The 65,029-nt window shown below is 35.6% G+C and overlaps 1 protein-coding gene across 4 annotated transcripts; it reads left to right on the top strand.

Annotated features, from left to right (window-relative positions):
• Positions 1-8,385: 8,385 nt before the first annotated feature.
• On the top strand, positions 8,386-64,150 carry MYBL1 (MYB proto-oncogene like 1). 4 transcript variants are annotated; one of them, XM_036742229.1, is made up of 16 exons: positions 8,386-8,899; positions 20,527-20,632; positions 20,964-21,035; positions 23,825-23,917; positions 28,228-28,448; positions 34,786-34,963; positions 37,696-37,770; positions 38,538-38,642; positions 47,562-47,795; positions 52,638-53,006; positions 53,755-53,897; positions 54,572-54,686; positions 56,641-56,757; positions 56,849-56,956; positions 59,883-60,062; positions 61,369-64,150. In XM_036742229.1, exons 1-16 carry the CDS (start codon positions 8,880-8,882, stop codon positions 61,495-61,497), a joined length of 2,265 nt encoding a protein of 754 aa, XP_036598124.1. In that variant the 5' UTR covers positions 8,386-8,879; the 3' UTR covers positions 61,498-64,150. The 4 variants fall into 4 exon arrangements, with proteins under 4 accessions (XP_036598124.1, XP_036598127.1, XP_036598126.1 ...); XM_036742232.1 differs by lacking the exon at positions 61,369-64,150 and adding an exon at positions 60,150-60,307 and having other exon boundaries at positions 8,400-8,899; XM_036742231.1 differs by having other exon boundaries at positions 8,777-8,899; positions 38,541-38,642; positions 61,369-62,241.
• Positions 64,151-65,029: the final 879 nt, after the last annotated feature.

Here is a 65,029-nt window from a genome sequence, read left to right as displayed (position 1 = left end):
TAATGAGCAATAGTATATATTAGTTCGTACCAATTTTCAGTGGATAATTAGGCTTGAAATAGTAAAAAAGGAAAACTGATGCTAATTGTTACATATTCATAGGCCGGCAAGTGCATGAATCATGCCCATTCATTCTCCTTACAGATTTTCATGTAGGTTCAGGTTTACAAAAATAAGCTCCTCTATGTAGTAAAGGGGTGGAATCTTACACAGCTCTAAACTTTATACTTGTTTTGCAAATAAATAGAAAGCTGCAGTAGGTCGTTTTTCTGTTAGCACTTGCCATGTAGATATGGATTTACTGTTAGACACAGACTTAGACAAAGCTATGAATTCTCTATATTGGTTATGTCGTAGTTGAAGATCCTGTAATTTGTCAACTCTGTGTCCCAAGGACACTGCCCTAGGAGTGTTTTTGAAAATCATTTAAAACACTTTCGGTTACACAATTCCATATATTTTAAATTTAATCTGCATAAATAAATCTGGTGGCAATTCCTTATTGCAGATCTAGGGAAAATTACTTTTTATAGCTCTTTTCTAGCTTTCCTCCACTTCCCAGTGGCTTGTAGCCTTCTCTCCTTGGCCCATTCTTTTTCCTTCCTAGAATGGCCAACTTCATTTTCTCTTCCCCTCCTTCCAGGAGAGGTTGTAAGACATCTCAGAAAGCTGTAGATATAAATTTGAGAATTACTGTTTAAGTTCACCTGCATCAATATGCCAGAATTTGGGGATTTTAAAAACTACTTATTTTCTAGACTAAATGGGTCTATTGATTTTTTTCCCCAGTAGAACTTAATTTCTTCATATTATATTATCCATTCATGTTTACAAATGCTCTTCAGAAGTGGTGCTGGAAAATTTCTCGACTGATGTGCTGTGCTGTACACCTTTATTCTGTTATTTTTGCCCTGAACAGTCTCTATAGCAAGTACAAGAAAAAGGAAAAATATTGACAGTTTACCCATCATAGAGTTTGGTGATATTTAATATATTTTACTTGCCTTGCAAACATATTCACTTGTGTTTATAACTTTGAGACACAACCCTTAGTTTAAAAATCTAGGAGGTAATATGAGCTAAGATTTTTAGTTTCTTACTGGAGCACAGTCCACTAAACTTTTTAGGAAGGAACCCTTGAGAGTTTTGATTCACAAGTAACAATAATCTCTTCTGAATGATTATGGTGTTGTGAAAGGTAGTTTCACACAGCTATATTTTTTAAAATGTTCAAAAACAAATCTGATGGACCAACTTAGCCATTTTAATGCTGAAGCTACTCTTAAATGAAAATATTCTGTCCTCAAATTTTCTTTTAACAAATTTTTCCATGTTACTCCATAGCACTTATCATTCCCTGACATGTTTTGTACTTATCTGTGTACATGTCATATGCCTAGCATGAAGTAACGTTTTTCATCTTTGTATCCCTAACAGCTAGCATAGTGCTTTACAGATAGTAGGTACTTAATAATGTTTATTGGATGAATGAATCACTTTCTTCTTGGGCTTTTGATACTTGTATTCTTTTCATACCAAAAGCCTACACAATTTGCTTGTGATAAACCTTAAATAACAAGAGGAAGGCTTGGTTGGACTAGCACAAGGATAACTGGCCTTTGGTTTTGGTCACTTAAGAGTTGTAAAATTCTCATATGTTCAAAATTGATTTTTCATTTTAAAAATTAAACACTATAAAATTTCAATTCTAATCCAGCAAACATTTGTTAAATGTCTATTAATGCATAAGGCACTGTGCTAGGTGCTGAAGATTAAAAGATAAAAGAAATGGAGGGAGGGATAAACATATACAAATAAATATGATACAAAGTAGAATAAAGGTGAAGAAGAGATCCAAAATGCTACAAGGAAACTGAGGTAAGACAGGTCACTTTGAATGGGAGTCAGTGAAAAATTCTTGGCGGTGACACTTCAGCTGGGCCTTGAAGAATTTCACTAGATGGCAGTATGGAGGTAATGTTCCAGGTATTGGCAGTAATTTGGGTAAATGCACATAGGACAAGAGGCAACAGCTGACAATCCAGTTTGGCTAGAAGGTAGATTGTGTGAAGTATGTCTAGAAACAGGTTGGAAGCACATTCTAGAAAATATTCAAAAGTTTTGAGCAGGGGGTAAACTGATGAGATACATGGAAGTGTTTTCAAAAAAAAATAATTTTTTAAAAAGTGTTTTTCAACTTCAAATAGGTTGATAATCATTGTCGTAGCCTACTGGGCAAAACCTAAGTAGGTTTACACCTTGAGCTTCAGGCTTTAGATGTTTATCCCTACCTTTGGATGGTGACTTCAGTCTTCCACTTACAGATGTAGCTCCAAATTTTCTCTAGTGATTCTTACTACCTGGAATCCCTTATTTACTCTAACTAGTGGACAAAACTTGAATAAATCTGAGAACAGGTTGGTGGATTGTGGTTAATGGAGAAAGGGAAACAAGTTGGGGTAAAGGCATAGGAAAAATTGACTAATTTTGCCCCCGTGTTTTTACATTAATTTGCAAAAATGTTTTCAGTAATATGTACTGAGGACTGCAGAACATGCAAAGCTCAAATAAAACTGGGACTCTGACATCTTGCCACCTTCCTCACAAATTAAAATCTTTCCCTAACACTGAACATGCCTGTAGCAATCAAGAGCATTACAAAAGAGTTAATTTACTTTAGGCTTATTAATGACTGGAAAGGGATAGCAGAGAATGTGGTAGAGGAGTGTATTACAACAATTTGTTCAGGAGGTAAAAAGTGAGGAGTAATAGCAAGATGTTTCTTTCCTTTTCCATATACCCAATTCCATTTCCTCTCCTGCCAACTGAACCCTTACTACCCACAGTCATTCCACCTTTTAACAGCTCTTAGTGCTTATTCCTCACCTCTCCCCATTTGGAACCATGCTAGACATTTGCAGGGTGGAACGGAGACATGGTTAACATCAAATTTGTGCCCTATTCCAAAGGTACTGTAAAGAGAGAGTTATTATTAAAAACCGTTTCATGCCTTGATGTGTATTTAGTGTCTGTATTCTGGAGAAATTGAATGTCATAGGGATGGGGGGAAAGTAAAGGTCAAGAGATTTGATTATAGTGAAGAGAACTCAGGAAGAGGAAGAACAGTGAACCACAAAATTTTTTTTTTGGTAGAACCAGAGGTGTCTTGAGTCCTTAGTGAACTTCTAGAGATGAGGTAACTGAAGCCAAGTGAGTTTAAATGATTGTACAAGGTCACAAAGCAAGTTTCAGAGCTTGCTTTCCAGTCCAGGGATCTACTATACCTCTTAAATGACATGAAGCGCTCTAACGTGCTTTCGACGCCTCCTAATACTGGATTTTGATTACTCAGAATCATGGAATTTAGAGCTGGAGAAGACTTTGAAGATCATGTAGTACAGTCCCTTCATGGAACAAACAGATGAGCAAAATAAAGCCCCAAATGAGGAGAGTACACGCCTCAAATCACACAGGCCTGATTCCTAGTCTGGTACTCTTTCACTATATCACTATTGTGACCATTATGGGAACTAAATATAAAAAACTATAAAAATAGCTGTTAAAATCTGGTAATGATAACAGTATAAATCAGGAGATAAGAAAAATTGTGCAGTTCTGATTTTATGAAACTGCATAGCTCTCTCTGCTTCGAAGTTGTTCTAGTCCAACACGAGTACATTTATTAAGGTCCTGCTACATGCAAGATGCTGTACCTTTTTTGCACAGTAACTCTATTAGCTTTATTTCCCAATTCCATCTGGTCTAGAAGACTAGTACACTAGTGGCTTTCTTTGTTAGTAGGTGAAATGAATAGTAGGTTAAGTGCAGATGCATCTGAGCAGGTTAAGTAGGAGAAAAATGTGCGTATTAAAGTTATGTTTCTTTAATGAAAACTGTATGTCTGTCTGCATGGTCAATTTGACCACATCTGTAGTGTAGAGTATGATCATATTGAATTTATTTTCTTACAAACAGATTAGAAATTTAACCAATAATATATTAAAATGTGTATTTTATAAAATTTTACATTGAACTAAATCCAGATTCTTAATTGTTTACACTTATACAAGGTGGTTTTTTTTTTGTTTTTTTTTTTGCTAAGTATCGGTGAGGTCAAACATTCATAAACAGAACTTGACTCCATTTTAAAGAGGATTTTTGTTATGTTGTGTAGCAGTTGGAACTACTGTAGGCAAAAATAATTTGACCTAATTGTGTAAGAGGCAGACACTGATGATTAAAAAAAATCATATTTAAAGAACTGTAGGGGTTGATCTTCGGAGAGGTTGGTGTGGGCTCAAGACCAGAGTGCCCCAAACACAGGACCACAACAGTAGGCATCCTGGGGGCCATGCTACTGCCCTCATCTAAGTTGAAGATCTGTGATTTAACATTTTTGATGTCTCTGTAATTCCACTTCTACGACTATGAATTCTAATTCTGCAGTTGTGAATGTGATAGGACCTGAGCAGGTTTCTGTTGGTACTCCTACTCACAACATCACAGAGGCAGCGCTGAAGGTGGTACTTTTGAGACTATATAAGGCTGGCCTCATTCCAGCTGGTGATGGTTTCTTCCCACTTATTTCTTAAGTGTGTGTGTGTGTGTGTGTGCACACATATATGCATACATATGAAAATAATGCTTTTACGAGCATCAGGATCATTGAGAGCTAGTCAGCTTTCTGTTTTCTATCAGTATTGTTTGTACCCCCCCCCATATCAACTATGGTTGATAGTACAGTAACAAGGTATCTGTGTATTTATAGCATGTGAGCACAATAGGCTGAGATACTGTACATATAGGTGTAAAAAAACATACAAACATTTGAATACTTCAAGGATTGGTGATTTCACTGGTGTCATTTCCCACAGACAATGCAACCGCTCTATGACTTGGTAGATTTTTGAGACTTGTGGTCAGAAAATTCATCATCCAATCTGGTGACATTTTCTGAACCAGTTCTTAGGCTATAGATATATAATCTAGCTGAGCCAATACTTGAAGTCTTTCCATCTTGGGAGGACCTCTCAGAGCTTGTGCTTTGATTAAATAGCCTTTGCTAATCCAGTGGCAGCTCTGCAGAGTAGGATTTTAACGGACTTTATATACATACACATATCATATACACATTTTTTTTCAAGTTTGAGAGGGGGAGGATTGGGGATCCTAAACAGTTTTAAAGAAACACAGAATGAGGTTTAATAGCTTATGTTCTAAAAATATGGGAATGTTTTGTGTGTGTATGTGTGTGTTTGTATATGTACTAGCATGCTTACAGTTATAACCAGTCCTCTGTCTTGGGATCATCAAATTTTTAGGGTCTAGAAGCCAAAGTAAATCCTGTATAGATTCTGAACTGTATGGGGAAATATGTATGAAGATAGCTCTTTGAAGAAAAAGCATTTGTAATTAATAACAGATACTAAAACAAGGGTGGGGAACTTGTGGCCTTGAGACTGCAGGTTCCCCACCCCTTCACTAAGATTTATTGATTTGACAGGCCTACAAGCAGAATGAAAAGGTACTGGCATCCTGAACAAAAAGATACAGTAAGCTTTAATAGCTTGTAACTGCACTGAGGCTTTTGGAATATCCTGTATATGATACATAGGCAGCTAGGTGTCTAAGTGATGGAGTGCTGGGCTAGAGTCAGGAAGACCGAAAATCAAATTCCACCTCAGACACTGGCTGTGTGATCCGAGGCAAGCCACTTAACCTCTATTTGCCTCATTTTCCTCAACTGTAAAATGCAGATAATAATGCACCTACCTAAGCAGGGTTGTTGTGAGGATCAAACGGGTTAATATTTGTAAAGCACTTAGTACGATGCCTAGCACAGAGTAGGTGCCATATATGAATGCTTATTTCCTTCCTTGAAATGCACACATAAGCATAATTCATCTTCTCTCAGGAGAAAGTTTTTGCAGTTAAATAGTAAATATTGGCTTCCCTGTTTGTTTTTTTAAAGCCTCCTAAGAATTGCATAGCTCTCTATTGGAAAGACTGGTATATTTAACACTTCCAAAAATGGCAACAGTTAACAAGAAAGTTTTGATTTTTAATGGACTACTTTTATTATTTTCTGCTAAAACTTTAAGTTAAGTTGTGTTTAATAAATTAATATAGCATGCCAGTGTGTTAGTAAGTTACTTTGCCTGTGAAACTGAAGGAGCTGGAGTAAAGATACTATGTACAAAATTTCTTCTCCCAGCACACCTCCCTACTTTATCCTTTAGCGGGGGTGGGATAAGGAAAAATGAAGAAGGCATTAGGCAAAGGAGAAGACAGTGAATAAGAGTAGGTCTTGGAAGGGAACTGGAGTACTATTGGCTAAAACCGCATCTATCTCCCGGCATTTGAGTACTGGACTTAATGAAATGTAGGGTAAGAGAGTAAGGCCTGCTTTGGTTTTCTCACAACAATAATTGCTGTACTTATATGAAAGAGCTTTAAGGTTTGCTAAACACTTTAATAATAATAAATAGCCTCTATGAAGCATTTACATGACTTAGTTTGCAAAAAAAGGTTTTGCAAAACTCTTTACATATGCTATTTCATTTGATCCTGTACTATAATTATCCCCATTTTACAGAAGAGGATGCTCAGGCAAAGAGAAGTTAAGTGCCTTTCCCAGAACACATAGCTGGTGTCTGATGCAGAATTCAAACTCCCATCTTTCTGACTCTAACAATCTGTCCATTGTACTACCTCACTCATCTTGGTAAGGTGTTGTCATCTTTCTCCAAGGGGTCAAAACTTATTTTTAAGGTCAGGAGAGTAGCTGAGAAAGTTAATTTCCAACCGGTCTAGATAAAGGTATGTTTTAAAACGATCTTTCCCAGATTACAACAGAATGTAGAAGATATCAAGAATTCTCAAGAAGGTACACTATGCAATGCAAGTTCTTGATAGGTGTGTTCAAATTACAATAATATGAAACCAGAATTGGTAATTATTCATTACCAGTTAAGTGAACTGCTCATTCATTTGACAAGTAGTTACAAAGCATTTACAATATTTAAGGCACTCCTGAAAAAAAAAAAAACCTTAACCCAACAACAAACCATTAAATCAGTCCTTGATCTCAAAGAGCTTCTGTTGTTAATACAAAATAATTTTTAAGTTGCGTTAAAGTATTGAGGAAAAGCTTCAGTTGAAGTTAGGACTTCCACGAGATGGACACAAGGTTGAACATTTGGGTTTTGTTGTCAGAGGATGTTGTTAGATGCCTGACCTGTGGATATAACTGAGGAGAATCACTTAATTACAGAGAAAAAAGACAACATAGTGAAAGGGAAGTTTTAAAATAGGTCTAGAATTGTAAAGTCACAGTTTCTGATTTAAAAAGGCTTCCCAGAAACCCAGATACCAAAAGGGAGCTGTTTTAGGTTTTGTTAGCTCTCAACGTCCATTTGCACCTGCATCTCTGTTTTGCAAATATAGCACGCAAATCTTGTTTTTCTAAGTGGTTCAATAGAGCATGCCGCCTTGCCAATGAAAAGTGACATTTGACTTTTCTGGGGTAGTCTATATTAACGTTTAAGTAACTTTAAAAAAAAAAAAAAGTAGAAAGACTACCAGTACTCTAATGTCCCCAGAAAAGAGGTGCCTTTTTTTTTTTAAACGAGAGCTCTGCTTTAGAAGTCTCCCCCTTCTCTGCCAGAGAGCAAAGTTTCTTTGAATTTAGGTGCGCACACCTCGCAGGCTCAAAGACTGGTAAGGGATGCTCCTCGGGAACAAGTCCCCGGGGGTCCTCGGACTCGCGCTCAGGTGAGATTCCCCGCGTGAATTTCCATTTAGGTCCGGGCAGATCAGCCACGCCCTCCGCGCCTTGCCTCGCATGGCGGCGTGGGCCGGGAAGTCTTACCTACCAGGAGCTCGCTCCGGCTGCCCACACTGCGAGGGAGCGGGCGAAGGGGCCGCAGGCAGCGGCGTAAGCCCGAAAACCGGGGTCTCCGGGAGTTCGGAACGAGCGCTTCAGCGCCCAGGCTAGGGCCGAGCCCCGAGTCGGCTTCCGCACTCCCCCGCCCCCAGGAAAACGCCGGGAACTCACTTTCCCAGCTCGCCGTGCGCGTCCGTGCCCCCGTGCTCCGTCCCCCTGGGGGAGCCGAGCTCCCCTACTTCTCGTCCCTCTCGCTCTCGGTCTTCCGGACCGAGCCCGAACGGCACAGGCGCTCATTTCTCCTCAGGGCCGGGCGCCCCCTTCCGTGTCCCCTGGGTCTCCTCACCCCGCAGCCTTTTCTCCTCAGATAGTCTTAATCCTCGCCTTGTCCAGTCTTGGCCCCGAGGTCTTTCCCCCCGCCCCCCTCCTTGCGCGCGCTCTCCCCGCCCCACCTCTTCCCCCACCCCGCTCGCGTGCGGCCGTCCCAGCCAATGAGGTTCGGGGCCGCGTGCGCAGATTCAAACGGCGGCTCTAGAGGGAGGCTGGGCGCGAGATTCGGCTGTGCGGACAAAACCCGCTGCAGGAGGCTGCTCGCCCCGCACAGCTGCTGGCCGCGGGCAGGGCGGGGTGACGGGCGGGCAGGGCGCCGGACCTGACCTAGAGCAGGCATAGACCGGGGCGGGGGAGGCGGAGAGAAGCGACGCTCTGCCGTGACATGTCTTTGGCATCCCTCATCGGGACCGGCAGGAGTTAGACGCGGGACCCGGGAGCCCCAGGGTGCGAGGCGGGGAGGTCACAGTCCATCCCCCTCGGACCCCGCCCGCCGACCCCGGCAGGACTCACCCCATCGCCCTCCGTCCGGGGAGGGGGGTGGTGCGGTGAGGAGGGAACGAAGGCAGGAGAGGGTGGGAGAGGAGGAGCCCGTTCTCGTCTGAGGCTGGAGGAGGCACAACCGCATCCCCTGCCCAGCCCGTGCCTATGCGGTACTTGAAGGATGGCGAAGAGGTCGCGCAGGTGGGTGACTTCCTTCCCCTTTGCCCGCCTCCTTGGGCACTGCCTCACCTCCCCGCTTGTGGGGGCTCCGCCGCCCCACATTCCCTACCCCCCGGCGGCCGTGACCCGTTCTCTAGCCCCGCGTCCCGCTTCCTTCCCACGCCCGCCTCTGGCTGCGACTCAGATCTGTGGGGGACTGGGGCGGGGGCGGGGAGGGAGACCCCGTCATTAGTACTGAAAAAGTGAAAATGACCTTGGCCACTCTCCCCCGGCTGCCCTGGCAGCCCGGTCCCGATGTACACCCCCCCCCCCCCCCCCCCTCCGAGTTAAACTTCTCCAGCCCCATCCTCAGGGGCTCGGGCAGCTGTCAGAACATTTACCCGGCCAGGGGCTTCTCCGCTTCGGTTCAGAAAATACTCCAGGAGGTGAAAAGAGGGCGGAGTTTCTTTAATTCTGCTAGGACAACCGGAATATGAATCAAGGTGCTGTTAAAAAAAAAATTTGGTTACAGCCTCAAGTGGTTGTATGATGAATCTTTACTTCAGAAAAATGCCACATCAGCATATTTTACTGTCTCCAGAGTGGAAAGCGTGGCCTCACTTAATGAATTTAATTGCATGACTGATTGAACCCTCTGTCACTATGAGACAGATGTTCTGACGGGCTTACGATGGCACTTTCCCCTGAACTTTCTCATTTGAAGGTTATAGAAAACCTTAGGCTCCTTGTTTTGAGGGTATGATTTCTTGCCTAGGGGTCTGAGAGGTTATTTGCCGCCAGTTCCAGAAGAGCCCAGAGGAATTTGAGAGGCTGCAAGGTGTGATGGTCAGTTGGTCAACACTGTTGCAGCAGAACCTTTGCGATCTTGGGCAAGTCACTTAACTTCTCTGTGCCTCAGTTTCCTCATCTATAAAGGGGTTAGACTAGATAATCTTAAAAGTCTTCTATCTTTAGATGCTATAGTTTGTGTAATTACTAGTATAGTCTGTTCTTTTGTCATCCTCCTTAGCTTCCTCTGTAAAGAAATCTCACTAAACTTGTCACTGTACTCAAACTGCTGGCAGTATCAAAGTAAAAACAATGTTTCTGATACAGTTAATACTTGAATGAAGTATGTCTTTTACTACCTAGGTGTTAAACATATATGAAGCACACATTTTTGTTATGGAAGGACGCATAACAGGATGAATCATTAAAGCAAAAGACAAGACTGGTTACTAAAGCCCTTATTCTTTAAAGTTATGAAAGTGTCCCTAAACTGTGTACAATTAATAAGAAAAAAAATTAAATCTTTCTAATTGGTATTATTTAATAAACCTGAAAAAGGAGTTTTAGATTGTTTTTTGAAGATCTGAATGTCTTTTTATTTTTTCAGCCATATTACAACTTCATACTTGCCCTGAGAATCATGTTCTCTCATTTAATATTTGTATTTACTTTTTGGGCCCATTAAAAACACAGTTTGGGAAAAATCACACATTATATTACTTGTAACTTATGCAAAAATAATAAAATATAATTTATTAAGCTCCTATTTCACAGAATCAAAGTTGGAAAGGACAGCAGACACCATCTAGTCCAGCCAATGGCTCCACAAGAATCTCCTCTACATCATATACTTATTCATGGTGGTGTGTGACTAGGATACAGGAAAAATCATTGATAACCTTACACACAGAATACAGATAGGGACAAATTTGAAAACCAGAAACTACTTTTAAATGCCTCCAAAACATCAAACACATAGGCAGAATTAGCAGTAATAGAGTCTTTAGAGTTTGGGGACCCTGAAGCAAACCTTGATTGAATCTGTAGAAAATACATTTCTTTATAACAATGGTAATCTAATGAATAAAATGAGTAGACTTATCCTTCTCTTTTTATCAGTTATAGAACAGATAAGCTCAAATTTCTGTTATCTGGCTTTCCCATCTGTCACTTTTGACATTAATCTTTTTAAAAATTTTTTTCTTTTTTCTCAAACTCCCATTAGCCATTTATAAATGAAAAAGTTTATTGAAGGACTTTATTCTCTGGTTTTCAAGCATCTAGCAAAAATACCAACGTCAACTTTCTGTAACTATCTCATAGTTTGGAATATTTTCTCTTTGTAGTATATAAAGTATTACTATAAAGATAACTATCTTGTCTCCACTTGTTTCTTTTCTTGTGTTGATTAGATTGTCTATAAAATCAATCATGTTGATGACTTCAATTTCTTACTAGCTATTAGATAAATTAAAATAGAAATTATAGTTGGAGGCTGCTGAGAATAAATTGATAGAAAATAACAGGAGGAGTTATAAATCTTTTATAATAATTAAATTTAAGTTTAAAAAAAAACCTATTCCTCCTGGGGAGGGGGAAGGAGAATGGAATGCAAGGATGATTGCATAAGATGATGTTTTTCTCAGGCCTCTATATTGTAATATGGTGCTTTGGACCAGAAATATTTAAAGCAAAATTATTTTTCTTGTGTATGTAAATATAACTTATTTAGCTTAGAAGTTAATATAGTATAAGGTAAAAAGGGGAAGTATGCCCTTGTTCATCACCCGTAGGAAGTATTTAATGTCTATAATGATAGATGGTACAGCAGATTATTTCCTTCCTTTCTGCTATAATTGGAATTTTTTTTAGATAATCATTACATGTAGCACATCTCCCAGAGGGCATTCTGTAATTAACAGTTGAAATATATTTACTGCATAATAATTTTGCATAAGATCATATCCATGAATCCTGTGTGACATTGCTTCTATGCAACTTGGGGAAAAAACCAAATTAAATGAAGACCTTGTGTTACCTCAGGTGTGGCATAGAGAAGGTGCTTTTGATCTGAATATCTGATGAACATGAGAACACACATTAAATTTACCAAGCATCAGGAAATATATATCTTTGTGTTATCTTTTTCTTTCAATTATCTTTTCAATGATCTTATTCTTTCAAAGTGAATTGATAAATTAGGTAGAATTACAAGCTAAAACATCTAATGTACCATAAAAGGTCATTCAGTTCTTAAACTTTTGTAAATGTGTAAAATTTTAAAAACTAGACCTGCATATAACTTTAGAAAACCCAATAGTTTAAAAGATAGAAAACTTTTCTACTAGCAACATGGATTGAGTCACACACTTGAAATTTCTCATAAATGAAATCACTATTGGTCATAAGGCAATAGCAGATCTTCAGTGGGGAGGAGTAATATGGGAGGAGAAAGAGAGAAATTCTTAGTATAGCATTTCCAGTTAAGGTTAGTAGTTTTGTTTGGTTTTCGGTCTGACCTGCAGTTTCATTCATTGAACTTCTGTAAGGTAACACTCTACTAATGTAGGTCTGCAAGTGTTCTGCAGCTTAGTCTTAAGAGAGTTGATTAGGGTACTGAGAGACTTGCCCGGTCTCACAGGCAGTATGTGTCAGAAGTGAAACATGAACCCAGTTCTTTGTGATCCATAGGCTGGCTTTCAGTGCACTATATATACAACTCTGCACTTAGAGAAAGGGTGAATGGGTTTTGGTCTTGGTTTTGCCTCTATCTGGCTTTCCAGCCTTGGAGAAGTCATCTGACATGCTAAGGTGTATGTTTTGCTCCTCAGTAAAATGAGAGGATTGACTTGGATGATGTGTAAGGCCCTGTATAATCTATTCTTGAAGATTTCTGAATTATCTTTCCTCATTAACATACATACACACATGCCTCTCATTGGTAAGGTTTATTTTTTAGTATTTTATTAGAAATTTAACTTTGAAGATCAATTTAACTCACATATTTAAACTTTAACTAATTTAAGGTATAAAATATCAGTTTTTATTCATTCCTAAATTCTTATTAGGATTTTGTTGACTCATCTATTCATTCTTATTCACTTTTGTATTATAGTTAATATATATTTTGTTCTTCTGAATCTACTCCCCACCCCCATCCTTTACTTTTATTTCATAAAGATCTTTTTATATTTTTTTGCATTCGTCCCGTTTGTTGGCTTTAATTGCATTTTGGCCTTCCAGCTTATGAATGTGCCACAGTTTATTCTACCATTTGCTTGTTCTATATTTAGACTTTTAACAGTTCTTTGCAACTGCACATAATGCTGCTATGAAAATCTTTAGACAGTTATCTCTTTTCCTTGGTGCTTTCAGGGTATATTCCCAGGACTTGAATTATTTGTTCAAACAGTAAGGTTTAGTTTTTATATGGTTAGTTAGAACCTCTTTCATTATCTACTTTGCTTCTATTTAGTCAAAAGAATCACTTAAAAATATGTGAAGACAAGTCTTTTGCTACACATTGGTGCTTGGATGACAACTCTAATTTGAGAGTAAGCAATTCATGTATGCAATACAACATATTGGCCACAGGGTGGCCTAATTTCACTTTAGTAAGTGAACCTAGTCAACTTCATAATGTAAAATCACAACTTTCGTGCTTGAAGCAGTGTATTACTAACCAAAAAGGATTTAGACATTTTATGGGGCATTTTATTCAAGATATGATTAAGTTAAAGTAATCTTGCTTCAAAATCTCCAGAAAATGAGAGTTATATCCATACTTTTAAATCACAAGTTGTTTATTTTCATTAGGAAAGGAAATAACCATAGTTCCCCTAATTCTCCATGAAGTATTTGGCTACCTAGCTGCACTTTCTAAAGAATGATAGCTGGTATCACTTAAAGATAGAATTTGCTTATTCATTGTTTTACATGCAGAGGCATAATTACTATGTTTACCATTTTATTACTATTATATTTACTGTTGCTATACTATAATCTCATGTTAAAATTATACTTAACTATGTTCATTAATCAATAAGCATTTATTAATCAATACTATATTCATTCTTCTTTGATAATAACCCTATTAAGTTTTACTCATGATTCCATTGTCAGATTAGTTAACTACAAAACTAGTATTTTTTAATAAGTCTTCCCCATCCCTCTCCCCACCTCCCCAATTCCTCTAAATAATTGTAGCCTTGAGAACTAAATTCTGAATTGGAAATTAATGGACTGAGTTCAAGTTTAATTTCTCCTTTTATGACTCTAGAGAAATGATTTTATTTTTCTGCTATGCTCTTCCTGCCCCCTTTCCCTTGTTTTTGGTTAGTCATTTGTTCTAGCTTAACATCTACCCCATATGGTAATTGAGTTTGTTTAGGAATAAAATATTGGCTAGGTAGAGTGCTAACTACTAAATGTAACGTGTATATGGCATTTTAATAGGCAGAAAAATAGTAGATTTGATTTGACATGGTCTTTGCTTTAGTATGGTAATCTTAAAAGTCTAAAAATTTTTTATAGTCTTTACTTCTATTATTATCTGAGTTGTCCTTAAGCTTCTCTTTGGATTCTGCTCATTCATATTATGCCTGTATCTCTCAATCTCAAGGTATCACAGGATCATAAATTTAGATCCATGCATTGTACAAATGTGGAAATTGAGATCCAGAGAGGATAAGTGACTTTCAAGGTCACACAGACAGAGCTGAGATTCAAAGCCAGGCCCTCACTGTACCATGCTGCCTCCCATATTGTCCATAAAGATAGAATGAGAAATTTTGTCAAGACTTTACTGAAATCCAGGAAGGAAGTAAAAAGAGAAAGTTATGTCTGTGTCATTTCCTTGATCTCTATCTAGTAATCTTAAAGGAAAAAAAGATAATAATAGCCTGGAATGAACTGTTCTTGGTGAAGCCATGATGGCTCTTGGTGAACACCATTTTATTTTTAAAATGCTTACAAACCATAACTTTAATAACATGTTCTAGAATTTTGTCAGGATTCTAGGCCAAGGTTTATAGTTTTCAGATTCAAAACCTCCCCCGCCAATTTTTTTAAAGTCATTACAAGGGAGCAAAGATGATGACTTGGATCACTATCATGGGGACCAGAAGAATGATGGTGATTGATAGAGATAGATAGATCAGAAAAGGTAGAGGCTTTGTGAGGAAATACTGGTTTCAGTTTGATATTGTTGAATCTAGGTAGAGATGTCTTCTGGTCTGGACCTCCATGAAACATCAGGGCCAGTGATAAAGATTCCTTAGTTCTCACTGATTTATTGATGATTTAGGTGACCCATACATGGTATGTTTATCAAGTTTTCACAGAACACGAGAAAGCTAATACTATAAGACAAACAGGATGCCAAATGGTTCTTTTTAAAAGAAAATTTTTATTGATACATTTTGTTTCAAAACTACATACAAACCCCTGTTGTACTCCTATTTGATTCCTTTACAACATACCATCTTCCCCTCAAATACTTGTTGACTCTGAAACCCAAAATGAACTTTGGTGCTAGTTCCATGAAACTTTTCCCTGATTCTTTCAACAGTGTTATCTCCACAATTTTGCTTGTACTGAATTTGTTTTTGTATATGTTTATACTAGGGTTCTCAATTTTTTTGTGTGTCATGGAATTGTGGTGGTAGTTGTCCATTTGTGTCCAACTCTTTGTGACCCTGTGGGCCATACCATCCATGGGGTTTTATTGGCAAAGATACCAACAATTGTCTAGCCACTTCTTTGATAAATCCACATTCATCCCTTTCCAAAATTACAAGAGAAAAATCCTTTCATTCTTTTAACTTTTTAATAGTGTGGCTTTTTCATATTTTGTTCTTTTATCCATTTAAAATTTATTATGTCATGTGGTTTAAGATGATAATCTAAATCTGTTTTCTGCCATATTACTCTTATGTTCTACTAGCTGGGGTTGTTCCACATAGAATCCTTTTTCTTCGTACTTTATGTTCTTGGATTTATCAAAGACTAGATGGCTGTAACATTTCCTTTTAAGTCTTGTTTATCTCATTGGCTACTAGACAGTTAAAAAAAATTTTTTTTATTCACTACACGATAGTTTCAATAAACTGTTTTGAAGTCTGATGTTGCCAAACCCTCTTTCAAAGAAGTTCTGACAGGCTGTATAGTGATGGACCAAATCTAATAGGAAATTTAATAAAAATTTGCAGCTGATAAAATATTGGTACATGGCTAGACAATAGTTCATATAGGAATAAAATTTGGGGCTGTAGTGAGATAGAGAATTATTAAAGAACAAAGCCTTGGGTTTTCCCTGCATTACATGGTAGATATCTGGATTTTTTTTCCCCAGTTGACAATAGCCATTACCCAAAAATGGATCTAAATTGTGTGGCTTGCCAAAGTAACAATTTGTATATTTTTATTGAATGGTAAGCATGATAATTCTTAGAAATTATATGTGAGGATGGCTTAGTCGTTTTTGCTAGGTATTGCTTATAGGGAGGGCGTGAAGCAGAATGCAGTAATGCTTTCTAATGCTTTCTATCTTTCATAGAGAACAAATAAGCATTATGAGTAGGCTGATGGGTGAAACTCTGAACATTTGGTCTGTCGAAATACAAAATCATGGAAATGTTAAGGCTAGGAATGTAGGGTTTGTCTCAGAGGGCTCTAGCAGCAGTGCTTCTGCTCCGTTTTATCAGTCTCGTAAGATTATATCTCAGTAGTATTGATAGTACTATACTCTGAAATCGAAAAGGAGTTGGCTGTGTAGTTGAAGACTAGAGTTTGATTCCTACTATGTATATGGACCTTTGGCAAGTCACCAACTTCTCTCGATTCTCTCTGGTGCCTCTCAAATGGGAGAGGAGCTGTAGCAATCTCGTCAAATCAAGTCATTAAGAATTTGTTAAGCACTTAGTAGTTCTAGGCACTAAGTACTAGGCTAAGCACAGGGCATACAAATAATATGTAGCCCTTGCCCTCAAGGAGCTTACATTCTAAAAGGGAAAGATTACACAAAAAAGGAAGCTGAAGGGATGGGAAGGAAGGGTAAGGGATGAAGAAAGTTATCTTCTAAGGTATGCTCCTATCTGAGCATAGTGGAGAAAAAAGCCTGGAGAAGGATGAAGGAGTGCTCTAAGGTCTCTGCCAGCTCTAAATTTCTGACTCTGTGATTTCAATTTTACAATTTGGCATTTCAGACCAAATATTGTATAATATTATTGTATTATTATGTTGTATATTCAGACCGAGTGATGTGTTACGTCATATTATTGTAAAGTGAAAAAAGCATGCTTCAGTATGCATTTAGTTCATCAGTTTCCTCTGGAGGTGGATAGCAGCTTTTATCATGGGTCCTTTGGAATTGTCTTAGATCATTATATTGATTAGAGTAACTAAGTCTTTCACATTGGTCATTGTTACAATATTGTTGTTACTGTGTACAGTGTTCTCCTAGTTGTGCTCACTTCACTTTGAATCAGCTCATTTAAGTCTTCCCATGTTTTTCTGAAACCATCCCACTTGTCATTTCTTATAGCACAATATTGTATTCCATCACAGTGATACTCTATAACTTGTTCAGCCATTCCCCAATTGATGAGTATCCCCTCAATTTCCAGTTTCTTGTCACCACCAAAATAGCTGCTATATAAATATTTTTCTACATATTGGTCCTTTCCCCTTTTCTTTGATCTCTTTGGGATACGGACCTAGCAGTGGTATTGCTGGATTGAACACACAGTTCCAAATTATTTTCCAGACTGGTTAGACCAGTTCACAACTCCACCAGCAGTTCATTAGTGTCCCTATTTTAATGTATCCCCTCCAGCATCTGTCATTTTCCTTTTCTTTCACGTTAGCCAATGTGATAAGTGTGAGGTGGTACCTCCACTCTCCATCCCTTTGACTTTCCACACCAAAACATTCCTTTCTGGCCATCCTGATATGAACCACTACTGAAAAATAAGCCCTAATTGAAGGCTTGAGAGTAGGGATTGAATTTTTGTGTATTTATCCCCTGAACTTAGCATAGTGCCTGACATATAAGCTCTTAATAAATGCTTTTTCATTCATTTAATGTGTTTCAAGTGTCATTGTCTTATCTCTTTAACTACTAGTATATATTTATCTAGAATTAAGAATTCTAGACATTAGCACAAAGAAGGCACTTAAAATATTTGATGAATTGAATTAAATGAAGTATTATGAAAGCACATATATCCTACTTAGGTCTGTGGTCTCATAAGCATCTGTACTCACAAGTCCATATTCCAGCTATATCCATGCCTTCTTAATAATTCTTTTCCATATTCTTTTTAGGATCTATTCATTATGCTGCAGGATTTCCTCTGCTTTTAATATTTCTGTGATAGTAGCAGAACACTTGGGTGCCTGTTTTATTTTCAAAAAATGACCAAGTCTCCTCATTTTCCAGTTATATCGGGGCCTTGATGGCTTTTTTGCCACATCTCATGCAAAAGTCATTGCTAGCATTATGCTGAAATCTATTTATAACAATCACAACTTTCAAAATTTCTCTTTTAGTTATTATAGTTTTTATTTTTCTAAGATTGTTGGCATTCCAGTATTTGCAGCACTGGGATAATATTGGTGTTAAAGAGCCAGGCTCCTTTGTGCAGCAGTGTAGAATCACTTTAGGCTAAGAAAGAATTGCACAGAAAGCATTAATGACTCCTTGAGTGGTATAGGGCTAGTGAGAGGTGAATAGTCTGTTTGGTAGAGATAATAATGTTACAGTTATTCTTTAGTTTTAGGAAGTTTCCTCTGAGCTAGAATTCCTAGTCCAAAAATCAGTATGTTTATCAAAGATGGCTCCAGACTTATTTTCTTCTGGATCAACAGTGCAGGAAACTGCCTCCATAACACTTTCTATGCTGCTTGTAAAAGTAAGCAAGGAAAAATCTCTTCTTTCCAAGAGTTAACTTAGGGAAAATTAAGTAGGTTGTCTTTGGTGCACTTATATGTTCTTCTGTTCCCTAGGTACCTAGGACCCTCATTCTACCCTTGGGCTGCCCTTACTGTCGTCCCCACCACTACATCCTTTTCCTCCCTTCCCCCATTTATGCTTCTTACCTAGGTTTGTTCTCCCCTTTTCTACTACAAAATTACCTTTCCTGTATACCTCCATGTATCCCCTAAATCAAAAGCCCTATTTATTTGATGTGATAGATTTCATTTTGATCTCTGGAGGAAAAACATCCGATTAATTCATAGTAAGGTTCGAATGACTGATGATGAGTCCTCTTATGGGATTTAAAGGAGGTATTTGCTAACCCCAATTAAGCTCAAATTTCTAGTTGATAAATGGTCTAAAGATATGAACAACAGTTTCCAAAGGATGAAATCAAAGCCTTATGAAATCAACAACCATATGGAAAAATGTTCTAAATTACTAATAAGTAGGGAAATGCCAAATAAAGCAGCCCTTTATAGTTCTATTTAACCCCTATCAAGTTAGCAAAAATGACAGTTGCTGGAGCACCTGCAGGAAAAACAGGCACATAGTGCACTGCAAATTGGTATAGCCATTCTGGAAAGCAATATGGAACTATGCCTCCTGAAATCACTAAACTTCATCCCCCTTGCCCAGCAATGCCACTACTGGGTCTGTGCCCGCCCCCCCCACCAAAAAAAATCAAAAAAAGAAGAAAAAAGACATATATGTACAGAAATATTTAGAACAACTTGTTTGTAGTGACAATGAGTTAGAAACTAAGTATATGGTCTCAACTGGGGAATGGTTGAATAAAATATAGTATATAAATGTAATGAATGGGATGTTATTATTGCACCATAAGAAATAATGAAAGAGATAGTTTCATAGAAACCTATGAAGACTTGTATTAACTGATATAGAATGAAATGAGCAAAAGCAGAGGAATAATTTGTACAGTAATGACATTGTAAGGACACATAATTTTAAAAGATGACATTCTGATGAACTGCAACAAGCAACAATTCCAGGGGACAAAGGAGAAGGCACAATGACTTCCTCCTAACAGGTCATGGACATGTGGGACATATTTTTTGAATTTGGCCAGTGTGGGAATTTATTTTGCTTGACTATATGTATTTGTTAAAAGAGTTTTGTTTTTTTTTTCTTTCTAATTATGAGGAGAGTTGAGAGAGAGAAAAAAATTCTTGTTAATTTGGAAAAAAAACAAATCACCAAAAAATATCATCTCTGGTCCGTTAGTCAACAAACATTTATTAAGTGCTTATGATGTGCCAGACACAGGGCTAAGCACAGGGAGTACAAATATAAACAAAAAGACAGTTCCTGCACTCAAGAAGCTTATGTTCTAATGGAGGAAGACATTTGGGTAGAATTCAAAAAGTATATCTATGTGTAGGGTAAGTTCCTGTCTCTTTTAAATCACACTTTTCGATATACATATATTCATTCTCCCCTAGAGGTAAAGTCGTCTTTCAATAGTCATAATTGGGTCACTGGTTCTTTTTCAAACACTCTAGAAAGTCAGAATCATGGTAATGCTACTTTTATAAGGTTGTTCATACTTGTCCTTGTCCCTCCATAGTACATAAAGACTTAGTTTTTGTGATTTTCTCTGAGTAAATGTAAAAAAAGAATTAAGCCTGAGTGAGAGCTGCAAGTAACTGCATTTCACAGCAAAGAAAGGATGAAGGCTGTGAAAAGAAATCTTAATCAAAGGGTTTACTTGTGCACACGTAGGTAGCAATAGCAATATCTTCTTTTGAACAAGAAGGGCAACAACATATAGATATCTTACGGGATCCCCTTCTTTTGAATAAGAAGGGGAACAATATATAGGTCCTTTGACTTTATAACTCCATAATTAAAACTTGATCTCTTAAATTGTGTTACTTAATAGTGAAGATGAAGATGATGACCTTCAATATGCTGATCATGATTATGAAGTACCACAGCAGAAAGGATTGAAGAAGCTCTGGAACAGAGTAAAATGGACAAGGGATGAGGTAATGCTTGAAAGGAATTTTATCTAGAGTGGGGAAAGACTGTATTTTGCATGTGTGTTTATTGCTCAGTGGTTTATGTATGACTAAGATGCTTTTAAAGAACACACACTAAAACTAATGGCATGGGTACCTAGCATGCATACTTCTGTTGCCTTAAGTAGCTACAGGAATAGCAGCAGACTGATAATCAGGATCAAATCAGCAAAGAGTACAGTTGTGTTGGTCTGGATCCTCTTCTTACAAATATAACCACCAGCAATGATGTCACTGAAATGTGGTGTCTCTTCTCATTCTTGAATTTGTCGAATTCTAATTTGCAACCCTTTCTTAGGATGACAAACTAAAGAAATTGGTAGAACAACATGGAACAGATGATTGGACTCTAATTGCCAGTCACCTTCAAGTAAGTGAAATATTTGTTTGGTATCATATCAGTTTAGGCATATGTTAAGTTTACAGGTTTAAAAAAGCATTAAAGCAAATACAGAGTTGAAATTGAGCACGTTTCTTAAAGAATTTCCACTATCAAAAGTTGCTGAAGTCTTAAAAATGACATATTAGTTATTTTCCTAAGCACAGGTTGTCCCAGGAACTGAAAATTATTATTCTCTATGAAGATGACCATATATTTAACCTTAACCTCTCTCCTGAGCTGTAGTCCTGCATCATCAACTGCCTCCTGGATATCTTAAACTCAGCATGTCCAAAATTGAGCTCAACACTTTTCCTCCTTAAACCTCTTACTTTATAAAACTCTACTATTTGAGGGTTGCAACTTTCCTTCCAGTCATTCAGGTTCACCACTTCAAACTCTTCTCTCCCTTACCCTTTATGTACAATCAGCTCCTAAGTCTTGTTTATTCTAAACATCTTTTAAATCTCTCCTCTTTTGCCCACTCATCAGGCCTACTCTATCAGGCTGTCAATACCTTTCACTTGGATTGTTACATTTGCCTCCTAATTGGTCTTTCTGCTTCTAGCCTCTCCCCTCTACAATCCTTCCTCCTACACTGCTGCCAAAATCACCTTCCTGAATCAGGGGTCTATGTCATTTCTCTAAGTAAAATACAAAATCCTCAGTTTGCTAACTAAAGCCCTTCACAAGTCTGACTCTAGGCTTTCTTTCTAGACTTAGGTTATTCCTTTCATACATTCTTTTGCAGCCCAGCTGGACCTACTTTTGCTTATTAGTACTTGGCATTCTCTTTCTTTTTTTTCAGCATACATTTATTAAGTGAAAATGTAGGTCTTATAAAAATTTTAAAGCTATTCCATATGTATTTTATTTGTTTTAAAGTATTTTATCTTGGCAACATATAGATCCTCAGAATATCCCTGTACTGCAGGGAAAACTGCCTATTTTTTCCAGTTTATATATGGCAGAAGCACAGAGATAAATGTGATTTACCCCCCACATCACTGTGAATAGGACTAGAATCTAATTTTTTTCTGATTCCCAGTCTAATTTTTTTTTAAATCACAGTGCACTTAGGTACTGTGTTGTTGTTCAGTCATTTTTTAGTTGTGTCCAACTCTTTGTGACCCCATCTGAGGTTTTGTTGACAATGATATTAGAGCTGTTTGCCATTTCCTTCTCCAGCTCATTTTACAGATGAGGAAACTGAGGCAAACAGGGGTAAGTGACTTTCCCAGGGTCACACAGCTAGTAAGTGTCCAAGGCTAGATTCAAAATCAGGAAGATGAGTCTTCCTGACTCCAAGCCTGGTACTCAATTCACTGAGCCACCTAGGTGCTCTGCATTTAGGTACTAATAGTTACTAAAACTATGACAATGTCTTGTTTTACTATGAAGGAAGCAAGCTCTGAGTGTTTTGAGGGTAGAGAAAGTCAGATCTCTTAGAATTAATCAAAAAGGGTCATAACTATATCTTACTTTTTAAAATTCAACTAGTATTTATTGAATTCCAAGCTGTATACATTTCTTTGTTTTTATGACCAGTACTCTTAAACTGGAGAGGCAGGAAATTACATAACTAAATATATACTCCTTTTCCTACCTTTTTTGGTATAACTTAGTCTAAAATTCCTCTCTTTTGGAAAATTAACCTAAATTTCACCTGCTGTGACTTAAGCGCGTTCCCCGCCCCCCCCCCCCTTTTTTTTTGGTTCTTGGTTGAGACCGAGAACTATAGTAGACTTGAACTGATGTATTAGTTTTTATTCATTTGACTGAATCTTAAACCCTTTAATTGTGAAAAGTTATCTTGGAATCTTTTAAAAAATCTCTTTTCATAAATATTAAGCACAAGTATTTGAGAGATAGTAGACAAAAGGTTAATACAGTTAAAAACTGTAGTAAAAGGCAAAGGATATGTGTTATAATATTGCCATTTTCTAACTGAGCAAGTCATTCATTTTCTTACTGATTTATGTAGTTTGGTACTTTATTTTCCTACCAAATTGATTTGTTTTGAGAAATTGTATTCCTGTATTATATGTGCTTATTTCATTTTGATTAGATTCCTTATGTTGGTCTGAATTTTAGATATTTTAGATATACTTAAAGCTGTGATTAAAAAACATTTATTGGCATTTTATAAAGAAATATAACTGGAAATGAAGTATTATCCTGGACTGTGGCTGAATACCATGTTCACATTTGCCATGGTCATACTATCATATCAACATTCTATTCTTGTCTCGTTTCTCTGTTCCTGTCCTTCAGATCACCTCATCTTTTGCTGGCATTGGGTTGAAGTATACATGCTTGTGCATTGTAATTTTAGCTTATCTGTTACCCAGGCCTCTGTGACAGTCACTTTTAGTTTTGTCCTATTGCTTTCAGTGAAGAATCAGTAGGGAGATGGCCATATATACTTCATCTTCACTCAAAATTTGTTTTTATTTCATAGATGAAGTCCTTGGGATGGAGAGAAGAAATATTTAGGCATGTAAACTGTGTTCTCGTGTATGTATGCATATACATAAATACATATGTACATGCACAAACATAAATACATATATGTGGGGGGTGTGTGCATATGTATATATACACACAAGTATGGGTATGTATAAAAATAAAATATTATTATAAGAATGGTAGTAAATGTGAAAGCTTAGCTTTTTCACGTTGTGGGACTTCCAGGATTAGGTTTCCCTTCAGGTTTGGGGGAATATCATTGTGGGAAGGAAAGTATTTCATAGCTGAATAATTTTAAAACTATGTTTCAGAACCGGTCTGATTTTCAGTGTCAGCATCGATGGCAGAAAGTTTTAAATCCAGAATTAATCAAAGGTCCCTGGACTAAAGAAGAAGATCAGAGGGTAATAAACACATGTTTTTAATTTTTTCTCTGGTGAAGAAATAGTAGGTATAGTTATAAGATCTTGTTTTTTCTAGTTGGTATTTGTAGTCTTGTTATGCAAAGTATCAGTTTACTTTGATTTCATGTCCTAGTCTCCCTTTTTGCATCAAAGTAAGATGTTGATATAGGCTATGTATCAGGCACTGTTAGTTGTTTTGAAATGTAGATTTGTTTGTATTGTATTTCACTGAATAGAGGGTAACAAAATATACATACTTGGTTATATGACCTCTTTTTTCTCTTAATATATGGTATTGAGGAGTCAATTTTTAATAGCTCATTCACCGTTTCTTAATCTCATTTGCAGTTCTTTGATTGTCAGTCATTTAAAAACAAAAAGAAAACAAAATGATAAACTAAACAAGAATCTTGAACCCTGAGAGCCTTTGGTCAGATTAGAGGATTAGAGTGGAAGAAAACCTAAAAGGAGATTACTAGGGGCATTGACAGTGCTTGACTGGAAGTTTAACCTGGTACAAAAGAAACCGAGGGAGGGCTGACATTGACTTTCTGCCACCTGAGGCAGATAGGGGACCCTGGTTGGTGATTACCTTCCTAGAGAGGCAATCATATTTCCCAAAGTGAGTGCCTTGCACGTGGTAGATGCTCAGTAAATATTTAACTGATGTGCAGTTTTTGACCTAAATAAGAAGAACACCATATAATCTATTTCTGTCAGAGTATTAAGTCCATTTTGTGGGCGTTATTTTGTCATGTGAACTCTTTAAAATATTAGATTATACTCCAGCACTTAAAGCTACATAAACAGGACTAAAAATGAATACATAGTGATTATTCAGTGGCTTGTGTACCATGTTCCATGGCGGGAGTAAAATGGCTCAGAGCACAGAAGAGAGATTGGTGGGCCATGTTGGGTCTAGCTAACCAGAGAATGGGTTAGGCTCTTCTATTTTCTCCATTGCAGTTTGTGACTTGCCACCTTTATTATTCAATTGGGAGGAGGTTTCCTTCAACACACTTCCTCCTTAACCTTTAATTACAGTCAAGATGCTATGTGGAAGAGTTTCAAAAGATGTGATTTTGAATCCTTACTGTGCCATTTATTAGCTAGGCATCAGGCAAATCACTTGACTATTAAGAACTTCAGTTTCCTCATGTGTAAAATGAGACTGGACTGGGGGTCTCTGATATCATGCGAATCTGAATCATTTAAAGTTTGACAAAGGTCAGTACTTCTGAATAGAAATACGATATAATATCACATGTGTGTATTTCTCTATTGGCTAATACATTTATGTTTATAAGTGGTCATTTTGACAAACTATCAAGCAGGGAATAGAAGTATTATTCATCCCCGTTTTTCAAACAAGGATAGTGATGCTCAAAAAGGTTATGACTTTGCACAAAGTGACCAGAATGTCTGGTTCCAAGTCTAATGTTATTTCTGCTTTACCATGTTTCCACCTCTGTATCAATAGGTATTTTCTTATTTCTTTTCAGAGTGAAACAGACCCTGTCTGTTTTACTTGAATTATATTAAATTTTTTAAATTTGTTTTTTCTAACTTGAGGAGTTCTTAAATTAGCAAGTATGAAGTCATCTTGTGGATTGAGTTTTCATTTCATTAATTCCTTCTAAAAGTTGTAGGAAAGTTAAATGTATATTGACAGAAGTATACTCTTCGAAGTTGTCCTCAGGATCCTTGAATGTGATTTTTTTATTGTTTTATAGTGAATATGCTTATCTTGAAATGCAACTCAAACTATAATGGAAATCATTGGGGAAAGTATGATTTGATATATAAATACTCACTTTACAAACTGTTCAGGAATTAATCTAATGTATAAAACAACACCTACTTCTGCTTTTAAATCTATATGTGTAAGTGCTTTTTAATTATAGTAGGCATTGTTCACAACAAAATTTTGTTCCTTTAATCCTTAAGATGAAAATGTCTGAAAATTAATGGATTATTACAATGATAGCAGCCTTTTATCTGATGAAGAAAAGGCACTTTAGATTAAAATACATTAGCAAAAAAACACAATTCTGTAGAATTAAATAATGGGTAATAAAAATCACAATCAGCAAAGGTTCCAAAAATTGTAATAATGATGACAGTATAATTTGTTAGTACTTCATTTCCTTTCCATTCTAGTGTTCCATCTTTTTGTCTATTTTAAACCTACTTCTGGATCTCTTTCTTCCTTTTCTCATTTCAACAAATATTTGAGTGCCCTCTATGTACAAAGCACCATGGTTAGGCATTATGGAGGACACAAAGGAGAACATGAAATAGCCTCTTCCTTGGTGAAGTTTATTGTTAGATAAGGTAAATAAGAATTTTACACAAAACACTGTAAAACTGGGAAAATAAGTGCAATAAGAGGAATTCAGAGGAAGAGGGTTGTCTCTAGCTAGAGGGAAAATAAAAATAGCTTATGTTGATATTTCAAGGTTTACAAAATGTCTTTTCACAACAAATTTTTGAAATAGGTAGTGTTATCTCTTTTACAGATGAGGAAAATGAGGCACAGGGAAATCATTTTTTTATGGTCACATAACTAGTAAGTGGCAGAGCAGAATTCAAACCTATCTTTGCCTGATTTTAAATCCTGTTTTTTTTTTCCTATGTTACTGATACATATGTGTGTACACACAAACACACACACACACACACTCACACACACATGTTCGCATGCCTCATCCTTTAACGTGATGTTTTAATATTTACAAGGTACTTTGCATATATTATCTCATTTGAGTCTTTCAGCAACCCTAGGAGTAGGTAGGTGCTGTGGGTGTTATTATTATTTTAAAGATGAGGAAACAGGTTCAGAGAGGTTAAGTGACTTGCCCATGGTTACACAGCTAGTATGAGTCAGAGGCAGGATCTGAACTCATGTTTTCCTAATTCCAAGGCGCATCCTCAATCCACCGCCGCCCCTGATAAAGAGAGGGTAGTGGAATGCCTGGAACCAAATCCCCAAGGTAGCCCATAGAGTCAGCTTAATCTCTTGATAATCACTTTGATTGAGGCTAGATTGAAGCTGTCCTATAAAACACTTTCATTTTTTGTGCTTTTATTCCAGGATGTGTGTCAGATATTTAAATTGTGAAGAAGTAGAAAGTGATAGTCTCATCTTTCCTATATTCCATTCAGGAGATAGGGGACATTATAGAGAGAGCCATACAGGAAATAATGTAATAAATAATTTAGTAAAGTGATGAGAGAGGGATGGGTGCACTTTGAAGGAGACCATTGGCGTAGCCTTTGCTGATTAATGATGTTTTCTAATACCACTCGATAATTATATAGAACTTCACAACCCACTATTTGAGAAGCACTAGTAAAGACCCTTAAGTGCTCGTTACATCTTCTAATTGCCAGCGACATTTTGCATTTTATAGGTTAAGGGTAGATATGTATCAATATATTGTCGTGAACAATGCAGTTAAATGGCTTCAGGCAAAGACTTTGTGGGCAAGCATTTAATAATAATACAGATTATTGAGAGAAGTGTTTTCCCTTCACTACTATATTCCCACTGAGAAATTGGGTGTGGGAGGATGGGGAAAAGGGGAGAAGCTGCCTCTAATAACTGCATCATTATAATGGTTTAGCTGGTTATGGATATAGACAAAGTCATGTTAATTTTTTATTTTCAATGCTAATCTAACTGAAGGGTTGCAATTATTGGTTAGCACATTTTTTACTGGTAGAGGAGGAGAAAACTTAGAATTCTGAAAGTGATTTGTTAATCATCTTAGTGAAAATGAGTTTTTTTTAAAGAGATTGAAAAATAAATGCACATTCTGATATCACTACTATTGTTATACTAAGCTATTTTAGACAAATCAATTTAGCTTCTAAAGAACTAATGTTATTTTAATATTTTTATTGATATCGTTTGTCTTTATAATTACACAGTTTTGTTTCTTTTTCTTATTGTTTTCCTGTGCTTATTACTTCATTCTACTTATGTCCATATGTTTTCCTATGGTCCTGTGAATTCATCATATTCTTTTTTTTTTAAACATTATGGAAATATTCCATTACATTCATGTATCACAGTTTGATTAAGCATTCTCTAGTCAATGAACATTTATAAGCACTTGTGTTAATCATGTTTTCATTAGTGTATATAGGCTTAGATAAGTTCGAGCCCAAAGATATGGACTTTGGAAATCTGAAGAAGTGCGCTTCACCACAGTTGTGCTTTTGAATTGGGAATTAAATTTTTAGTGATATTATTCAAATTTGAATACTTTTTTGTTTCTACTTTAAAACATATTTCTTTTTTTCAGGTTATTGAATTAGTTCAGAAATATGGCCCAAAGCGCTGGTCTTTAATTGCAAAACATTTAAAAGGAAGAATAGGGAAACAATGCAGAGAAAGGTGGCATAACCATCTGAATCCTGAAGTAAAGAAGTCTTCCTGGACAGAAGAAGAGGACAGAATAATCTATGAAGCACATAAACGGTTGGGAAATCGTTGGGCAGAAATTGCCAAACTACTTCCTGGAAGGTGCTTATGTAAATGTGTATTTTTTTCTGTAATGAAAAATAATATTTATTAAGATTTGTCATATTTATAAGGCAAAGCAAACTTAAAGGAAAAATTAAATAGTAAACATCTTCAAAGCTTTCTATGCATCTTAATCTAAAATTAAGCTTTCTTTTTAAAGTAAGCAACTTTTTAGGGTTTTTAATTTTAATGAAGTTTTTGCTTTATAATTTTCCAATAAGTAACATTAGAATCAATTCAATAGCAATTTTTTTTGTAATAAAAGTACAGGCCTTCACAATGTAGGCAATGTAGGCCTGAGTTTTTTAAAGAGTAGCTATTATTTTTCTTCTTATCTGGTTACAAATCAGTATTAAGCAGATGCTTTTTAGACAAGCATGGCCTTAATGGGAACTGAAAAGAATTCAAATCTTAGATATAGTTCTACAAAAGATTCTAGCTTTTTTTAAATGAATAACATCATGGCCTTCAGTATAGCTTTCTGTTCTAGTAGAGGGATAGAAATACTTGCTCTCATTTTTTCTAAACCATCCCTGTAACAATCTTCTGGTATTTTTCCAAGAATCAGTATCATGTTCACCAGACCGTAGTTCACGACCTTCTCGATTGTTTTATGAAAATAGACGTAATGCTTTTTAATCTCCAGTCCTGCAACACTTGGTCTTCCACAGTAGCTTGAAAATCAACAACAGTGGTTCAGCAATCCCTGTTCTCAAGTACTTTTTAGTACCCTGGTGTGGAGTTTGCCCAGGGCAGCTAGGTGGTGCTGTGGATAGAGTGCTGGGCTTGAAGTCAGGAAGACTTGAGTTCAAATTCAGTCTCAGAAATTTCCTAGCTGTGTGATCTTGGGCAAGTCACTTAACCTGTATTTACCACTGGAGAAGGAAATGGCAAACCACTTCAGTATCTTTGCCAAGAAAATCCCATGGACAGAGGTCCACAGGGTCGTGAAGAGCTGGACATGACTGAACAACAACAATGGAGTTTGCCCAAGTCAGGTGACTGGAACTCACTTAGGGAGCTAGCTTGCTTTCTTCTATTTCTTAATTATATTGCGTTTCAATTCCACTTTAACAATTTTTGTTCTGTCCTTTCCAGGCTGTGTATTATTCTCCTTGGTAGAGGAAACAGAAGCAAAATAAAATTTGATTAGTTTTACTTCTCTTTGTCATCATCCTGTGCACTTAAGCAGGGGCTCTGTCCCTTCTTTAATCTTACTTTTAACCTCTACTTAGCTGAACATTTTCTATTGTTCTTGGCATTTAACTTTATGGGACCATTCCTGTCTTTGATACTCATTCTCATTTATGCATTCTTGGTTCCATTTCCTCTGTTCATTTAAACATTTAAAAATACAAGCTCATCAGTAAGCTCCCTCAACAAATCCTTCAGTGTTTTTAGGCTCCTTAACCTTTTCTTTCTCACTGAAGTAATTTGTAGTTCTTATTAGAGTTTCATCTCATACAACCTCTCATCTCATTTGAAGTGAGGTCCCTTTTAGAGTCATAGACCATCAGATCCTACACCCTTGTATTTAAATATTTTGAAATCTTTTTTCAAGTAAAATTTTTTTCCCTTCAAACACTTTTCTGATTATGCCAGACAAATGCCTTTTTCATTATCTATGATGAATATTAAGTTCCCCAGATTCTCCTAATTTCTACTACCCTGATAAGTTTCTGTTTATTGTTCAAAATCAAGTCCCACTCAGCAGGTATCCTTTTAACTTTCTGTATTCTGATAGGTAAAATTAGTAGCAAATCTAAATCATGTATTTTTCAAGTGTCTAAACCTGATAGATATATCTAACAGTTGTACGAATAATTGAAATTCCCCAACACAACTATGTCCTATGTGCCAGTTTTGTTATCCACATCAGGAACTTAATTCTCATTCATTTCCTGTAGCTTTTTTTTTTGGGTGGTAATACTCCCATTATATCATTTCTGTTTCTCTCTATTTTATCTTCACTCAAATACCCTCCACTGTGTTTCCTTAACCCATGTTTATGCATTTCTAAACAGGAACATCTTGATGTGTAATGATCCTATATTGTCTCTATTCTTTTTGAGCCTTCAATAAGTTCTACTTTGATGCCTCAGTGTTGTGGAGGTGACTCTGAATTCTTAAATGCTATACCTATAAACTTGGGTAAGCCTTACCAAGCTGAGAAGACTGACGGATGACCTAATATTGTGCATCTGATTCCTGAGGATCAAACTAGCTAAGTCTTCAGAGGTTCATTATTAGGTTGACTGTGGCTGAAGAAATTTTTATCTATAACACTTCTTTTAAAAAAGTCTTTCAAGTCATAGCAAGATTGGGCTGGAGTCTATGGCGGTAGAGGGTAATACTTAATCCAGTGAAATCATAGATCCTAGAAGTATTGAATTATTTTGTCAGGGTAAAGTACAACATTCACTGGCATATTATAGTTATTTATCGCACAGTGATGCCTTGTTTACCTCCTTGGGTTAAGTTCTCTAGTTCCCTTTGTTGTATATACTTTTTCTGCACATTTGTGTATTTTTTTCTCCCTGGATATATTCTGTCCTGTGAATTTCTAGGGACCTCCTGATAGTGTTTTTCCTGTGCCCTCTTGTGGCACATTTACTGACCTCTACAATATCTGGTTAAACAGCTATGTCCTTTTCGTTTTAAAGCACTCTTGTTGAGATCATCCAGTCTCCTATTTTTCATAGTTGCCATGAGATATACTCTATCTTTGGCTAGTAGCCCATCATTAATGGATGTTGTACCATAATCCAGAAAGTTGAATGCAGTTTTCCAGCACTGATTTCTTAGCCATTTGCTTCTCATACCTGCCTTTCTCTACTGTCAGCTGGCAGCAATTATGAAAATGACAATTATTTTCCTATATCCTTCAGTTTGCTGCCTAGGTCTTCAAAATCCCTAGAGAGTCTTCCATGTTTGTTTTTTTTAACTCTTCTTATTCATTTACGTGTGAATCACCAAGATAAAGTCTTTCAGTTTGGTAAATTTCAGGAGGGTCTCTGTCATCTCAAATATACCCTAGGACAAGCCAGCATGCCAAAAGATTTCAGGTGGCCTGTGAAAAATGTAGAGGAGAACTTCCTTTGTATGTAGAGGAAATCCTTAGGGATGCAGCAAGCAGGCTGCAGGATGTGCAGGCCTGCCCTAGGAGAACAGCATACCTCCCAGATGCTTGCATCAGTTTTACGTATGTCCATTTTTACAGGGAGTTGGCTGTCACCATTATCACACATATTTTTCTGATGCCAGCAGCTGAAATCCTGCCTCTTGGTGGCAACTGTGGATTCTCCTTATACAGAACTCTTAAGTTTGGAAAAGTACTTTATATACATTTCCTCATTTGACAATTTCTTGAGGACTGGGAGCTACTTCCTCCTTAAGAAGTGTGAAAGCAAGTTTTTTTTTCCTTTATTTTTCCTCTGAATCAAATAATATTTCTCTCCTCAGACAAGTTGGAAGATCTTGTACCCTCTCTAATGTTGAGGCCAGCTTGTACTTCATACGTAAATATCACTTTCTTTTGGAAGAAATACAGCACTTCAAACATTAGACTTGAATATTCTGTAGTGCCTTGTATGTGTTAGTGATCAATAAATATTTATTTAATGAATGTGCAATAAAGCCTTATATGTAGGAAAAAATGGAATTGTTCTACATTTTTCTCCTGGAGCCTTAGTGTACAAAAACAATGTCTTTTCTTACTATGATCTTTGTTTCTTTGATATTTTTTCCTCATCATTGGAAGTAAGAATTATTTCCAACTGTATCCCTAGCACCTGGCACAAATTGTAGTAGGTGCTTAATAAATACTTGTTAGTTGATTGTAAATTGATCTGTGATCTACTATGTCTTTTACTTCAGATGAGAAAATTAGTGTTTGTTTTATCATTTTTTGACATTTGTAATCTTGCCTTGCTATCTCTAAAGTTTATTTTTAAAAATTGGAATAATAATTATAGTCTTTGATCTAGTCCTTTGTATTTCCTACCATTTTGTTTTCCTCCATAAATAATTCCTCTTGAACAGTGAGGAGATACAAAAATGGAACCTTCCAGCTTCCCTCCAGTATAATACAACAAAAGTAGTAGTAAAACTTTTTGTTCAAAACCTGAAAAATTATTGTGGCAAAGAAAGCTTTAAATTAAAAGGTCTTTGATAAAATCACAGATCATTCAAGGTATCATTGTAGGTATTTCACCACAGATGCAGTTCACTGCTTCTCCCCTTCTTCTTGTCCTGTGTAATTCTTGTCTTTATTTACTTATGAATCCTCCAAAAAGGTCCTGCGTTGCATATTGGGCACCTTCTTGTTCTTTTATGTCTTGAGGCTACCAAAGCTCCAATTGACCTATCCATCTGTTTTCTCCAATTCTCATTGCTTGACTATCTCGTATCTTTCTGGTCATTCTTAGCTTCAGCGATATCCTGTACCCCATTTTTTGCATACAAAATGCTTTTGATAACATGATGGTTTATACCTACTCTACATTTGTCTATTTTCTTTTGAATTAATTAAATCCTTGTGAGATTGTGGTGTCCTAGGATTTGTAGGTGTGTAATATTCCCGGAAAAATATTTACATTAAAGAACTAGATGGACTTTTGCCGTTTGAGATCATTGAAAGCAATGCAGTTTGCCAAATGCAGTCTACCCTCATCTGCTCTTCCAGCTTGATTTTAGACCTACCTTATTATCCATCTGTAATAAATCCAAAATGTCTTTTGATGGACTAATTTGATGGGCCGTCATCCTATCATTTTCTGAACAGTATGTGGTTTTCCATCCACTTTGGTTTTGTCCAGAATTGGTGATTAGATCAATGTCAATGTATGTTGTGTTATATTCCATAAGGATGTTTTATAATGTTTCAGAATTTGATGCAGTTAATATTATTGCATTAGGGAATCAGGGCATTTGGAGAAGCTCGCCATAATGCAACCTTATACATAAAATTACTCATGGCTGGGGCCAACACCTCTGATATGCAAATATGTATTTCCTTTGTAAGAATTGGCTTGATTTTATTTTGTTGAAAATATCTTGGAAGTTATCCTTTAAGTACTTTTACATACTGCATGGATTTTTTTTTTAGTGGACTTGATGAGGCTCAGCCTTATCAAAGTCTCTTAATGACATTGCCACTTCACATAATACAATACATAGGTTTTTGAAAATCCTTAGAGAGTCTAACTTTGGTGTTTTCCATATTGTTGATGAGAATAAATGCTTTTGAAAATGTGTGTCTGTTCCAGTTTGTGTTTCTTTCCTTCCAGTTTTTTTTTAGCAGTGGTCTCCACTTAATCTGGTTCAGCTGGACCAAGCTTTTTTTTTTTTTTTTCCAGGCATATGTTCTTCTCACTACTATTTTCACTGTTTTGTGAGACCTTAGATACATTTAAATTTTTTTAGAGGTCTTCATTTCTGTTAGATGAAGGGCAGTGAATAAGAGTACTGAACCTAGAGTTAAGAGGACCTGAGTTCAAATTTAGCCTTAGACACAACATAACTATGGGACCCTGGGCAAGTCACTTAAACCTCTGTTTGCCTTAGATTCCCCCCCTCTAAGATGAGGATAATAATAGCACCTACCTCCTAGGGTTGTTCTGAGGATCTAATGAGATAATAATTGTAAAGTGCTTATAAACGCAGTCCCCGGCACATAGTAAGCACTATATAAATGTTAACTACAATAATAATTATGATTTTGTTTTCAACAACAAGCAATGATCTATCTCAGATGTTTGTAATTGGCAAAATATTGCTCAGTTGGTGTATTTCAAATATTAATATGCATGTTTTTAATTTTGATCATATAAATTTACCTCTTATTTATGCAGCATATTTTAGTTTTATAATTCACTTTTAAATAAATGATGCAGAATTTTCAATTTTTATTTCTAGGTAATAGATTACTTGTTACAGTGTTAGGTTTTTGTTCACTGTACGATCTCTTTTTGCGTCCTTTTAACTTGTTAGCATATTCTTTTTTTTTTTTTTTTGAGGCATTCAAGGTTAAATAACCTGTCCAGGGTCACACAGCTAATAAGTGTCTGAGGCAGGATTTGAACTCAGGTCCTTCTGATTCCAAGCCAGTGCTCTATCCACTATGGTCATCTAAATGCCCCCTTGTTAGCATAATCTTGAACTTGAAATATGTATTTTCCTCTAGAGTTCTGGTTTTACCTTTTTAATAAAACATTTAATTTCAAAAATTGTAAAAAGTTAATTGAGTAATTTGTATAATTTCTAAAGTTGAAAAATTCTTGAAATTCTGTTTCACTCTTATTTTTTCCATTTTTAACTGTACACTATCACTTCTTAGGACTGATAATTCTATTAAAAATCATTGGAATTCTACTATGCGAAGAAAAGTGGAGCAGGAGGGCTACTTACAAGATGGAATCAAATCAGAACGATCTGCTTCATCAAAACTTCAACACAAACCTTGTGCGACTATGGACCATTTGCAAACCCAGAATCAGTTTTACATACCTGTTCAGGCACATATTTTTAATATCTTTATTTTTTAAATGCTTTAGTTGCTGAATAGTAAAACATTTGTTTTCTTAATATTACTGGCCAAAATTGCAAGTCCAATATTATTTAATAGTGGTGAAAAGAAAATAGATGTTTAAATTTCCAAACTGGGGGAAAAAATTAAGAAAGTTATAAAAGAGGCAACTACTACAGGTGATAACCTTACGTAGATATTACTGGATATTTTTATTCGTAGTATGTTTTTCTTATGGGCAAATATTACATTCAGTTTGCCCCATTACTTATAGTTTTGATCTTATCTGGTTAAAGAATTTGGCATATACATATTCTAATGTTGTGATTCACTTGGTCTACGTTTGGTGGGTGAGTGGTAGGCAATTTTTACTTGTAGTCATTGTATATTGTATTTGTATTTAGTCCTACTGTATCTCAATTTATCTCTGTCAGGTTTTACTAATACCATTATCTGGCAAGGGCAGGAAATGCCAATCAGTTCAAATTAGTCAACAACTGATTTCTTGACTAAATTAAACCTGTTTCCCCACCGCATAATTGGTTGTTTGACTGAATTTAGCCAGTCTTTTTTTTTTTCAAACTGGTTTGTATGTACACTCCGACAGTTCAAGAAATTGGGGGAAAAGTTCATTAAGAGTCTTAAACCATAACTGCAATAATATCCTACTTATATAGCAGAGTACTTTGTCACTAATTAGCTGTGTAACACTTGGTAAATCTTTGGGCTTCAGTTTCTGCATCGGGGAAGTGTGAATTAAATCATATCTAATGTCCCACCTTTAAAATTTTAGAATAAAATTTTTTCAGTATATAATCTTTCCTTGCTATCCGTTAATCCATATGACATAAAATAGATGAAGTCTAAAACTGGAATGTCGCTTTCTGAAAAATAAAATATTAGTGGTAGTTTGAATTATTGTATTTCATTAGATTTGTATTTTTATTCCTTTAAGTAGAAACAGAGTTTTTAGGTATAATTTAGGAAAGAGAAGTTGGGGAGAGGGACATTTTAGTTCATAAAGATAACGATAGTTATAAAAATGGTTTATAAGAGTAAAGTTAGATCTCTGTTGAAATCCTACCTAAAATAGTATGGAAGTAACCCTGGGTTCCTGGACCTAAGCCAGTTGAGCAAAAGCTCAGATATATTGGAAAGGCTTCAAGTATAGTTTCAGTGATGTCCTTCATATATGCACTAGCTTATCCAAGTGTGGAAGGTCATGCCACCCACAGGTTATCCATTAGGTGGTCTAGCCTAGGCTATTACTACTAAAGCAACTTATAAAAACTACTTACTTTAAAGGTATAAAGACAACCTAAGCCAGTGGAGGTGATAACTATACTGATGAAATCACAGATATTTTGAAGTAATAAAGTATATAAGTATTAATTTATTAGTTATTAATAGTTTAGACATTTAAGTTTAATACTACCTATTTATATTTTATGTATATTACCTTACTCATAGACACTTCATAGATATTTGAATTTATTTTCTATTCAAGTCCTCTTTTAGCAGTATAAATTGATATAATCTCTGTTAGGTTTAAATTGACATATCCTATCTCTCAACTAGGTTTAAACTAATATATCCTGTCCTTTAATTAGATTTAAGCTGACATATTTCTCAATTAGGATGATAAGCATTTATTAAATAATAAAGTACTTATTAAGCACTTACTTTGCATATGCCAGGCAGTGTGCTAAACTGTTAGAGACGTTAGTTAAACTTAAGAGAAAAGACACAGATAATTCTTAAAGGAATAATTTGGGGACAGGAGTTTGTGGATTTTAATTTTATTTTTAACAATCTTATTTGAAAAAAATAGGAGCATTTGAAATTTCATATGGAGTACTGTAGCAAATTGTCATTTGGGTTAGCCATCATAGCAAGTAAGAAGGAATTCATATTTATTCTATGGGATCCTATGGGAACCTATGGGATCTAGATAAGACAACTAAAAAAAATCCCTGTATCTTTTGTCTTTTGCTGTAAACTGGATTCTCCAGTGGAAATAAAAGAGTCCTCATTTAGTATGTTGTCAGAGTGTCTATAGTAACTATTGTTGTTAGTCTCCTTCAAGCATTCAAACACTCCTTTTAAATTTTTTTTTTAAATCCTTATTTTATTTTTGTCTTTGTTTGGAATGGAATGAGGTGAAGCCTTGCCTTTAGTCTTCATCATTTGAGCCTAACCTCTTCTAAATGATAGGAGCACATTCAGCCTTATTACTTTTTGGAGTGCTAGGTTGTAGCGAGATCTCTACCTACCCACAAAATCTGGCAGAGGGATAAGATGAATTTGTGTAAGGGTGAAATTTGTGGGTTTGGGTTAAAGACTGACCCTTAGGTCTGTCTATTAGATCTGGGAGAAGTTTCAAATCTTTTTTCCCAAATGTTCTAATTTAAGGACATACATTTTTCAAAAGTCATGAAATTTAAGATCCCAAGTTAAAATTGCATATTTTAGACCCCAAATGGAGCTTACTTACATTTTACTTTTCACTTCCATTGATCCATTCAGTAAATTAATTTAGCAAAATGTTCTGAATTGGTGAATTATAAAGACAAAGTTAATACATAGGAAATAATTGGTTAGAAACTTTGAAATCTTTTCCCTACCTTTAATCCTGACATTTTGCAATAATAATAATTGTTTGCTTTTATGTTAAAGTGTATGTTTATAATGTATTAAGAAATTTAATGTGATTATTTTTAGATCCCAGGCTATCAGTATGTGTCGCCAGAAGGCAACTGTGTAGAACATGTTCAGACTTCTTCAGCATTTATTCAGGTAGTTTTTTATTTATAAAGAAAGGACATACTGTACTTTGCAAGTCTGATAGAGCTCAGAGGAAGTAATGTGAAAGTGTTTTGGAAAGTATCAGTTGCTAAATAAAAATAAAAAAGTTGTAGTGTAACATTTGACAAATTGAATCAGTTTTTTTTGTGAGTTTCTTTTTTTAAGCTTGTGATTGAATTATAAAAATATTTTTGCTAAGGACTAGTATGTTTATTTTTACCAAACCTGTCATTTCATTGGTATAGGGAACTCCCAGTAAGGAAATGTGCTGCACCAATGCAGATTATCACCTGCTTTGAAAGTAATAGTTTTAGATAGTATCCTGAGGAACTGATAAATGACTTGCCCAGTGTTACACTGCCACTATGTGTCATGGTAGAAATTGAACCCAGGTCATCTTGACTCTGAGATCAGCTCACTATCCTTGATAATACTATGTGTCTTCTTAAGGTGGCACACACTCTCTTAGTAATAACATACAACGACTTGAAAGCTCATTAAAAATTAATGTAATTCATCTTGGCAGCATTGGTTTGCTCCTTTAAAATTTACCTTTTTCTTAATGTGTAATTTGAAAATGTTGACTAGCATTCTATTATAGATTAGATAGAACCTAGAACAATTAGGTCTAATTAGCTAAACTGGCTTTCTAATCTTTCTAAAGATAATCAAATCTGGAACATTCATTTGTGTAACTGTAACTATTTTTATTTTCCTCTTTCCTTTCTTCTTTTGCCTTTGTTAAATACTCATTTCAGCAGCCATTTGTTGATGATGATCCTGATAAGGAAAAGAAAATAAAGGAACTTGAATTGCTTCTTATGTCAGCAGAGAATGAAGTCAGAAGAAAGCGAGTTTCATCGGTAAGGAGTAAGCTTATGTGGGTTAGAAATGTTTTCTTTTCCTTCTTTAGCCTTGGTGTTTTAGTATATTCCTTATGTTCCCTAATGGTAATGAGTCAGAAACTGGAAAATGTGATAGTCAATTTGTATTCATATTTAAATATAGATTAATAGCTCCTTAAATTCCGAACATTTGAGGCAGATTGCTTCGTTTCCAAGGCAGTGCACTATGGTAGAAAAAGCATTGGCTCTGCAGTCAGAGGACCTGAGTTCCATACTCACTTCAGATGGTATGACCCGTGGTTATGTTACCTAACCTTCTGGGCCTCAGCTCTTCATTTGGGAAATGATGAGTTTGGATTAGCTGATTTCTAACCATCCCAACTCAAGATATATGACCTATGATATGGATATTTCTCAACATTCTATGGTTTCAAGAAAGTTGGTGTAGTAAATACTAAATGTGTCATCTTTTCATGCTGTTATAAGTTTTATAAGAATATTTTGTAGCTTAGGTGTGATTTTACTGCTTTTTCTGTTGATAATACAATCGTTCCAATCTCTCAGGTTCAAAATCTTGGACTCACCCTTGACTCTTCTCTCTCCCTCAACTAAGTTATTCATTCAGTCACCAAGTCTTGTCAGTTCTTTCTCCACAATATCTCTCACGTCAAGGTATTTGTTCCCACCTTTCCTACCTTCTACAACAATAAACAAGCATTCACTTAGCACCTATTTTGTGACAGATACTGTGTTGTATACTGAGGGTACAAAGAATGAAACAGTCCCTCACAAGAAACTTACATTCTAAGGGGGAAGACAGGTAACATATTAATATGTACACGATAAATGTAAAATGAATACATACAAAGAAATACTAATTAAGCATGGGGTGTGGGAGGGAAGGCACGAGCCACCGGGGTGAATCAGTGGTGCTTCATTCAGTCATTTTTAGTCGTGTCCAACTCTTTGTGATCCCATTTGGGGTTTTCTTGGCAGAGATACTAGAGTGATTTGCCAGTCCCTTCTCTAGCTCATTTTCCAGATGAGGAAACTGAGGCAAACAGGGCTAAGTGACTTGCCCAGCCAAAAAAAAGTGGTGCTGAACTGTGCTTTAAAGGAAGAAATGGAGGCTGGGGCAAAGCTGAAGAGGGGGGACCTTCCACATTGGGGGGAACAGCCATTGCCACTGCAGAAAGGTGAGAGCTGGAAGGTCACAAGTGAGGAACAGAGGGCATGCCAATTTGTCTGGATTGCAGAATGTGAGAGTAGAGGAGAGGAAAGTAATGTCCGTTGGGACCAGGTTATAAAAAGTTTTAAAAGTTAAACAGAAGAGTTTATATTTCATCTTAGAGCTAATAGAGTTGGATTTGGTTTAGTAGTGTATGACATAGCCAGATCTACACTTAATGAAAATCACTTTGGCAGCATTTGTAGGATTAAATGGATTGATGAGAAACTTGAAATAGGGGAAATGAATAGAGAGCTTTTACAGGAATCTAGGTAAGAGGCGATGAGGGCTTTTGAACTAAGGTGATTGTACAGGTAGAGAGGAGGAGTTGGATGTGAGTGATACTGTGGAGACAGAAATTGCAAGATTGGTCAACTGGTTGGATATGTGGAGTGAAGGAGAAAGAGGAATCTAGAATGAAGTTGAGATTGAGAATCTGAGATACTGGAAATGATGGTGGAAGTTTGGAAGAGGGGAAGGTTTTAGGGGAAAGATGTGTTTCATTTTGGATATGTTGAATTTGAGACAGACAGTTGGTGGTGTGGGACTGTAGCTCAAGGGGGAGATTGGAGGTAAATATGTAAATCAGAGTCCTTATAGATAATAGTTAAACCTATGAGATTTGATGGAAGTCCATAGAGTGTTTAAAAGGAAAAGAGAGCTAGGATGAAACCTTGGAGGTCCTCCTCCCTACCTCCACCTCCTTATTAGGGGGGGTTTTCATCCAATTTCTCCCTCCTTCTAATCACTCAGATGTCATCTTACATTCTGTCCTTCTACACCTCAGTCTAACATGAAGAAGGGGCTCTTTTCCTTGCCAAGGCCAACTCTTCTACATGTACCCTTGATCCCATTGCCTATCATCTTCTCCAGTAGATTGCTCCCACTGTCATTCACACTTTTTCTCTTATGTTCACTTTACTCCTGTCTACTGGCACCTTCCCTGCTGCTTACAAATACATCCATCTCTTTCTCATTTAAAAAACCCTTACTTAGTCCTACCATCCTGACTAGATATCATCATTCTTTGTTTTTTTCCCCTATTGTGGATACACTTCTTGAGAAAACCATCTATAATCAGTGCCCTTACTTCCTTTCCTCCTAGTTTTTTCTAAATTCTCTGTAATCTGGCTCTCCACTTCATCATTCAACTGCATCTGCTCTTCACAGTTACCTTGTGAAGACTTTAATTGCTAAATGTAATGGACTTTTCTCAGTCCACATACTTTTTACATCTATGGTTTTTGACACTGTTGATCACCTTCTTCCTGGATATTGTGTTATTTTTAGGTTTAGTGACACTGTGCTCCTATTTCTTTGACTTTTCCTTGGTCTCCTTTTCTGGCTCTTCATCCCAGTCACACCTACTAACAGTGAGATCCCACCAAAGCTCTGACCTGGGCCATTGGCCTTGCCTGCTGCTTCTAGGCTTCCCTGGCTTCCTTTGGGACTCAGTTGAGATCCCCACTTTGGAGTAGGACTCTCTGGGTCTCCTCAGCTGCAAGTACTTTTTCCTCTGAAATTACCTTCCATCTGCTGTATACATATCCTGTGTTGTGCATGTTCCCACCATTAGAATGTGAGCTTCTTTCAGGAATGGATTTTTATTTTTGCCTTTTTTGTATTTCCATTACTTATCATAATAACAGGCACATAACAAGTGCCTTAATAAATGCTTGTTGACTAAGTGACCTAGACTGTTATATTTGTCTCTTGATTGGTATCTTTGCTTCTAGTCTCCTCTTTTTTTCCTTTAATATTTTTGCCCATTACTATCAGTTAAAAAAAATTAAACACTGCCTTCCCCCTAAAGCATTTTGATATACAGTAGACCATAAAAAAGAATTTTATGTGAAACTGAATCTCCATTTCCTTAAGTCTTTCAAGGTTGTTTTTTTCTTTACAGTGTTTTTGTACTTGTATACATTTTTTCTAGCTACTCTCATTACTCTCTGTATTAGCTCATACTACCCAGGATTCTTTGAAATAATCTCTTGTCATTTCTTTTTGCATAATAATATTCATTACATTGTTCTGCCATTCTTCAGTTGGTGGGCAACTTCTTAGATTCTAGTTTTTTTCCCTTTGAATTCCCCCCCTTCAGGATCAGGTAGGTTGTTTTGCTTCTAATTGTTCCTTTCCTGGTACTCTTTCTTTCTCCCCTCCCACACTCTGTTACTTACTTGTTTGTCTGTTAAGTTTGTTAAGTTTGATGTTATTTCTATGCCAAACTGTGTTTATGCATATGTGTATTCAACCTCCTTTTGTCTGTTTCAGATAAGAGAGATTGATTTGATGTTTATTTCACTCATCCCTTCTTCCATGTTTGTATCCTCACACATCTCAGGAGAAATAGCTAGTTCCACCCCTTTCTTCCTCCTTTCTGCATTATATATTCCTTTTGCCCTCTCTTATTACCCTTAGAACAGGACTAATCCACCTTCAAATTGCTCAAATAAATTTATCTTTCTAGGTTTCTCTTGACTCCTATGTTTGCATTTTGAAGTTCCTACTCAGCTTGGGTATTTTCATCAGCAATGCCTGAAAGTCCTTTTTTCTTTTGTAGGATTAATATTTGGCTTTCCTGGTTAAATTATTCTTGGTTGTAGGCCTTTTGGAATTTTATGTTCTAAGCCTCTCATTTTAGTAGCAACTACCTTATCTTGTATGATCCTGATGGTGACTCTTGGTACTTGAATCACTTCTTTCTGAATACTTGAAATATTTTTTCTTTGACTTAGTAGCTCTGGATTTTGGCTGTGATACTCCTTAGACTTTTCTTTTGGGGGCTTATTTCAGGAAGTGATCAGTGGATTCTTTTCTCTCTTTGCTTCATCCTCTGGTTCTAATAGCTCTGTCCAGTTTTCATGTATGATTTCTTGAAATATAGTGTCCAGCCTTTTTTTTTCTTTTTTTTTTTTAAATCACAGTTTTAAAGGAGGCCAGTGATCCCTAAATTCTCACTCTTTGACACGTTTTCTAAGTCATTTTAAAAATATTTGATGTCTTAAATTTTCTTCTGTTTTTCCTCCGTTTTTTTGTTCTAACATTTTTTGCTGACTCATAGTGTCATTAATTTCCCTTTGGTCTGTTCTAGTTTTCAGGGAGCCTGTTAACTTGGTTGAGGTTTATCATTTTCCCCTTTAAGCTGTTTATTCTCCTTCCAAGTTTTTCTCTAGAGACTTTATTTCATTGTTTAATCTTTTGCTTTCTTCTAGTTATTCTTTGTAGCCCTTGTGGAAAATTCATTTTTCCTTTGAGTCTCCACTTGCAGCTATGAAATTAGTATCTTCTCTGTCTTAGGTGACTCCTTATCTAAAAGAGTTTTGTTTTTTTGTTTTTTTTTTTTTTACATTGGTTGTCCATGGTTTACTCATCTCTCTAAACTTAGTTCCTGAATTGGGCACTTTGTGTGAGGGCCAGGTTTCATCCCTTGTTTCACCTTTGGGTGGGGTGGTCAGCTCTCCTTGTTCTTACAGTAGGGATGCACAAGTTCTTGGATGTTTAAGGTTCAGAGAGCTGGATCTTCAAGGTGACTCAGGATCTAGTGCTATTGATCTTGGGCTCTTGGGCTGGTATACCCCCTGTGGTACCCCATGATACCTCTGAGTGATACCACGATGTATTGGTTTTTGCTAATTCCATTCACTTCCAAGGTTCTCACCCTGGGGTTTTCACCAGGGAGCTTTCTACTGTGTTGCCTGTGGTCACTTTTGTGTCACTTGACCATTTTTGGTCTTGCAGGGAGGCTACCAGTTATTTTGCTTGTGTTGACACTGGCTTTTCTTTCTTATGTGGGGAAAAAAATTACATCTTTATTTTCACTAATCTCTAACTTAGCTGAAATTTAGCATTTCCTTCAGTTAGGAGTATAGGCAGCAGACATTCTAAGTAGGAGTCTTTTGACACAAAAAAGGTCAAGAACCTCTGTATTAGAACATTATCTTATTCTTGAAATTACTTTGTATAACTTTGTTCATATTTCTAACTGTATATAAGTTGTATCGCTCTTTTTCTTTGCCTTTCTTTACCCTCCACGCTCCCAAGTAATGTCCTTGAGGGGAGGTACTGTTTCTTTTTGTTTTGTTGGTTTTTTTGGCTTCAGATCCTGGTACCTTGCCACATAGTAGATATTATATATAATTGAATTGAAAGATGGAAGTCAGCTGAGAAAATGTAACATTATATTAACAGTGCAAAGGCATTAATAATTTGAGACTTTCTGAAAAATTTTTTTAAAAAGAATTTTGTATGGATATTTAGTACAAATAAGAGAAAAGCCAAATCTTTACAGAGGTTAGTTAATAACTTCCAAACTCTGGATTGTTGAAATCATAGCTAGATGTTATAAAACTGATATGATCAATGGGTAAAATTATAGTCCTGGGAATATAAATTTATTCTTTGGTGACTATATTAGAATATAAAAAGATTTGAGTTCACTAAAATATTTTGAAATGGTTATCTTAATTCTTGATTTGGGATTGTGATTAACAGTAATCCATTTTGAACCACTAAGCACAGTAAAGAAGTGGTTGTAGGGAATAAAATTATGGACAGTGGTAGATGTTGAAATAACGCAGTTATTAATATGGCATTGTGAGCCAACTGGTGATAGCTGAACTCCTATACACAGTAGCACTTAATATTTTTGTAATGAAAACGGTCAATTTTCATAGAAAAAGATGATATTTTATTATTGATATGTGCCTTACACATAGTAGGCCCTTACTAAATGTTTATTGGTTTAGAATGTGTGACCGTAGGGAAAGCGTACTTTATTTGAAATAGCAAATTATAGGTGAGTAAATGGATGAGATGGCAGCAGACCTGTGATCTTATTGGTGGGGAACAGCCACGAAAGAAACATCCTTTACTGATGCAAATACAGTGCAAACTCTGCAATTTGTAGTCTTAGAGAATTGCCTGGGAATGTTGATAGATTAAATGACTTCCCAGGGTCACAGAGCTGGTGTGAGGCAGAGCAGAACTTGAACCTGGATCCTCCTGCCTCTGAAGTGGACTTTTCTCTCCACTACATGAAGCTTCCTCCATGGGTGAACGAAATGACTTTAAATGTGATTATCTTTAAATCATCCACAAATTTTTGACTCATTGAGGGGAAAAGCTGCATATTTGACTTGACATTAGTTTTATTCAAATGATCCTGATGTTTTTAATAATAATTTGCAGCAGCTAGGTGGCACAGTGAGTAGAGCACCAGCCTTGGAGTCAGGAGGACCTGAGTTCAAATTCAGCCTCAGACATTTGACACGCTTACTTGCTGTGTGACCTTGGGCAAGTCACTTAACACCAATTGCCCTGCCAAAAAAATGATAATAATAATAATTTGCACTTTAAAATGTAGTTTTAATGAGGTCGGTGTAATCAGACAAAAAAACATTTTGTATCAAGAATGAATATTACAAGATTTATCTTTTTAGTACTTGATATCTAAAATTCACTATTGTTATTTACTTGGTTTAAGAACATTTGGATAGAGATTTCCCTGAGAAAAATCACTTCAAAGATATTTCTTTATAGCATTAATTTGTAAAATAATTATTATCTTTCAGCATTCATATAGAATAGTTTTTCCCCTCTAATCTCAGGGCAAATTGTCTATATCCATTTTTTATTTAAAATTCAGTTGTGTGAAATAAAGATCAGGAGTAGAATTTATTAGGAAAAAAAAGCAGGGGTAGTAATATATTTAATCAAAAGAAGAATAGGGAAACTACACTATACATCAGCTATATTAATCAATATTGTTTCAGACTTTTTAAAATATCTAGGCAGTATAGGGTTGAAATATTGTTGTGGTATAGGAAATGATGAGTTGGTGGACTTAGAAAATTACGGAAAATCTTGGACTTATGAAGGAAGATGTCATCCCCCCTCAGAGAAACAGGACAAACAAGTATAGTATGGTCTTACATAGATGTATATGAATGTATAGGTCTATATATGAGTATGATTATAGATATCTTAGTGTTTGTGTATGTACCTATGTGTTTGTGTATATATGTATACATGTTATGTATACGTATACACATGCACACACATATATAAATATATCTGTGCTTAATTGTAGCCTTCTTGGAGGATGGGGGTCGGGGGAGAAGAGGAAGGGTGAAAAAGAACAAAGTAAAAAGTGCACAGCAGAGAACAAAAGGAAACTTACATGGAAGCAAAGAAAAGATGGATAGCTCTGAACACAATGTGTAGTGTTATATAGGCTTTCTTGAAATGGAAATTTATTGCTGTATGTTTTCAGTCTTCTTAAATTCTATGCACATGGCAATGCTTTTTTTTTCTTTTCTTATTTTTTATTTAAGTATATAATATGTTTCTTTTTCAGTTCTTACTGTGTATTTAAAGTTTTAGTATTTAAGTTTAAAATAAATCAATAAAAAAGAATACTAAAAAGAAATTCAGTTGTGAAATGTCTTGAATCTGACCTGTTCCACAGAAATTGGATTTTGTTATGTTACATGTAGAATTAATAGACATATCAGGCTATACTTTTCCAGTTTACATAATTGTCCTGCGTATTTTTAGCATAAATATAATTCAGTTACTTTCTGTTATGTTGACATTACTTTTTCTGCTTATTTAACCCTTTTGTTGATGTTATTAGTATTACGAATTTTAACTACTAAGAATTCAACTTGTTTGGCTTCTAGGAACGGTTTTTTAACTGTCCAAGCATTTATTTACCTGTCTTATCTCTACCAAAGTGAAATAGCTAGCTAAAAGGGAAAGAGACAGTTGGGAGAACATAATTCTACTTAGGTTGGTAGAAGTCCTAAGACATGGTGGCTGTCTGTGTTTGGCATGGAATGGGCAATTACAAAGAATTTAACCAGTGGAAGTGTTTAAGGGGAAACTACATAGATGAGAAGTGAATGCTGAATTTATCCAGATATCAGTTACTGATTACCTTGAAGCTACTTGGTTGTGTTAAACTTGGTGTAAGGACAAGTATATAAGCAAGGTGCTATGAATTTGAGTATTTGAATATTTTTGTAATGTCTGTGAAAAACATTGGTAACATTTTTTCCTACCTTATTCATTAACATTTTAGGTGAAAATTATTAAAAATATATTTTGAAACCTAATTTTCCACATGCGATTGTATAAGGCAGTACACTTTAAGACAGTCCTTGAATTAATTGGTGATTGAATTATCTTTTATGTGTAAGAGAACTGTCATTGAATCTTTCTGAAGTTCTGCAGCTTCCTTTGGCAAATCTTATTGAGAGTCCATTAAAGTTTTTGAAACATAGATACCCTTGTATGAAAAGTAAAGCAAGCCATTGAAATTATTTTTCATCAATTTTGCCTTCTAAGTAACTTTCTAGATTGTATAGTAATTGGGAAAAATAGGGAATTCTACATTTTGTATGCTATAAAGGTCTACCTTGATAATAGTATATTTAATAGAAAGCATATTTTAAAATGCAGAATGGTTTTTACAGATATAAAAAATATTTCATTAACAATAATATTTAGAATTTAGAGAATTGATACAATTAATTAAAATCGTTTTTGTGCTGATTTTGGAGATTAATGTTATTTTTAATTTAAATGATATGCCCACATGAAATCTGTTTTAAGAACTTTTTGCTTTAAATCCATATGTATTTTAGATACATCTACATTTAAAATCACAGATAATATAACATTTATTTATTCTGTATTTTTAGCAGGCAGGAAGTTTTTCTAGCTGGTCCGGTAGTTTCCTCATGGATGATAGCATGTCTAATACTCTAAATAGCCTTGAGGAGCAAACTAGTGAATTTTACAGTATGGATGAAAACCAGAATGCATCTGCCCAGCAGGGTTCACCCACGAAATTCCTCGCTGTGGAAGCAAATGCAGTGTTGTCATCTCTACAGACAATTCCAGAATTTGCAGAGACATTAGAACTGATTGAATCTGTAAGTTTTATATTTTATAATTCAGTTCGTTAAAACATAATCAGGTTGATTTTTTTTGGTTTACTTTTCAAAGTTCTGCATTTATAATAAATGTTAAATTCTTGTTTCTGTTTTTTTTTCTTAACTCCTTTGTTTGATTGTTGGTCATTAAGGGATTGTTGTCATATTCTGTGTGGTTGCAATTTCAAAGTATGTATCAAATCTAAGAATAGAATTCTGAAATTCAAACCAATTGTAATAGATAATGAGAGTCTGAAATGTTACACACACACACACACACACACACACACCCCGTCCCCCGTCCCCCCCCCCCCCCCCAATTGAAAGCAGCCATGGCTCCTTTCTAGAAGTCAGGAAGCTTCAGAGAAACAGAAGTAGAAAGGCCGTTTGAGAGCCAGTCTGGTGAGTCAGGTCAGCCCCAGAGACATTCAGTGACCTGCTTGCCCAGAATCATAGTGCTGGAGTCTTATAGCCTCAGCCCATGTTTGTCCCTGGGAAGTGAAAGGATCTTGGGCCTGTCTGGGTCTCTATTCCCTCAACTGGAAAATAAAAGGGTTGGACTCTATCTCCACACTCTTGAGTCTGTGAAAAAGTGGTTATTTGGTTGATCTTTTCCTGGTATTTTACCATAGCAGAGCTTACTTCAAGGAGCTGTGGTTTCCATTTGTGTGGGTGTCTCCTCTCCCAACTCGGATCATAACTCCTCCATGTTTAAGTAGAGTTTTCATGAATTCCTGGAGCCAAAAAAAAAAATCTTCACTGTAGCCAGTGGCCATGCCCCTCTTTGAACCTAATTGGGTTGGTCCTTGTGCATTGAACAAAAAGTCTATTCCTGGGCTCATATTTGAAATATGAAGTATTAGCTTCAGTTAGATACTGATTAAGGACTGATTTTTATAGCTACTATGAACTTCTTTAAGTTTATTCAGTGTTTGTTGATTACCAGGTCGCTTCTTAAGCAGGTACCTATGAGTGGATCTTTGATCAAAATGCTCTCTTTGATATGTTGGCCATATTAAGTGAAATTTCTTCAGTGGGTATATGATAAGTAGGAATGATTATAATCACTGGTTATGATAACAATTGCTTACATTTATACAACACTTTTAAGATTTACGAAGTACTTTGTTCTTGATAATCATCTGAGCTAGGAAGAAAACAGGAATTATCTTTTTTATGGTTAAGGAGTTAAGCTTGTGTAAGGTAAAATTAGTAAGTGGTAGAATCAAGATTTGAGTTCCATTGTCCTTTCTACTATACCACATAATAATCTTATCTTTCTCATATTTGAGCAAGGCTGGATATCCATTCTGCAAAAGCCATAGTACGCCAATAAGTCAGTGAATCTATATTTATGAGACCCCTGAGCTAGAAGATCTTCCCTGTTACATTTTTGTTTTGCTCTTGCTGTCAAAATTTTCTTGAGCTTATTCTGATGAGGATATGTTTTATATGTTCCAGAACAGCCCTAGAAAAAAATTTTTTACTTATATTTGAAAGATGTGGGTAATTTAAGAAAATTTTGCATTTTGTATTGCCCACTTAAAAAAATGAGAATGAAGGTTTATTTTAGACAGGAGGTTTTTTTTGTTTGATAGGAAAATCAGTTTTGAATGTTGCACATACTCATTTAGTCTAATAGTGCTTTATTTTGAATTTTATAAGATACTCTTAGGAATACATTGTTTTTAATCACTCTAAGGCTAAAAAAGGTTTGTGAATTTGTTATAATTTTTCTCCAGTGAGCAAGAAGGTGAAAAATATTGTGTGATATTGAATTAATTCTTAGATTTTATATGTGTATATATACACTTATATAACATATATATGCATATATATCTTAATACATATATAGTGTGTATACATACATATACGTGTGTGTATATATATGTGTGTGTGTGTGTATATATATATATATATGTTTTGAAATAGCTTTATTGCTTTGTAATACCTTTCCATATTAAAAATTAACCAAAACACCACGTGGCATCAAATTATAGTCATATTTGAACAATTAAAATTACTTAGAATATACATTTTTTAAAAAGAAAAACAACTGGATTACTGAATTGCAAAATGAATTGGCAGCTTAAATACTGTGACGAAATAGTTTACTCATTACTGACATACTCATTTATTGCATGATCCTGCCAGTTATTTGTCCTAAGCACTGCTTTGTAGAGTACAAAAGAATAGCATTTCAAATTTAGGCATTTGGTCTCACAACTAATTTTGCTTTCCATTTGGAAGAATTAAAATTCTGACACAAACTGCAGATAATTTAATTTTCCATTACCTTCCCAAATAAGCAACAAAATAAAAAAAAAAAACCACCCAACAACTCTTCCTACGTTACCCTCTATAGGAAAGGACCATACTTTTTCCTTGTACTACATCTTAAAGTTCAGCATCATTTTTGCTTAAAGAAATCTGTTCCTTTTAATTCTTCAGGCAGATTTTTTTGTTTTTTGGGATCCTTGTGGGAAGTATTATATTTGTAGCCTTTGACATAGCCCAGGTCCTTAATGAGCCTGGTTGGTGCATTCCTCAGGTACGTTGGTACAGGTTTCTCAAGTAGACTTTGACATTATTGTAAGCATTGTATGCTTCAATTTTGTGCCTCTGGCAAAATAAACTACACCTTGGGCTAGAACAACCTCAAATTCTGGTATCTCTATAAAATGAAAGACCTGATAAGTAGCCCACTGCTTGGGTCAATACAGAAGGATCTGCTAGGCCTGTGTCTTCACTAGCAAATCTCACTAGCCCCCTGGCTACGTACAGTGGGTCCTTGCCACCTGTGGGCGTGCAGGCAAGCCAGTAGAATGAAGTGTTCTTGTGTGAACCACGCATGGATTTATGAAGTACGGAGATATAGTTATAATACTGTTCTACTACTTGGTCATACAAAATGTGGGATCATTACTTCACATCATTTTTTGTTATTAAAACTCCTTCACTAGAATAATTTTGTACACTTTTACAAAATAGTTTTCTTGAGCCTAGCTTGGCTTGGACTGCCAGATGTAGCCCGTTTGGTTTACTCCCCATCACGTGGATAAGCTAGAGTGTTGACAACTTTGTCCTCTATCTACACAGTGTACTGGGGGTTGGGAGGAGGGTGTCAGAACTGTTGCTGCTAAAGCTTCTGCAGTTGCCGTGGCTCACAGAATCTGTGGACACGCCCTGGTGCAGCATTCAGAGCCCTAAAGAGCTGACTAGCCACATGAAATTATTTCCATTGCTTCTGCTGAGCATTTCTCCAAGACAGTTGCCCAGCACCAACTGAGAAGGGCAGCATTGCCTGGAAGGAAGGGTTTTTCGCAGTGGCTCTAATCGATCACTGTCTCACATGAAAAATGAAAAGCGTTCTGAGATTTATTGAAATGATGAATCTCATCAATAAAGAGGATGGTTTTCTTCTTGCAAAAACTCTCTTTAGTTTTTGCATTTAGGACATCTCAGATATCATATATCACTATGTGCAGACCAAGAAGCAATAGTTAGAACTGAACATGGAATAACTGATTGGTTTAAGATTGGAAAAGGAGTAGGAGAAGGCTGTGTATTGTCACCTTATTTATTTAACTTCTATGCAGAATACATCTTGCAAAATGCTAGGCTGGGTGAATCAAAAGTTGAAATTAAGGTTGCTTGGAGAAATAAACAATCTGAAATATGCAGATGATACCACTCTGACGGCAGAAAGTGAAGAAGAATTAAGAAGCCTCTTGATGAGGATAAATGAGAAGAATGTACATAAAGCAGGCTGGAAGTGTAACATAAAATCCTAAGATCTTGGCAACTGGTCTCATCACTCCTGGCAAACAGAGGGAGAAGAAATGGAAACAGTGTCAGATTTTAGATTCTTTGGATCCAAGATTACTGCAAATGGTGACTGCAGCCATGAAATTAAAGGATACTCCTTGGAAGGAAAGCTAGCAAATCTGACAGCATCCTAAAAAGTAGGGCTATCACCTTGCTGACGCACATCCTTATAGTCAAAGCTGTGGTTTTTCTACTATCAACATATGGCTGTGAGGATTGAACTATAAGGGAAACTAAGCACCACAGAATTGATTATTTTGAATTGTATTGCTGGAGAATACTTTTCAGAGTCCCTTGATCAGCAAGAAGATCAAATTAATATTTAAAGAAATTAATTTAGGCTGTATTCACTAGAAGATCCAATACTGAAGCTGAAATATTTTCTCCACATAATGAGAAGCCAGGACTCATTGGAAAAGACTCTGATGTTGGGAAAGATTGAAGACAAAAGGAAAAGGGGACGGCAGAGTATGAGATAGTGTAATGGAAACAATGAACATGAACTTGGACAGACTTCAGGAGATGATGGAGGATAGAAGGGCCTGGCATGCAGTGGTCCATGGGGTCACGAAGAGTCAGATGTGACTGAACAACACACTCCTAAAGCAGCATTGTGAGGTGCATCTTATCAGGCAGTGGCTTGCCCCACTAACTTTTGCTAGATCTGCTGAGCAGGAAGCTGAGAATGAGTGCATCCAGGGCCCAGGAGCTCACCTTCAGATAAGATATTTTTAAAACTATTCATTTTGATATACTTTGATACACTTTCGTAGTGAGTTCCAAGCTTGAAGTGAGATATTATTTAAGATATTCCAGATTGAAAAGGGGGTAGAACTGGGAACATAAGTGATATTATTCTTAAGTGGTATTGTTAAAAATATCCAACTAAGGCCAGTTGCTAATGATAAAAATAAGTGGTTTTATTGACCCTCTTGGAATAAAGTCAACTAGTGTTCAAGATTATATCTAAATGGCCTATCAAATTAACTTTAATAATAACTTACTGTGTTGCAGGATCCTGTAGCTTGGAGTGATGTTACCAGTTTTGACCTTTCTGATGCTGCTGCTTCTCCTGTTAAACCCACCCCAGTTAAACTGATGCGAATTCAGCACAGTGGAGGAGCCATGGAATGTCAGTTTAATGTCAGTCTTGTACTGGAAGGGAAAAAAAACAATTTCAGTAGTGGAGAGAGTGATACTGTTCCTTCAGTATCCCCAAATGTGGCTAAGTTTAGCACTCCACCTACCATCTTAAGAAAGAAGAGAAGAAGTCGAGTTGGACAGTCACCAATTAGTGAACTCAATGATGGCTCATTTAATGACACTGTCAACGTTGCACTAAAACATACACCAGTGAAAACACTACCATTTTCTCCTTCACAGGTACAGCCTTTTTGTGTGTTGTTTATTTAAATAATATTTTAAAAGTTCTTAGTAGTAGTTGATTACTTTAAAAATTGATATAGTAATCCATGGACATGGATTTTAAAATGTGTATTTAAAGTTCTTGTACAATGAGGGCTAAGTTTCTAGTCTGCTTTGGATTGAGAAACTATAGAGCCATGTGTTAAATTTAAAAAAAAAATAAAAGTAGAGCCTGAAACAACTATGAGTAAAGTGCATTAATTTTGTGACATCTTTCTAAAGAGTGTTCAGTGTTATACTTTGTTTTAGAAGAAACTTTAGATAGCAAATGCAGAGGTGTTACTAAGAGGAAGAAGAAAGTAATTTTAAAATTAGACATATTTGACATATATATACATATATAAATACTTCATTGGATCTGTGACCTCATTAATATGACCACTCCCATCAGTGTTACAGATTGTAACACATCTACACATTCTCAATACTCACCCATACCCTACTTTAAATGTTCCATAAAGGCAAAGGAACAAACATTTATTTTGCACTTAGCTATGTGCCAGGCATTGTACTAAGCTAAAATCTACCCAGTGTTGTGAAGGCCTGTATCTAGACCTTTTTACATTATGTGAATTATCTGTCTTCAGATGCCACACTAACATGTAACTAATCTTGATTAGTGTTACCACCCTTTAACAGTAGTATGGGGATTTTAAAAGAGAAAATTGTCTTTAAATTGTGTCCCCACCTTTTCTTTTTTTTTAAGTTTTTCAATACGTGCCCTGGAAATGAACAACTTAATATTGAAAATCCTGCATTTACATCAACCCCAATCTGTGGCCAAAAAGTACTTATCACAACTCCTCTTCACAAGGAAACTACACCCAAAGATCAAAAGGAAAATGCAGGGTAAGCAAACATTAAGTGTCTATCTAGTGTTCAGAGAAAGTGGCGTTGACTTTCAAAGGTATTTTTTTTATATTCTACTATAAATTATTTATAGTTATTTCAGTTATTCACTGAAATAGCTCTGTAATTTATTTGTTATGCATTTATATAATCCCGTAAAGTCATCATACTTAGGAATTCGAAAAAGCAACTATCCCCTTTTGTCCCATATGCTAGATCAGGGCTGTCCAAAATGAGACCCACAGGCCGCATGTGGCTCTGCAGTGCGATATATGCGGCCTACCTACAAGCATAGAAATGTACGTAAATACTTTAGTAAATGAAGCCAAACTACCGCAGAGCTCTCACCAAAATGGCAAATCAGAATATGTTGTCTGTTGTTTCAATAAAAACCTAAGGTTGGACAGCCCTGTTCTAGACGAATTGCTTTTTAAAAATAGCAACAACTGGAGGTAAGCTGACTACTTTTTAGGAATACAGACAAGATTTATTATTTAAGTAGAAGTTGGACTTAGATGACCTCTTTCGTTCTTCCAGCTTTGTAGTTCTATAATTTTAATAGCCCCTCCCCATTATATTCCAAATTTTTGTAGTCAATAAAATTTTTGTTAAAAAATGAAAAGCTAAATAAAATGTGAATTTTAACATGATTTTGACTCATATCTGTTTGATAGGTTTAGAACCCCTACAATTAGAAGATCTATACTGGGTACCACACCGAGAACTCCAACTCCTTTTAAGAATGCTCTTGCTGCTCAGGAGAAAAAATATGGCCCTCTAAAAATTGTGGTAGGTATATATTTTTTCTTAATCCAGATGAAGAAAAAATATGGACCTCTAAAAATTGTGATAGGTATATATTTTTTCTCAATCCAGATTGAATAAATGTATATTTTTATGTATTGGTGATTGGTAGGGGCTCTTTCTTAGTATAAGAATGAATTATACTGGTTCAATAGGAAAAATCTAGAAAAAGTTACCAACCATAAAATATGAGATGTTAGTATGATGAATTTTCAATTTGCTTGACTGACCTCACTGAATCTGGAATTGGAAAAGTTTATTGGAACTTTATTGGAATTGCAAAAGCCACTGGAAAAATTTATCTTTTTAAAGAGAAACTTTCTTTTCATAGACATCCACACTATGTAATTTCATCACCTTATCTGAATGTAAAATAGTCTTTCTTTAGCATCAAGTTGACAGCATTTTTGTCCAGATTTTTAAAATTTTCTTGATGTGCTTGAAGTCATTATATTTGTTAATATTCACTTGTAAAAATAATTTTTAAAGGTTTTAGACCATGGACAAAAACTTGATAATGATTGATCTTAGGTAGTTAATTATCCCTGAATCAAATTAAATGGGGGAGGGCTCAACATGATTTGAAGTATTGATTTCTTCCTGATTATTGCCTAAAATTATTCAATTAACTTCATAGAAATTTGGTTAAGAATTATATTGAAAATTAGAAATACCTATGATTAGAATATAGTAGTAATTTTATTATCCAATTTCATGGGAAGAATTGAATTAAACCAGATTTTCTTTGGAATGATGGTAGGTAATGCTTATGGTCTTACAACTCTATCTTTAAAAAAAGATAAATTTGCTGATATGACTCCTATATGCCCCCTCCTCCAAGTAAGAGCAGCTTTAAATCCCATTTTAATTTCCAAAGAGAGTTTTTACAAATGCCTTAGAGTTATATTTCATTTGTAAATCTTATTCTCTTAATCTGCTGGAAATATTGATTACTTGAGATCTCAGTTGAGTGCTATTTACTATTGAGTGCTATTAGTACTACTTACATATAGAACAGTACTTAAATTTGTCATTTTATTAAGAGACTTTGAGGAAGTTTTCTATTCCTAGTTACTAGTTGGTATGTACAAACTGATGTTAGTATTATCTTCCCTAAAGAGAAGCAATATAATGTAATATGTATGTTAGCTGAGTATCTTGGGCAAGTCACTTGACTTAGTTTAGTTTTTTAGTTTAGTGCTAGAGGCAACTTGCAACTCTTGAGTTGCAGAGAAGTTCCAGAGAAGATTTGGTTTCACCTGAAGGCTTTCTTTATCTTGGAGTTTGCTCTACCACTTATATCACAGCTCCAGTATAAAGGTCTTTGATCTTCACTAAATATCGAGAACTGTGTCAGCTTGTTGTCTGATAGAGAGCTGAAAGAAATGGTTTCTTAAAGTAAATAAAACTTTTATTAAAAAATATTATGTATGAAAAAATTTTGAATTTGTTTGTAAAGGTAAAATTTTCCAGTAACTTTTACTTCCCAGATTCAGTGAGGTTGCTTGAACCTAACAATCAGATTGATGAATAAAGTTATGATATTGACACTATTAAAATTTTGAGTTTTCCTATTTTTCTCCTTCTTTGCTAATTTACTTCGTAGCTCAATTTGTACTGCATTTCCCACAATTTTGCATTTCTAAAATATCCCCATAGTTTCCTTTAAAAATGTATATGGAAAGTGTGATTAAATTAAGAAGTAATGGGATAATGTTCTCACAAAGTAGGTTTTATTAACTCAGTGCTCATAATGTACTGTTATACTTTTTACCATAAAGTGCAGTACTTTAGCACACATTTTCTACAACCTAAAAAATTCCTAGGACTTGGCAAGAAAATTATACAGGTAGTGAGAAAGTATAAAAGGTGGGCTTGATGTATATGAGAAGAGGGGTGACTTTAACAGAAGGAACACTTTTTTATCCTTTAAATTCAGTCACAGCCACTTGCCTTCTTGGAGGAAGATATTCGGGAGGTCTTAAAAGAAGAAACTGGAACAGACATATTCCTCAAAGAGGAAGATGATTCTACCTATAAAAGCTGCAAACAAGAGGTAAATTTGGAATATTGTAGTATAGTACTAGTTAAATCAAATATTCATTTTGTTCTATAATAATTCTTCCCTTATAAATTGTTCATTCCAGCATGTTTCTTCTGTGAAGAAAGTCAGAAAGTCATTAGTATTAGATAATTGGGAAAAAGAAGAACCAAGTTCTCAGCTGTTAACAGAAGACAGCATTTCAGATATGCAGGTTGGTGCATAGCTTTTTAAAATACAAAATTGAAACTTACAAGAATTTTAGTTTTCATGGTATTTTGTCAATTTTTGTTGAATGTCAGGTTCTAATTTCCTGTTTATTAGGTAGCCCGAACATTAGAAATTCATGATGGATGAGTGCCCTTCAATATGGAACTCTTTTAACTAATTTTTGAAAGAATCATCAATGTGCCTATAGTTTCATGTGCATTTGAGATACTTGAAGTTTATTACTAACTGGAATAAAAAGCACTAAGTGGCACCAGAGCTTGTAATTGCTTATCTCCAGGATATTAGTTGGTCTTGGGTGATCTGCCATCGTGCAAATGATACTTTTCAAAACTTGGGGAGGATAGCATTTATTTATAGAATATTTTTCAGACTTTAGGAAAGATTTAGCTTCAGCTCTTGAGTCTAAAGACAAAAAAGGAACCATTTCTAACAAAAGAAGTTAACTCTTTCCATCTCTTAACTTTATGTGTCACTAATTGTTACCTAAGGAATTATTTGTATATCTTCATTACTACATATTGTAGGAGGTGAGAAATGCCAGGCTCTGCTTGGCAACTTTAATTCACTTTCCCCACTTCTGAGTAGGTACAGATAGCCCTAGGATATTTGCATTTCTTTTTTACCCCTTCCCTCTTTTTTCCCCTTTATTATCAATATCTTTTGGAATAAAAGTGCATTTTAAGAAATTAGTTTCACAAAGACAAGCCTGAAGGTATACATGAATTGGGAGAGCTTGTTATTGTATAGTCAAGGCGTGAAAAGAAAATAATCTGAGAGGGTTTTTTTGTGTTTTTGCCCCTTTCTCAAATCTTTACTCCATTCCTCCAAGGACTATAATACTACTCTATTTTTAGATTGCAGAAAGATGAGGTATTTTATGCAGCCACTCATTATCAGACTAAAGTAATTTCATCAGGAAATGATAAATGCTTTTGTCACTTTTTTTCATCTTTGATACTACTCTACCAAAATGCTTCTAGAAGCCCTGAGGGAGAGGGTTTGGGAATACTGTTACATGTTCTCTATAGGAGATGTTCTGTACTGTCATCTCAAACACCAGGTCCCGGCCCACCCTCTTCTTGCACTTTACCGTTAACCAAAAGTAAGGCAGCTTTGTTGATCTTCTACAATGGATCTGTAATCTCACTGATGTAGTTATTCTCCCCAATAATGCCAATTGTAAGCCATCCATACCTGTCTATCATGTGTAACTCTTGTCCATGTTCTCCCATAAATCTGCCATAGGGATCCATTCAGTGTGCTAATGAGGCTTTCCTTGTATTCCTTTGTATTGCATGGATATCAGTGAATCTGTTCATTGTTTTTCCCCTAATATTACACCAAAACAATGCATTCCAATACCTCGAATCCCTTCTTAGATACACAAGGTCACCTAGACTGTCATTGACCATTTCTACTGGTAGAGAGCCCTACTGTACAAGTCAAACCATCCTGCTGCAGAATTGCTCTTCTCTCTTTCTCTCTCTCTCTCTCCCCCCCTCCCTCTCTCCCTCTTTCCCTCTGTCTCTGTCTCTCTCTCTGTCTCTCTCTCTTTCTTTTTCTATCTCAGGAAGCTCTTCCTTATGTGAAAATGACTCCCAGTAACTTCTACTCATTGGCCCTGGTTCTGTCCTCTATCTGACACAAACAGAACAAATCTATTTTTTCCATGCCACAACTCTTCAGAAATTCTAAAGACCCCTTGGTCTGCTCTTCTTTACTTCAACAGCCTTAGTTTCTTCGACTGTTCCTTGTGTTTCATGGTTTCCAGGCCTCTTATCAAGAGGCAGCATAATGTAGAGGAAAAAACACTAGACTTGGAATAAAGGGAGACCTGAGCTCAAATCCTTCCTCTGTCACTAGTTGTGTTATTATGGGCAGATCACTTAACCTCTCTGAGTCTTAGTTTCTTTACTTGTAACATTGGGATATTAATGCCTACAGTACTTACTTCGCAGGGTTTTTATGAGTATCAAATGAGATAATGATTGCATATTGGTTGCAAGTGTTAAAGTATGACATAAATGTCATCTGCTATTGTTTTGGCTTTCCTTATTTGTAGGGTTACATTATTCGAGTTGGTCAATGTCGCTCTTAAAATATGATACAATATAATATTCCCTATGTAGTCTGACCACAGGGACTATTATATTCATCCTTAATTTAAATATTGTATTAATACTTATGCAACCTAGGATTATGTTAACTTTTTGAGAAGCCAGAGTTGATTTTTACAATGCCCAGGCCTTTTTCATTTGAAATGCTGTTAAGTCATATTTTTCTGACTTAAAATAAAACCTGAATGGAAGATTATACCTTTGTCCATTGATTCATCTTGTTGCTTTGTTGTTCTAGCTTAGAAAAATGTTTTAAAATTTTGATTTTGTCATCTTACACATTAGCTATGCCTCTTTTGTATCATCCGCAAATTTGATGAACATAGTATTAGGTAATTTGGAATGATTAACTCTGCAGCAAAAATAAGGAGTTTTTACTGTATTGTGAAGTGCTGGGGGTTTTTGTTGGTTTTTTAGGCCAAGTCTGTAGGACAAAAAATATTTATGGCAGCCTTGCTTTAGAATCATATGTATAATATAGATGATTAACTTTTTTCTTTTTTATGGCCATTACTGCTATTTGTGTGTTTTTTGGTGACACTTTTCATGGTTAGAGTAAAATGCTGCTAGAATGACAATTCTCAAAAGCTATAAATTTCAATGCTGTTTTTGTCTCCATCTCTGAAACTTTTGTTTAATTCTTATCAATTACTTATCTTTAATATCATAGACAAAGCTTTCTTGGGAAAGGAGTAAAGCCACTTCAAACTCAAATTTTATATTTTATTCCCCTTTAAATTTTTAACTAGTTGTAGGTATTTTATTTTCATTTCTCCTTTTTCCCCCTTTTAGTCAGAAAATATCTTTACAACATCTTTATTAATGATACCATTATTGGAAATACATGACAACAGGTGCAACCTGACACCCGAAAAACAAGATATAAATTCAGCCAACAAAACATACACACTTACTAAAAAGAAACCAAATCCTAGTACTTCCAAAGGTGTCAAATTGGAAAAGTCTCTTCAGGTATGAATTTATAAAATTTTTTTAGTGATTTAAAAAATATTCAGTTATCAACTTGGTCCTACTGGTCATGAATTCTTTTCTTTCTAGACTGCAACCAATATAATCATCACTAAAGGATGCATTGACTGCTATTTTACAATTCAGTTGGAATCTGGATTTCAAAAAGAGAATCTGTCATTTACAAATCTGTTTATGTAGGTTAAGCAATTTGAGATGTAATAAAGACTCTACACTGGTGGTTTTCAAGCTTCTTTGACTGATGGTACACTAAATTCATGCCTGTGTTTTTGGCACCCATCCTTTTATAACAAATGCAACCCTGAAAGGATGTGTAGTTGGGGGTTGTCCCAGCAACCCCGTTGCTACACATGATTGTTCTGCTTGAGCAGTGATTGCCTGTGAGCTTCTGGCATGCAGGTTGCAAAACAAAACCCCTTTCCCAGCTGCAATGCAACCATAGTACAGCTGCAGATTTAGGCTAGAGCATTGTCTGTTAGGTATGACACACACTGGAAAATGTGGGAAGGCACTGAAAGAGAAGTTTCTCTTCATGCCTGAAAGGGTGTAGAAATAGCATCCTTCTGGATACTTAAACATTTCTTAGAGATGACATTTGCAATCTGGTATACCCTGTCACCATGTCCAGTAGTTACTCTGGGTCATAATATTAATTACACTTATTTTTGGAAGCATTTGGGAGGGTTTTGTTGTTGGTAGTGGTAATATGCAAATAACCATTTGAAACATAAGTTTGGCTATTCAGTATGTGATAGTCTGGATATATAAAACAGATAAGTTTTAATAGAGGTGATTATTTGCTTGATAAACGATCCACATAATGGTTATTTTAAATAGCAAGCTCTCAGTGCATTTTAAATTTTTCAATACAAAAATATCTGTCCATATTTTTTCAGGGATACCTCTGTTGTATAAATTCATAGTAGAATGATAGCCTGTGTTCTAAAAAGTAAAATGTGAACTTTATACTATTTTTTATGAATAGTTATGCAGGAAATCCATTATATTTTAAACAAATTTCTCAACATCACATTCTTTGCTCATCCTGCTCTTACAAACTTCAACACAATAAAGCCTGAAAAGGGATTGCTGAATTTTCCTTTTCACACTGAAGATCAACTATTAGGAAACTGTCTTTAGTACCCTGAAACTTCCCTTTCCCCAAGGGAGCTATGAATTTGACTGACACTGAGAGAATTCACTTTTAAACCTAAAATTCTGAATTGGTACAGATACATTTATTGTGGTACTTTTTTAACTTTATCGTCATGTGTGTTTCCCTTTGTAGTCCAATTGTGAGTGGGAGGCAGTGGTTTATGGGAAGACCGAAGATCAACTTATAATGACCGAACAGGCAAGAAGATACCTGAGCACATACACAGCAGCAAGCAGCACTTCTAGGGCACTAATACTGTAATTGTCAGGATAGTTGAGGAAAGCGTGCTACTCCTTTACTATGTATTCTGCACTAAATTAGGTTGCAGTGAATTTGTCAATGAATTGTTTTTAAACATTTTTAAGATGGCCTTAAAAATTTTCACATCTTTTTAATAAATATCAAGCAGGCTAAAAGCCAAACTGTTATAGTAAGGGATTATTGGAGCAATCTTGCAGTGTTTTAAAGGATTTTAAAAATTATTTTTAAAGAACAGTAAGAAAAGCAGCATTAAAACATGCATAAGTATTTTAATAGCAGTTTTTTCACATTTCATTTCCATAAAATGTTGCCTACTATCTTGATGCTCTCTTGATGCTGCAGTTTTGTTCTAGAGTAGGTTGTAAGTACTTAATGATTTCTGAAACCACATGGCCTGTGTGTGTGGGAGAACTTCACAGCTTGATGAAAGTACTTTGGCCTATGTGTTTATTTGCTTATGTAGCACTCTATTCTACTATGTATAAAGAAACACAGTGGAAAGAAATGTAAAAGAAGGGTAGAAAGTTGCACTACTAGTTTTTTGTATTCTTCAGAAACAGTGAAATTAACTACAGTGTTAAATATATTTATTTGAAAATGGTAGTAGAAATAAGATGGGTTGAATAAAGGGTTTTTTCATTTTTAGTACAGAGTCAGTATTTTCTTCATAAATCTCAGAAGAGCTGAGAACTTTGTTGAATGTATTGTACAGTATGTAGGGGCAGGAAAACTTTGTAAATTGGAAAGGAGTCAGTTTTTATAATTTATTTTCATTTTAAAGCTTAAATGTAGATATTTATATGTATACAGGGTGTCTAGAAGCCAATGTTGTTTCCTGTTTAACAGCCATATTAAGGACAAGTTTGGACCTTGAAATATGAAACAGCAATAAGTTATAGGCTACAAAGAATACAAATTCTATGCTGTATGTCACATCTACCTAAATATTGCACTATGCCCTTTAAATCATGTTGGTTATAAAGTAGTTACTACAAAATTTTTACTAAATTATAATTTAACTTTTTCTTTTTTAATTCTATCTGAGGGTCATGTAAATTAGCATCATAATTTGTACATGTGTTTTAAAATTGAGCATTTTATTTTGTTAAAACACACAACATAGCACCATGGTCCCTAACCAAGTCTTATCTGCACTTAGAAGTTTATTATATTTACTTAGCATTTCAAAAATAGAGCAAATATTATTCTCTTATTTATACAGAAAAAACTTTTGTCCTTTTATAAAACTTTGGTGTTTTCTCTACAGGTTACAACAGTTGCTTCAGTTGCCTATTTTAGGTATTTGCACTTATTTTATTTCTTTTTGAAGGAATGTCTTGGTTTGCTTTTGTTGTAGAGATTTTATGTAGTTAATTCCTTGCAGAGTATAATGGTGTGCTGTCAATTTACACTGACAGGTAAATAGAAATGTACACTGTAGTTTTAGTTATTTATAATTAACACACTCTCTCCCTCTCCGCTCCTGAAGTGTGCTGCTATAGAGAATAGCAGAATCAGCTTGCTGCTATGAGAGACGGAAAGAGCAACCACCATATGCACTGTGTGTAAAGATAAAATCAAATGATGGCAGGTTCTTAAGTTAACTTCATGGGATCAACCATTACCAGGCAAATTCTTGCTGAACTGATACTCTCAAATCCCAAGAGTTGAGCTTTGGTTATCATCCTGAAATATGAAAATAATACAGTGGCTTAAAAGAAAAAAAGCAACAGCTCCAGGGTCTGTCGTCTGTGTTTATGTTAGATAGGAATTGAAATATCAGAAATTTGAATTTGTAGCTACTGTGCAGTAGACCTAAAAGGATCTCAAACTATTTAAATCTGAGTCACTTTGGCCCTCCCCAGTTTTTGTATACGGTAGTGAAATGTGCAGAAAATACGCAATATTAAAATTATGCCTTGTTGATATCAAATAGAACAACCAGTTTGGACCTCCTTAGCAATGCCTATTGGGAGGTGTTAATTCCTTGCTAATTAATGGACTTCTTGCAGAAGTTACACTATGAAAAAGAAATTGACATACAAAATTATAAAATATCATTTCATTTACAATGAGCTAATGGCACATAATGGGCAATGGATTGATTTTTCTCTTTGAAGCTCATAGCTAATATGGGTGCACAGTCTCAAATCACCAAGATCTACTATATAGAAAGATCTGCTTTTTTTAAAATATAAGATTTCTTTTGCTTGAACATTAATCTCAAATGTTAATGTATTCCAGATTTTATAAACTTAGGTTTACTGTACATAGTGGTATTAGGGTTGGTATTGGTTGAGCCCGTTAGCTAACTGCTTTGTTGCTTTTGCAAGAAAATGTCAATATTTAACATATCAGACATTTTAAGTCACCTTTTTACTGTTCTGTATGTATATATGTGTGTGCATTATAATTTTTCAAGATATTGTAAACAACTTTGATATACATGTAGCACCCAAACTTGTGTGGAAATGGGCTATGCATATAAAATATTCCATCTTGCCTTTGGGTTTTGACATTAATGTACAACAATTACATCCCCCAAGTTGAGTTTTTTTGTTGTACTGGAAAAATACTTTTCCATTGTAAGAGAATCTTGCATATAATGCTGATTTAATGTTAACATCCAAAATAAAACATCTGTGTACAAGCTGACTTGAAATTTTCTTTTGTTTGAGGAATTACTCTTTTGTATGTGATTGTATTGGTTGCACTAACAAGACATGTTAAATATATTATCTGACTCCTTGTTAGGACATAACCATAATTGTTCAGAACAACCATTTATGTAATAATGTATTGGATATCAACTCTTTGTATGAAATTAGTTTGGGGGGGGGGTAATGGGACTGTCAATAAGATAGCTTCATTTCAGTGCAATTCCTTGGTGGTACTCCTTGCCTGGAGGTACTTTCTATCATGTAACATCTCATTTGCCTTTTTTTTTTTTGCTTGTGAAACAAAAAAGGCATGAGCATTTAAAATTAGCTACTCCTAGTAATGAGACCCCAGCTGAACTTAATGAGAGGGCTGCTCTGGGACAGCAAACACTACTATCACCGGTATCATAACACTATATGGCTTAAATCATGGAATGCACAATCTCATAAGAATCAAAATTGTAGGTAATCCAAATGGCCATGGGCAGAGATAGCCTATGGTATGTGACCAGTAAGATTGTGTGCAAAAAGTGGTATAAATAATGAGTAGGCAACAACTTTGAAATAAAAGTAGCAGAAATTAGAGCTTATTGATGGAACATAAGATTCTCCTTGCCACTAAATGTTATTCATGGATGCCTGAATTCCTAGAGGAAAAACATCATGAAATTCACATATTATCAGGAATTGCTGAATCAAAATCAGATTGTTTCTGCCTGTCAAAGGTTTAATCATCAATTTGAGGGTGGTGACATACTTTCTTCCATAGAACTTAAATATTTATAGTTCTTTCAATCGGGGATGTTTCCTTAAAAGATTTGCTAGCCTCCCCAAAAAGCTAAATTAGGTATGTTTTCTAACTCTGGAAAATA

Source organism: Trichosurus vulpecula, chromosome 1 (assembly GCF_011100635.1).
Source record: "Trichosurus vulpecula isolate mTriVul1 chromosome 1, mTriVul1.pri, whole genome shotgun sequence".
NCBI lineage: Eukaryota > Metazoa > Chordata > Mammalia > Diprotodontia > Phalangeridae > Trichosurus > Trichosurus vulpecula.
Note: the sequence above shows the minus strand (reverse complement) of the source record. Positions and strands in the feature narration are given on the sequence as shown.

What these genes read in the sequence shown, in the direction of transcription:
- MYBL1 (XM_036742229.1), top strand. Translation starts at nt 8,880, where the DNA reads ATGGCGAAGAGGTCGCGCAG. An exon ending in ATAAAAGCTGCAAACAAGAG is followed by an intron (nt 56,758 to 56,848) that starts GTAAATTTGGAA and finishes TGTTCATTCCAG; the next exon opens with CATGTTTCTTCTGTGAAGAA. An exon ending in AATTGGAAAAGTCTCTTCAG is followed by an intron (nt 60,063 to 61,368) that starts GTATGAATTTAT and finishes TTCCCTTTGTAG; the next exon opens with TCCAATTGTGAGTGGGAGGC.